Source organism: Haliotis cracherodii, unplaced genomic scaffold, assembly GCF_022045235.1.
Source record: "Haliotis cracherodii isolate W230 unplaced genomic scaffold, xgHalCrac1.p SCAF_7, whole genome shotgun sequence".
Classification (NCBI taxonomy): domain Eukaryota; kingdom Metazoa; phylum Mollusca; class Gastropoda; order Lepetellida; family Haliotidae; genus Haliotis; species Haliotis cracherodii.
In genome coordinates, this window is record NW_027266330.1 from 63,023,473 (window position 1) to 63,095,561 (window position 72,089).

Below are 72,089 nucleotides of genomic sequence, written 5' to 3' on the forward strand. Positions count from 1 at the left end.
AATGTACTACCACTGTATTATGTACTGTCACCGAACTTGCTGTGCAGTAATTTGTGTTGATTTTTAAACCTAGTTTACTTTGTTATACAATTGTTAATCGTATTCCACTTGTTTTTTGTTGGTTTCACACTAGGGTCTGTTGCGTACAGATTTCTGAGTTAACATACCGTTTCAATTTGGGAATCTACACGCAGCAACGTCTACAAACCAGTAACATGTATATATAAAACAAGGCCTTGTGTTTCGTTAGCTTTATTTTGCAAAAATCAGTCTCCCTGAATAAAACATTGAGATCAGATTTACAAATAGTTGAAAACATTTATCCTTGAAAATGCATTGAACGGGAAAACATTTAGCCAGAGAACATGTTAGCTTTGCGACCTCGAACTCCTAACCCTGTGACCTTGAAGACTGAGCCAGCCAATGGTGTTGCCTCCAGTTCTGCTGCGGTCATCAGGTACTTCGATGACGTGACGTAGAGGTCGGTGAAGTCGTCCCCGCCGAAACAACAGGAAGTAATCTTTTCACATGGGAACTTGACAGTTCGGATCACTTTTCCTGGATGGACAAACATATCATTACTTTCAACCAACTCAAATCATTTGCTAATATATTGAGAACATGTAGTTACCACTGTAATATGTGTATGACTTGTTTTGCCTGCTGCACTCCGCGAAATTCCAGATATATGACGGCGGTCTGTACGTTTGTAAACGTCAGGCCCAGACAATCGACCGATTAACATCTTGAGCATCGATCTAAAGAATATTGGGATACGATGACATGCATCAACAAAGCCACAGAGCCTGACCACCTGATCCCGTTAGCCGCCTCTTACAACAAATATGGGTTGCTGATGATCAATTGCAGCTTGTGGTTTCTCCCTGGTTTGTTCGTTGTTTAAAGCCACACTCAGCAATATTCCAGCTATATGACGGCGGTCTGTATATAATTAAGTCTGGATCAGACAATCCAATGATTGACATCATGACCATCGATCTACGAAATTGGGATCGATGACATGCATCAAAGTCAGCAAGCCTGACCACCCGATCCCGTTAGTCGCCTCTTACAGCAAGCATGGGTTACTGAAAACACATTCGAACCCGGATTTGACTAACGGGATCGTGTGGTCAGGATCATTGACATGGATAAATTGTGTGGATCGATGCTCATGATGTCTGGTCCAAAAGCGATTATGTTCAGACAGCCGTCATATAGCTGGGATATTTTGCTGGGTGCGGCGTTAGACAACAAACAAACATTCTTTTCCCAGCGCTATGTTTCGTCAACGTTTTGTTAGTAGATAGTCCAGCCCCGGAGTAAACCGAGCTTGTTTCTACCAACTGGTTGGCGTTAACGCCAATTCTGCCAGATTTGACATGGAACTGTGTGTTGGGTGCAAGATAAAATGAACTGTCATCATCGCAAATGTCTCGCGGGCGAACATTCTGATACAACTTGTACACGGCCACCAGACAACATTCTGATACAACTTGTACACGGCCACCAGATCACATTCTGATACAACTTGTACACGGCCACCAGACAACATTCTGATACAACTTGTACACGGCCACGAGACAACATTCTAATACAACTTGTACACGGCCACCAGACAACATCCTGATACAACTTGTAGACGGCCACCAGACAACATTCTGATACAACGTGTACACGGCCACCAGACAACATTCTGATGCAACTTGTACACGGCCACCAGACAACATTCTGATACAACGTGTACACGGCCACCAGACAACATTCTGATGCAACTTGTACACGGCCACGAGACAACATTCTAATACAACTTGTACACGGCCACCAGACAACATCCTGATACAACTTGTAGACGGCCACCAGACAACATTCTGATACAACGTGTACACGGCCACCAGACAACATCCTGATACAACTTGTAGACGGCCACCAGACAACATTCTGATACAACGTGTACACGGCCACCAGACAACATTCTGATGCAACTTGTACACGGCCACCAGACAACATTCTGTTACAACTTGTACACGGCTACCAGACAATACCCTGATACAATTTGAACACAGCCACCAGACAACATTCGTCCCCAGGTTGAGACCACACCTTGGGTGCCAGTTCACGGGGGTGATCACAGTGACATGTTTTTGACTGACTTTCCGAATACGGTAAATAGTCCTTTTTATCGGAATCAGTTATCAGTATGGCGTCGCCCCACTGCATGCGTCCATGGGCGTGGCCGACCGTCCACTTTAACAAGGTCATTTACTTTGACAGGTGTCAAATTGTCAGCCAAAGAACGCAGACGTAGTTTTGGATTTTGTAATTATGTTTATTGGAAACTGAAAATCATGTGAAATAAATGCTATGTTGAATATAATCTGAAATCATGTCGTTGATATGAAACCATGTTTCTGGTCTTAAAATTCGCATCTATGATATTGCAGCACGGGAAACTAAGAATGAATGCTTTGGGTTAATGAATGACCTCAATGAGAGAAAGAAAGCCCCACCGTCCAAAAAAAATGTATCTTTGTTTAACTGACCAATCAGCTTCAAGAATCACTAATTGCACATTGTGCAAATATCAAAATGATATATCATTTATTTTAGCCCGTAAGGGTAATAAGACAATGTGAGATCCAATCTTTGATAAATATTGGAAGATAGGCTTGCTTTTAGATGTTCAAATGTTCATGTGTCGCTCATATTTACACCACTTACCAGTCTCGGGGTCCAGTCGGACAACTTTCCCAGCGTCAAAACAGGCCACCCATAATTTCCCCTCCGTATCAACGGTCATTCCATCCGGGTAACCCAGATCTGGGATTTCAGTGGAGCTGAGCTGAGCTCTTGTTGCCTGGATAACACAAGATAATCCTGTACCAGCATGCAATTGAGGTAGTATTGTCTGTTTGCTCGTTGTTTAACGCCGCACTCAGCAATATTCCACCTACATGACGGCGGTCTGTAAAATAATCGAGTCTCGACTAGACAATCTAGTGATTGACATCATGAGCATCGATTCACGCAATTGGGATCGGTGTGTCAACCACATCAGCGAGCCTGACCACCCGATCCCGTTAGTCACCTTTTACGACAAGCAAAGTCGCCTTTTACGACAAGCATGGGTTAGTGAAGACCTATTCTACCCCGGATCTTCACAGGTCATTTGAGGTAGTAACTCCATTGGGTTCAGCAAAGAAAAAGCAATCAATTGATCCGTATTTACTACACTTTAGCCACCGTTATGTCCACAATAGATCCATATTAATTACACTTTAGCCACCGTTATGTCCACAATATATCCATATTTACTACACTTTAGCCACCGTTATGTCCACAATAGGTCCGTATTTACTACACTTTAGCCACCGTTATGTCCACAATAGATCCGTATTTACTACACTTTAGCCACCTTTATGTCCACAATAGATCCGTATTTACTACACTTTAGCCACCGTTTTGTCCACAATAGGTCAGTATTTACTACACTTTAGCCACCGTTATGTCAACAATAGTTCCATATTTACTACACTTTAGCCACCGTTATGTCCACAATAGATCCGTATGTACTACACTTTAGCCACCTTTATGTCAACAATAGATCCGTATTTACTACACTTTAGCCACCTTTATGTCCACAATATATCCGTATTTACTACACTTTAGCCACCGTTATGTCTACAATAGTTCCATATTTACTACACTTTAGCCACCGTTATGTCCACAATAGATCTGTATTTACTACACTTTACCCACCGTTATGTCCACAATAGGTCAGTATTTACTACACTTTAGCCACCGTTATGTCCACAATATATCCATATTTACTACACTTTAGCCACCTTTATGTCTACAATAAATCCATATTTACTACACTTTAGCCACCTTTATGTCCACAATAGGTCCGTATTTACTACACTTTAGCCACCGTTATGTCCACAATATATCCATATTTACTACACTTTAGCCACCGTTATGTCCACAATAGGTCCGTATTTACTACACTTTAGCCACCGTTATGTCCACAATAGATCAGTATTTACTACACTTTAGCCACCGTTTTGTCCACAATAGGTCAGTATTTACTACACTTTAGCCACCGTTATGTCAACAATAGTTCCATATTTACTACACTTTAGCCACCTTTATGTCCACAATAGATCCGTATGTACTACACTTTAGCCACCTTTATGTCAACAATAGATCCGTATTTACTACACTTTAGCCACCTATATGTCCACAATATATCCGTATTTACTACACTTTAGCCACCTTTATGTCTACAATAGTTCCATATTTACTACACTTTAGCCACCGTTATGTCCACAATAGGTCCGTATTTACTACACTTTAGCCACCGTTATGTCCACAATAGATCCGTATTTACTACACTTTAGCCACCGTTATGTCCACAATAGATCCGTATTTACTACACTTTAGCCACCGTTTTTTCCACAATAGGTCAGTATTTACTACACTTTAGCCACCGTTATGTCAACAATAGTTCCATATTTACTACACTTTAGCCACCTTTATGTCTACAATAGATCCGTATGTACTACACTTTAGCCACCTTTATGTCTACAATAGTTCCATATTTACTACACTTTAGCCACATTTATGTCCGTAATAGGTCCGAGCTAGCTGTCTATCGTAAGAAAGTGGTATCTGAGGGCATTTCGTGCCCAAAATGTATTGTCAGAAATCTGGGATGAGTTTGTTTTAGGGAAGCTGCTTACATCAAAGGATTATCATGAGTAGCTGGAGACAATTTGGGATCTCACATGTTAGGTCATTTGTGGAAAACCTTCACGTTACATATTGCTGTCCATCCTCTTGTATTACAAAGACAAAACTTTGAAGAATCTGAAGGGTCAGCTAAAGGTTATAGGAGAGCAATTGAAATCAACAAGTACTCAGTTGAAATTCTCTTGGTGAGTGAGTGTCAACTTTCAAATAGTCAACTTTCCTTTGATCAGCTCCAGCCTTTGGTGTTTACATTTCACAACTTTTGAGATACAATCGCGCATGCCCTTTTTACCAAGATTTCAAAGAGCGTCATACGACTCTGTTTGATCAAGGTTATAACATTCAAGGTGTCCGGGGTAGAATAGGTCTTCAAGCAGCCCATGCTTGCCGTAAATGGCAACTATGCTTGTCGTAAGAGACGACTAACGGGATCGGGTGGTCAGGGTCGCTGGCTTGTTTGATTCAGTTATCGTTACCCAATTGCGTGCATCGATGTTCATGATGTCAATCACTGGATTGTCTGGTCCAGACTCGATTATTACTGAAATATTGCTGAGTGCGGCGTTAAGCAACAAACAAACAGAATTGATTTTAAAATATGATACATGTTGCAGATGAATGGGAAGATTAACTGCCCTGAAAACACCTTGAGATATTTGATGAAAGAGATACAGATGTTGTAGTATACACTTTTCATACACACTGTCACTCATGATTGTACTGTACTGTTTAACTGCCACATTAATTCTTACACATACTTTTGTTGCAGTCATTGCATTATCCCCAAATAACGAGCGCAAGGCAGGCAAACAGCGAGTACCAGACGCGAGTGTATAATGTATTTTGGTATGACGCCGCCAGGCAGGAACACAGCGAGTACCAGACGCGAGTGTATAACGTATGTTGGTATGACGCCGCAAGGCAGGAACACAGCGAGTACCAGACTCGAGTGTATAACGTATGTTGGTATGACGCCGCCAGGCAGGAACACAGCGAATACCAGACGCGAGTGTATAACGTATTTTGGTATGACGCCGCCAGGCAGGAACACAGCGAGCACCAGACGCGAGTGTATAATGTATTTTGGTATGACGCCGCCAGGCAGGAACACAGCGAGTACCAGACGCGAATGTATAACGTATGTTGGTATGACGCCGCAAGGCAGGAACACAGCGAGCACCAGACGCGAGTGTATAATGTATTTTGGTATGACGCCGCCAGGCAGGAACACAGCGAGTACCAGACGCGAGTGTATAACGTATGTTGGTATGACGCCGCCAGGCAGGAACACAGCGAGTACCAGACGCGAGTGTATAACGTATGTTGGTATGACGCCGCCAGGCAGGAACACAGCGAGTACCAGACGCGAGTGTATAACGTATTTTGGTATGACGCCGCCAGGCAGGAACACAGCGAGTACCAGACTCGAGCGTATAACGTATTTTGGTAAGACGCCGCCGGGAAGACGCTCTCAACACACCAGGAAGCCCCAGAGTCTTACAATGGTGAGAGAAGAAATTACATGGTAGACTAGAATATCGTTACCCACTAGATGTGAGTGTGTGTGTTAGTATGGTGTTACGCCGCATTTAGCAGTATTCAAGCAATATCACGGCGGGGTACACCAGAGATGCGCTTTCAACATGTGGGGAATGTGGGGAATCAAATTTGCAGAATTTACATGCAGCTGCATCATTGGGACACTGAACAACACACAAGACAGAACGTGTACCCTGGTTGCTGGGAGTGCCAGAGTCTACTTACTGATGGCCCCAGCTGTGATGTCAAAGTCGAAGGCCCAGACCTGCCTGGGGATGGAGTCGATGTAGTACATGACGCTGTTGTCGTCAGTCCAGTCCATGCCGTTGCTGATGGTGATGTTACTGATGTGTTTTTTGACGCTGCCATCACTATCCAGGCTGTACAATGAGCCCTGAAGCTTCGGCCACGTGTTGGGGTCAGGAATACCCTTGCCACAGACACACGACCCTTGGTAGAAACTATCAGGTAGTTATTCTTACATATAATATCAGACCCGTGAAGATCCGGGTGGAGATTAGGAGATCCAATTGCTTGGATCGATACTCACAATGTTATTTACAGATCGCCATCATATAGCTGAAATACTGATGAGTACGGCGTTTAATGACAAACAAACAAACAAACAAACATATAAATAATATCAAATGTACTCGCTTTTTTAATAAAGCACCTTGTCTGAAAGATCGCTGCACCTGTGTAAGCTTGCATTTGGTGTTACGGGAGTTGGCCAATTGAAATTGGTCTGTATAATACATTATGAGTAGTCACTATATGGCTGAAATAACACCGTTGCGACGATAATTTTTAACTCACTCACTCATAATGAGTAAGTAAGTTTTAGTTTTCACCGCCTTGGGTGAGTGGGTGAGTGAGTGAGTATTGCTTTACGCCGCATGAAGCAATATTCCAGCAATATCATGGCGGGGGACAGCAGAAATGGGATTCATACATTGTACCCATGTGAGGAATCGAACCTGGGTCTTAGGCGTGACGAGCAAACGCTTTAACACCAGGCTACCCGATCATCCCTTTTTCCTTTTTGATTTTGAAATAAAAAGGCATTCAACAACCATTCCATGCATGCCTTTCAGCTGCAATAAAAAACAAACATTTTATCTAGCTCATCTAGTTCCTTTTCCATCCATCCATCCATCCATCCATCCATATATACATCCATATATACATACATATATACATACATACATACATAAATTCACTCACTACTAACTCACTCAACACGAGACACAAGAACGTGAACTTACCAATCCAGAGTCTACCGGAAGTATCCACTTTGCCGTCATTTAACATATTGGCGTCGGCCTCGACCTTCGCAATGCTGGTGACCTTGCATCTTTCCCTTGAGTCCACGAGGCCGAGGTCTGTCTTCTGACTCACCACAAAGCCTCCCTTCTGGCGGGGGATGATGACGCTCGCCACAGAGGCTCCACGCATGAAACACGATGACATGACAGTTCAGACTTGGCATGCACTGAGAACTAAAGAAGCGACTTAAAGGGAAGCTCGTGTTTGACGCCCGGAGATTGTTTGGCAATGCAGAGAACACACCAGGTTTTCAATGAAAATAAGGTGTTGACACTTCTTTACACAACACATACATATTTCTGTAATATTTCGATGTCCCGTTTTTTGTCTCATGAGTATATCTTGAATAAGGTTTACTTATCCTCAGCGGGTAAGGTTGAAATTGGGTTTAACGTCGCGTGCACGATTACTGCACTTATAAAGCGACGTGCATGCACGTGTGTATGTGGCTGCTTGTACTAGTCCGGACTGATGCCGATTTATAGTGCTAGCTCACTGAGATACCATGCCGCAGTTTAACATGAATATCCCACTCAGACACAGTATACTGACTCCGAGCCGACGAGTCTTTGCTCTATCCCCTTAATGCCGAGCGCCAGGCAGGGTAACAACAAGTTTATTTTAACGTCTTTTGGTATGACCGGGGTTCGAACCCCGAACCTTCCGCTCTCCGGGCGGACGGGCGCTCTAAAACTTGACCACGGAGGCGGTCCGATCCGAAACGCATAACAGACAAATCGGATCATTTGAGGAAAACTGTATCACGCCTCACACCTTGTATCACTGGGGGAGTCGAGCAGTGACGGGACGAGTGAAGGCTCTAACCACAAGGCTACACCACTGTTCCTTTAATGCGATCTAACATTCCAACTCATCCCTGCGTCAACACTTAGTTCGCAATCTCATTAAATATCTGCAACTGTCGAAAATTGTCGGATGAAATGAATTGGCACAATCCGGGTTTGAGCTTGTCTTCAGCAACCCATGCGACTTAAGGGATCGGGTGGTCAGACTTGGATGATACATGTCATCGTATCTCAGTTGCGTAAAGCAATGACCATCATTGGATTATCTGGTCAAGATTCGATTATTTATAGACAGCAGCAGCTGGACTATTGCATCAAGAAAACATTGTGCACGCGAGCTGATGTATCAGGAGTGCTTATTTTCTAAAAGACTTGGCAACCGGACTCACCTCCAAGGTCTAGTCGGCTGTCCTCCCCTGTGACAGCGTTGCACTGTGGACGTCGTCGACGAACATGTCCACGTAGGACAGGCTCTGTATCGTGTCGTCCCAGTGGGGCTCCTGCCCCTGCTCAGTAGAATTCTTCACAACGACCTTGATGTACCGTGTGCCGGGAGCCACAAAGAAGTGCCAGTAAGCGTGAACCCAAGAGAGAGTTGGGTTACATAGACTGGGGGCAAGTCTCCCTCGCCAGATCCCGTATTACAGGGCAGTAGAAATACGGGAGGCCCCCAGCTGACCATCTGACTACAGAACTCTCACGCCGACTACTTGAGATTTTTTCAATGTTCTGTACTTTTTAATATCAAAATACATTTAGTGTTTGTCAGAAGAGTTAGTTACATACTTCATCAATTCTAAGTCGATTAAATGGTTTGTTTACGGTAGACGAAATTATATGACCATAGTGTCATTGCCAAACCCTTTAGTTCAATTCTAATCCAGACTGCACAATATCGGTGGAAATCATCATTACATCTCTAGTTTTTTTGGTACCTTTAACGAAGGCGAAAATATTGCTTTAGTGTGTCACATCATGTATGACGAACAATACCCAATACATTACTAAAAATACAACATCTGGCCGATTCCAATGACGGGCATTGCTAATTGTAACAACCTGTAAATACCTGCCATGGTCGATGAGACGCCAATTATGCATTTCAGATCGAAGTGCGGCGAGGGAGTTAAGAAAAGTAGAACTTGACATTAAATTAATGTACAAGCTTTTCAACTACTACGTATATAAAATCAAATCTAGGGAAGCTACATCTTTCTCAAAATCTAAGATCAGAGTAAGATTAAAAATGAACTTCATCTTCAACAGTATCACAATTACAGAATTTACAAAATCGTTCTTTAAGTGGAAATTTTAATGAAATTTATTTTGTTAAAGTATTTTTAACGTTTGTAGGTTTATGGGTAGGTAGGCTGTCAGATGAAGACAGTGCCTTCTCACGTGAGCAAATTCCGACCCTCTTTGATGTTATTGTTAGACATCGGGGAATTCGTAATTCGAATTGACAACGCAATCACGCAGCATACGGACGTTCATTGGGAAATGAAGGACTATTGGCTTGGTGGTGTTCATACAGGCGTGGTCACACGCTACTAACAATATTAACCCGTGAAGCGCCATGTTAGAATTGGTCTTCAGAAACCCATGCATGGCGTAAAAGGCGACTAACGATATTGGATGGTCAGACTCGCTGACTAAGTTGATGTATGTCATCGTATCCCAATTGTGTAGATCGATGCTCATGATGTTAATCACTGGATTGTCTGGTGCAGGTTCGATTATTTACAGACGCCGTCGTATAGCTGGAATACTGGTGAGTGTGGCGTTAAACAACAAACCAACAAATGGAGATCTCCAATCATGATTTATCACCATGCATTTGGTGTCGTCTACCATAAGGACGAGCGCAGAATTCTCTGGAATGCTGAGAACACCGCAATCTATAAGTACAAAGCTTTGAAATTCCTTTTGCCTACAACATTTGAGAGCATTACCCTATCGCATCCGCATTGTGCATTCATGCAATGGGCTTTTGACGTTCAATGTGTATTGTGCAGTGCAGTGCAGTGGACTATCTGCTTTGGACTTCATTGAGTCATTGTTTTGACATCCAGGCGAAATGAACGTTTTACTTGTTGTGGAGTCAAAAGTAAGTCTGATTAAGACAGAGGTCCGTTTAAGGAATATTATAACAGATGATAACACATGTGAATAGAAACAAAGTTCAAAGAACTAGTATTATGAATCATAGTACATTCGGCGCAACTGATATCGCCTTGTATTACAAATGCTGATGAGTCAAAGTCCTGCCTCGACAGATTCCAGTGTGCGCGGTAATATTTGTGAATGTAATATGTGTGAAGAAAATATGTCCATATTAGCGATAAGGTAGCTCAGTGTCTCAATCAAGTTTTGGCACGTCACGCCGAAACTGCCGAGCTCGATTCCTTTCATCGGGGTAATCTGTCGAATGAAGCCCATTCCTGCAGCTACCCCTCGCCGTGATATAGCCGTTGAAGCGTATAACACCATACACGTGTATTAAGTGCACTTATAAACTGATTTGAAAAACTATTTTCACCTTCCTTAACTATTTAGGCATAAAGTAACGTAAAAGGAATCGCTCTGTACATCGTTTGGATAACTATATAGCTTCTCTTTAACACGGGGGCTATCTGTGCAAACGTCCCTATTGAAATAGCTTATAAACTTAGTGGCACATTTTGGAGCCTCGCGTTTTTCGCATGGAAATAGTTTAAAAAACGGGTTTGAAATATTATTTTCTCCCTCCTTGACTGTTCATGTATAACATAACGTGAAAGGAGTCGCTCTATACCCCCGTTTTTACACTGGGGAGGTTATCTGTACAACGTCCCTTTGGAAATAGTAGTGACGAATCGGGGAGCATGGAAAGAGTTGAAAATACAGGTATGAAACAGTATTATCTCCTTCCTTCCATAATATATTTTACTGACATCAGATAATATAACATAACATGAGAAAATGTAATATTCAAATAAATTATTATCTGTAACTTATTTTAACCTACAATGATGTATTTTACATACAAAGAACAATAGATACTCATTTCCACTGCGCATAGGATAAAGACTAAACCGAAACGCCCTGCACCCCACCGTCATTCAACACGTATTGTCCCTGACATTAAGGTTACGTGGAGTACTCTTCTTTGTGAAATTATAATATTTTCCGTTTCACATTTGAGCACATACTAATCGAAAACCATTTGAAACCCATTTTAAACAAAACCCTGGACATATTATATCCTCGAACATGACGCAAAGAAACGCCTCTATTTTAATAAATTACTACAAACTAACACGTGACAATGTACATGTTTCCCAAAGTGGCATTTTGAAAACAAATCCTGCTTCCAAGAGAGGGTATAGAGGGAGTCCTTTAAAGAAATGTTATGGCTTAATGGTCGAGGAAAGAGATTATACTATCTCAAACCCGTATTTTAAACTATTTCCATGCGAAACATGCGAGCCTCCCAGATGTGCCACTAAGTTTTCAGGCTATTTTCATACGGACGTTTGCATAGACAACACCCTGGGGTAGAGGGAAGCTATGTAGTTTCCAAGACAGGATATTGCGCTACTCTTTTTACTTTATTTTATGCCTTAACGAGTAGTAAAGTGATAATAATATTTCAAACACGTATTTCCATGCGAAACATGCGGGGCTCCCACATGTGCCACTAAGTTTTCAGGCTATTTCGAAAGGGACGTTTGGATAGAGAAAACCCCGGTGTTAAAGGGAAGAAATATAGTTTCCGAGACAGGTTGCAGAGCGAAATGAATAACAACATGCATAAGATCAATTTTACAGGTTGGGAGTTATGCAGAAGAAGCATATGATGTGACTGTAATTTTGTTGACTTTACTACTAAGATAATCGTGTTTACCCTTGGAAATATATTTCTTTACCAATGTGTTGTATTTAACTTACATTTAATGGTAATATGCAACCATGTTTCTTATTTTGTTTCAAATGAAACTTTGATCATTGGTAACATTATATAACATTTGTAAAAGACGGGCATACAAAAGAACTACAGAAAGGTCAAACTACTGATCCTATGAATCATATTATATAAATTAGCTTCAAGCAATGTTATGCTCATTTGGTTTAAAATATTATTTGATGAGGAACAAATGCACGAAAAAACAAGAACACACTGATATATATCTTTACTTTCTATATGGCTTTACCTTTTTCATTTGGCACGCTTGATGATATAATAGGTGGAACTAATTGAAGATGATATTGTATAATGTAAATGCATTCCCAGCCGGAAGTAACAAAAGTGTCGTCTGTTACAGACAGCTTGCAGATTAATTAACCAGCCGTCCTCGTCTTTATCAGTTAGGAAGTGGGAGATCTGTTCATGTGGACCTTCACTGAAGGGATTCGTTCCGGGACCGCGCTACGGTTTATTTGGGGATGTGGTATCAGATTACAAAAGTGCTGTCATCATTTGGCCTTGACGTGTTGACGGGAGACTGGCGTGGTGAAACAGAGCAGTGAACTAAAATGTACCTAAATATAGGTGGCTAGAGGGGTTGGTGGTGGGGAAATTAAAGGAAACATAATTCAGGAGATCTTAACTGTTTGGAGAATATTTGTGAAAGAGTTCAATCTAACTATAAACCCCCACAGTATAGACTTTCTTGGTCAAACTCCTCTCACGGTATTTACTTTTGAAACAAGAATATTATATGAACAGGGTGTTATATACTACCTATACTACCTATTTAACATGTGAATAAGTATAATATATGTGAATAAGTACTATAATAAGACACAACAATGTTATCAATGCTTTGGGAAAAGCCTGTGTAAGTCTATGTCTCCTGACCCCCGGTTCTATCAGATAAGGGTCAGTCTCGCCACAACAGAGCTGTTGCTGAAAGGGGATTATAAAAACAATAACACAGAAATGTGGGTTAGCTCACTGGCACTTTTTACTGGCACATGTGCCGATCAGTGCCGAAGTTAGGGCTATTATAGCCCATAATTGAACTAGCGCTTAGTTGGCAATCAAAGAATAATTTTACATGGTTTTATTTTTTTAAATATAATTTGATTTAAGACGTTTGGAAAATGAAAATAAATACATTTCATAGGATAGACTACTGCCTATGGGTATCTAAGACATCGTATCCTGGAAAATAAATAAATTTGATTTTATTGTCACAAATTTAATGTCTTACATTTGTTACCTCAGTCGTTTATTTTTACACAGAATCACCGTGCCACATATTACCTTTCACAAACTGTTGCAAGGATGAAAGATGGTTACATAGAAATAATCAAATTTAACTTTCTTTTGCCCCTCACAACATTTATGTAGGGTTAGGTTTAAGTTGCTTATGGGCAGGAATCGTCCCTCAGGTAAACGTGCTCCTCACAACATTTATGTAGGGTCAGGTTTAAGTTGCTTACTGTTAGAAATCGTCCCTCAGGTAAACGTGCCCCTCACAACATTTATGTGGGGTTAGGTTTAAGTTGCTTACGGTCTGGAATCGTTCCTCAGGTAAACGTGCTCCTCACAACATTTATGTAGGGTCAGGTTTAAGTTGCTTACTGTTAGAAATCGTCCCTCAGGTAAACGTGCCCCTCACAACATTTATGTAGGGTCAGGTTTAAGTTGCTTATGGGCAGAAATCGTCCCTCGGGTAAACGTGCCCCTCACAACATTAATGTAGGGTTAGGTTTAAGTTGCTTACGGTCTGGAATCGTCCCTCAGGTAAACGTGCTCCTCACAACATTTATGTAGGGTCAGGTTTAAGTTGCTTATGGGCAGGAATCGTCCCTCAGGTAAACATGCGCCTCACAACATTTATGTAGGGTCAGGTTTAAGTTGCTTATGGGCAGGAATCGTCCCTCAGGTAAACATGCGCCTCACAACATTTATGTAGGGTCAGGTTTAAGTTGCTTATTGGCAGGAATCGTCCCTCAGATCATACAGAGTTACTTTTGTCGGTTGAAACACTAGCAGGATATGCGCATGCTATCGCAATGGCCATGACATTTACGACGAGTACAGCGTCTGAAATATATAGCGGCTTCAGGGGAGAGAGAGCACTGTTAAACCCTTGAGTAAAAATATTTTTTTACATTATGGGTTAATATCGTACATATCGTCCCTTATTGTAAAAGATTCATAAAAAACAAAGTTTGATTAGAAATAAAGGGTAAGTTTTGCTATTTGCACATTTTTTGTTGTTTTTGCCGGGTTTCTTGTATTCATTCGTAATAAGAGACAGCCCGAGAAACTGACTTTTCTCAGAACAAGAGAGGTTATAATAAGAATATCAGGCTTGTTACTGAGGACATGCCAGCTACTAATCTGGGAGGTGATGAGCATCAGATCGCGACTCAAGTGGAACATCGTCAGCTGTGGATCAGGAGCGGGTGCTCCCGTCAAGGTCGAAGGTTAACTCAGCCTTAGGGTGATAACGGGGTGGCCAGGGCTGTTATAGCGAGTCAACCGGCAAAAGCATATCTAACATTGAAAGGAATTTGGCAGGTTTGACCAATAAAATGTCAGATATTGGCTTTGTTTCTCTTGTATGATATTGTTGCTTTATATGTAACGTAGTCAATAGAAAATTACTTGAGTAACATTTTTATAAAAATATAAACTTTTTTTGTTCAGTTGTATTCGGGAGGGATACTTCTTTTGATAAAATATTCACTGGTAAGATGTGTTGTTGATGTTCGATACGGATAAAATGCTATTACCATTCTGTTTGATAAGAGTATGTTTGGTTTCAGTAGAGATACATTATGTGTACTTACATATATCCAACCGGAAAATCGACCTGGTATAATAACAAATACTGACAAAATTGGGAAGACAATTTGCTGTATTTTCTATTGAGTACACTGGAAGAGTTTAACGCCGTACTCAGCAATATTCCAGCCATATGACGGCGATCTGTAAATAATCGAGTCTGGACAAGACAATCCAGTGATTGACATCATGAGCATCGATCCACGCAATTGGGATACGATGACACCATCAACCAAGTCAGCGAGCCTGACCACCCGATCCCGTAAGTTGCCTCTTACGAAAAGCACAGTCGTCTTTTACGGCAAGCATGGGTTGCTGAAGACCTATTCTACTCCGTATCTTCACGGGTCCATTGTGCTTGGAGACATGAACAGCAGAACCGGCGTGACGCTGGACTATGTGGAGAACGATGCTATTCACTATGTAGAAGGTAATGATTACTTAGTAAATTTGTTTTACACAATTTGAGATGGAAAGATGTTATTGTGATAAATTACTAAAGAACTTTGGAAAAACTCTTTTGGATATGTGTTAAATTCTGAACATATATATTGTGAATGGAAGATTTGGAACTGACTATCAAATCGGTGACTGAACATTTACTGGTCATTAAGGGTGTAGTGTGATACTCGTAGATTATGTTTTAGCATCGAGTGATATGTTCTCCGATGATGATGATGAATGTCTCTGTGAAAAATATGAACGATGCCATTATTTAAATGCGTTCAGAAAAACAAAAGATAACCCATACCTTATTAAGTATAACAGTGTTTGCAATGAATACAGATAACTATGTACAATCAAGAAGGACCAGTTTGCACAATTTAAAAGGATGGACCTAGAAAATGCAGCAGCGGTAGACTCTAAACATTTCTGGGACATCATAAAGCGTGTGTCTGGAGGACCACAACGACCCAACCCTATTGATATACAAGACTGGGGGACTATTACTCGTCTGTATTCTGAACAGATGGGTATTTAGGATGATGTTAGTGAGGTAGAGGACATAGAACTGACAATTGACATATTAGATTCCCCAATCACCAGATCCGAATCTTTTGAAAGCATCAGTGCCAAGAAAAATAATAAATCAGCAGGTCTTGATGACATTCTTAGTGCATATCTAAAATGTTCACCCGCTGTTATGATACCTTATTTAGAAATAATATTTAACAGCATTTAATGCCCCTGAATGTTTGGCTACTGGGGTAATTATCCCACTACATAAGAAAGGGAGGCCTCTGTTCCTACAGAGTGATAAGCCTCCTGAGTATCCTCAGTAAAGTTTTTACATCTATTTTAAACAGAAGACTTGTGTATTGGGCTGCAACACCTGATAACATATCTGAATGTCAGTTCGAAAGGTTTCGAAAAGATTCTTCATCTATTGATAACTGTTTTGTCATAAATTCTGTCATTCAGCGTAATTTATTCATATATTTCTACTTCTAATTGCGAAAGACCTTATTGTGTTTGTCAATACCATCAACAACTGACAAATGAATATCTTGCATGGTTTCTATTGTAAATGGGGTGGTTTATAACGTTGTGAAAAACGGTATCATGATGGACATGCGGTTGAAGTAGTTACTTGATACAGTAATCTTGGTTTGTATTTTAGCAATAGATTACCGATGTCGAATGTTTTAAATAATATTCCAATTCAGGCAAGAAAGGTGTTCCTGGTCCTGTTGATTAGTATACATTCCTTGAAACCATACTCGCCTCACTTTCACTTCAAATGTTTAGATACAAATATAACATCAATACTTGTATACGGGGCTGACAATTTGGGGTTCAGAGATATGGTAGAATTGAGTATGGTAGATGTTCTATTCAGCTGCTTCCGTTTCATTTCACGTGAAAACTATTTCTCACACTTTAGAAATTGAACGTGGACGATATTTCAGTATTCATCGTGAATTAAAAGACAATGTAAAGCTTGCAACCTAAACCATATTGGAAAGGAATATCACTTTTTGTTAATTTGTCCATGTTATAGCAATCTTAGGCAAAGTTTCAATAAATCAAAATTTTACATCTTTACAAATATTCTGAAGTTTAATACACTACTGTCATCGCAGTATTATCATTATGAATACAGCAAAGTACTTGCTTTACGCCAATGCTGTAAGAACACAAATACTCCAATTTGATAACATGCTATAAAGTTAAAACTGCATTTTTTAAAAACAAATGCAAAGGAATGTGTTGTATTTTACACTGTTTGCACCTAAATTTTATTTCGTTTAATACAAAAAGGCCCATGACCTACAAGTACTTAATACAGTGGAGACCAATTATTCGTAATATAATATATTCTTCCTTTAACTTTACTTTGCGCGTTTACTCAGGAACAACATATAGTAGAGCCATGGGACATGTGAAAGTGCACAACATCTTTCATATTCCAACAACCCCTCAACAATGACAACCTCGTCGTTATTTCCAGGTTTTTTAATGGGTCGTTACTGACGTGACGACGGATTTTCTTACATCTTGGTACAAAGGAGTATCTAGGGACACTATGCAATATGACTTTACTTACGTTACTACCTTTCCATGGCAACGGAAAGAGCACCTACAGAGCTGTAGATATTCAGAGATTTTGTTCAAATTTGGTGTTTAGGTACAATGTCGTTCAGGACTCAACCGAATAGGTTTTTCTTACAATCATGGCAATATAACCGAGGCATCTGATTGATAAAAACTTAGTTGTTCGATTTCGTTAAAAGATATTTAGATATACTTTTGCACACAAAGCACATTTTATTACAATAACAACGGATTGGAGTCCTCTGATTGGTCGAAAGTTAGATAGTTAACCCTATTTAAGATTATTTTCCCATACTAATAAGTCCTCTTTGTGAAACTAGGTGTGGATGATCAGCACAACATACAGTAATATAACCTCATTCAGAAATCCAAGATGGTCTCACAGTCTCCATTTTGTAATTTACAGAAATTCCTTTTGAAATCCCTCGTGAATATCATCTCATTAGATTATTAGTCTAGTGTACCCCTGCAACGACGTTAGGGTGTAATGGAATCAGCGTGTCTGTCTGTGTGACGGTCTGTCCGCAGAAAATAACTTTCCGGATAATTCCTTCTGAACTGAATGACTGATTTCAATTAAACTTTGTACACGTGGCCGCTTCAACATGTTGTTGGGCACATTGCAATTGTGTTTCTTTTTCTTTTGGGCGGAGTTATTGCCTTTTATTACTTCGTCATTTCAATTTGTCTGGACAACTTCTAAACTACTACATCAATTTCCTTCAGATATGTAAGTAGGTGTAGCTGTACACTGTGGGACATGCCTTCATTAATTTCCCATAAGACAGTTCCAGTTAGCTTACTTTTAATTCATATATGCACGATGTCCGAAAGTCTTATGTGACGTATTGCCATCCGACTTTGTACGGCTTGCGCCATCTGTCATGCGAAATCTATTCACAATCCAATACGATATATTCATAGATTATGTTGAAAGATAGCATTTACAGCTCACCTGGTCAGTTTATATCAAGACAAAGTAACGACTAATTAAATCTGCGAAATTTCATGAATGTTCGAAAAGTATTATTTTATAGTGATAACCCTAAATGTAAAAAAAATATTATCTATCACTGCAACCCTAAATGTAAAACGTTTTACATTAAGTGAGTGGGTGAGTATGGTTTTACGCAGCTTTTAGCAATATTCCAGCAATATGACGGCGGGGAACACCAGAAATCGGTAACACACATTGTACCTATGTCGGGAATCGAACCTGGCGTGACGAGCGAACGCTTTAACCACTAGGCTACCCGACCACCCCTTTTTACATTAAGAGCATTTTTACATAAAGAGTTGTAAGAATTGTGAACGCGCAACCTTTAATGTAAAATATTTTTACATTTAGAGTAATTTTTACATTAAGGGTTGCCAAAAGGCTTCCCCCTTATAATAAATAAGATATTGACATACCTGTGAATAATAACTATGGTATGGTTATACCTTCATATAATAACTAAGGTATTGCTGTACCTGTAAATAATAAATAAGATATTCATATACCAGTGTATAATAACTAAGGTATTGATATACCTGTATATAATAACTAAGGTATAGATATACAGAGAATACTATATATTTTATTCATTACCCATGCAAAATATGTACTGAAGCGCAAAAGAAACGTCACCCCAAGTAACATTGTATGAAACGTTGTCATTTAAATATCTTTTTTGTCGAAGTTTCTATAATTTAACATTACCTTGTCCTTAAAAATGAAATTTGGTGATAAAAAAACAAAGCAGAATACAATATAACCTATCGACCAAATGGATCACGGCAGCGGCCATGGTAACCCGATACAAGTGAGTTCTGTTGTTTTGATGCTTGTGTTGTTTAGAGAGACTCGTGGGGTGGTCCGAGCATCATGGTGTGGGGTGGAATTGGTCTTGCACAGAGGGTCGACCCCGTGGTCTTCCAGAACATCGGTCTAGGGAGAGGCAATGGTGTCACAGCAGGTCGGTACATTGATCAAGTCATTGGGCACGTCGCCGCAACCACGAGTTTCAGCATAATAACGCCCGTGCCCACACTGCGAGAGCAACAAGAGACTTCCTCCAGCAGATTGGCATCAGAACCATGCAGTGGCCGCTCTAGTCCCAATTTAAATCCCATTGAGCACCTGTGGGACGAGATTCAAAGACGGCTGAGTGACGTCCGACCAAGGCCGACAACTGCAGCTGAACTGCGTCAGGCATTCCTAAGAGTGTGGGCTCAAGTGCCTATGGCCTTCATCAACCGCCTCATCCATTCCATGTACCGACGTTGCCCGGCAATCATCAATGCACACGAGATACTGACTTGTGATGCCATTTTCTCAGACACTGGTGTTGTGTTTCACTGTAAGAACATTTGACACTTTAATTTCAACCCTGATGATCAGTTTTGCCAAGTTTCACCTTTTTAATATGTTTCAAAGTATGTTTACAGTATTTAGACAAATAAGGTTTTTCATTTTTCTATCCATGGTGACGTTTCTTTTGCGGTTCAGTATATTTAAGTGTAAATACATAGACAGTTTCTTTCGTTGACATATCAAACTGAAACCGTTTGCAAATCTGGTTGTGCTTGAACATTGATATATGCCTCAAAATGGGCACTGTTGACATTTCTATGCATACGCATAAGCAACTTGTTCCGATGACGGCATTAACGCTCAAGATCGCTTTAAAGAATTATTTCAACTGATCGTAATTCAAGCGCCATGTTGTTAGTACGCACGACCCCTGTAAGAAAATCTAAAAAGTCAATTAGCGCCGCGCTTTGAATATCGGACAAACAGTCGGCACACGCCCTGCCGGGGTTCCCGGCTGTGCAATAAAATATTTGCGGTTTCCTTGATCTATCAGCTGAATTTATATCCTGTCCGTACCATTTGGAAGAAAGAAATCAGAATGCTCGCCCAAAACATTCGTGTTAATTATACGACCCGATACTGAAGACGTTAAAATCAACAAACTCAAGTATGCTTGCATGTCAGTGACAGCTTCGAACGAAGTGTAAGGTCATCATCTGAATAAGCAAAGATAACTGTGATCTACTCACAGCGTTTTCCGCTTGGGAATGTTATTGTTCTCATTTGGGATGTTCTGGGCCACAAAATCAGAATTCAGGCACTCTTCCACGGATTTGTAAATAATGTATCGATTATAAGATGTATGTGGTAGCTCTGTGCATAACTAATACAGAATGCCAAGTTGATGCGTGTGACAATCCCGTTTGGTTTTTTAAGCGTGTGTAAGTGTCTCTCGCTTTCGTGAGATTACTTCAGTTCTGCATAGTTGCAAACTGAATGACGAAATAAGTAGTTCCAGTGTGACAGAGGTCACGGTTATCCAATCAAAACGACTAAAACGAGGTCAACCCTGTACCTCACACGTGTACCATCTGTATCTTTACCGCGTGGGTAATAAATCTGTATATAATCAATAAGGTATTGAAAAAACTCTCTATAATAACTAAGGTACTGATATACCTGTGTATAATAACTAAGGTATCAATATACCTGTATATAATAACTAAGGTAGTGATATGCCTGTGTATACTAACTAAGGTAGTGATATACATGTGTATAATAACTAAGGTATCGACATACCTGTATATAATAACTAAGTTAGTGATATGCCTGTGTATACTAAGGTATTGATATGCCTGTGTATACTAACTAAGGTAGTGATATACATGTGTATAATAACTAAGGTATCGACATACCTGTCTATAATTACTAATGTAGTGATATGCCTGTGTATACTAAGGTATTGATATACCTGTCTATAATAACTAAGGTAGTGATATGCCTGTCTATAATAACTAAGGTAGTGATATGCCTGTCTATAATAACTAATGTGGTGTAAACCTGTCTATAATAACTAAAGTAGGGATATAACCGGTATATAATAACTAAGGTAGTGATATATCTGTATATAATAACTAAGGTATTGATCTACCTGTCTATCATAACTAAGGTATTGATATGCCTGTGTATAATAACTAAGGTAGTGATATACATGTGTATAATAACTAAGGTATTGATATACATGTGTATAATAAACAAGGTATTGATATACCTGTCTAAAATAACTAAGGTATGTGTATTATAACTAAGGTATTGATATACATGTGTATGATAACTAAGATATAAGTATACCTGTGTATAATAACTAAGGTAGTGATGTACCTGTCAGAGGTATAATAACTAAGGTATTTTTGTACCTGTCTATAATAACTAAGCTATTTTTGTACCTGTGTATGATAACTAAGGTATTTTTGTACCTGTATGTAAAACTAAGGTATTTTTGCACCTGTATATAATAACTAAGGTATTGATATACCTGTCTGTATTTAATAAGGTATTGATACACCTGTGTAGAATAACTAAGGTATTGATACACCTGTGTATATTTACTAAGGTATTGATATGTCTATAATAACTAATGTATTGGTGTACCTGTCTATAATAGATAAGGTATCGATATACCTGTGTATAATTACTAAGGTATTGGTGTAGCCTTGACCTTTGACCTTCTACAATCTTTAACAACTGCAAATGTCCTCTGAAATATTGTGCCACGGGTGTAGAGCAACGTTTTAGAAAAGTGAGCTTGAAATATTCCTGTATCCAGTATTCATGGATTACATTATTAATTTAAAAAACAAAAGATATCAACAGGCATTCCAAACTGAAATTTATTTGACAGAAATTCTCATAAGTGCCATCATTTAGGAGATAAACCTTCTGTATTTCCAATGCCATTCTACCATGACCGGTACAAGTTGGAACTTGTCGAGGTGCTATGTTTGGTCGAGTGAGCAGGACACTCCATATATGAAAGATGGATTCCATTTGGAGGGTGGAAGGCTACATATTATAGCAACATAAAAAAATGACAGAAATCACACATGTATAACCATTTCTCTATTTATTCAATTCAATATATCTGACGTTTAAATTTCAAATACTATCTAAATGAGATGAGAACTTCAAACAGAATTTGAACAAACCCATCCACACTACAGTCATAATACACTCGACCAAGAGCTTTTTCACAGCGAAGTGAAGCCGCTGACAAATGTCGGGCAATGTAAAATATACACTTGAAAATTGTATTTTACCAAAACATCACAAACGTTGTCAAAACGTTACCACCCTGAAAAAAGTCGCCCAAACACTTCACACTTTAGACCATCGGCGAATAACCATTTCTTGTTTGTTTCATGTTTAGTCACCATCAAACATGAGTGTATACTTTCTTTTGTCCGGCAGTATATCTATCACTGAAACATGTCAACCCTCGAGTCTGGGCCTGACAAGCCACGCAACAAAAAAACCCAAGGCACTGGTCTTCACCACGGGATTCAAACTACATGAAATCAAACTTTCTGGCTTGTTCATAATGTATGTGTTGCTGTGAACTGACATAAGTGAAAGTGTTTAGTGCTGTAGTCACCAGATCAAGAATCAAGTCAAACCATATCTATAAATAATCACATCAAGGCCAGGAATCAAATGTTAGTAAAGCTGGTGATGGGAGGAGTTGTGTTGTTGTCACCAGATCAAGAATCACGGGGGAGCTGGCATTACACTCAGATAGCAGCCTGCATGTATGTGTGTGTGTGTGTGTGTGTCTGTCTGTGTGTGTGTGTGTGTATGCGTGAGTGTCTCTGTGTGAGCGTGTGCGTGAATGTCTGTGTGTGTGTTCGCGTGAGTGTCTGTGCGTGTGCGTGCGTGAGTGTCTGTGTGTGTGCGTCTGTGTGTGCGTATGTCTGTGTGTGCGTCTGTGTGTGCGGGCTTGTGCGTCTGTGTGGGTGTGTATGTATGTGAGCGTCTGTGTGTGTGCCAGTGTTTGTGTTTGTGTGTGTATTTTGTGTGTGTTCGTCTGTGTGTGTGCATATGTGTGCGTATGGTGTGTGTGTGTGTGTGTGTGTGTGTGTGTGTGTGTGTGTGTGTGTGTGTGTGTCCGTGTGTCCGTGTGTGTGTGTGTGTGTGTGTGTGTGTGTGTGTGTGTGTGTGTGTGTGTGTGTGTGTGTGTGTGTGTGTCCGTGTGTGTGTGTGTGTGTGTGTGTGTGGTTGTGTATTTTGTGTGTGTGAGTGATTTTGGCTGCTTGTACTAATGTCGGTTTTTTAGTGCTAAGCCGTTGAGATACTGTGGCGTAATATTAAGATTAACCTACTCGAGTACCACAGCACTTTTCATTGATAAATCGCCATATGATTAATATCTATAAAATGTTACATACACATGATGAATGTCTATACAAAACTATACACACCACTTCATAAATATTTATACAGTGCTCTATACACTATATGACTAATATCAATACAATATTATGCACACATTATTAATGTCTATACAATGCTATACACCATACGATTAATATCCACACAATGCTATATAGACCACATGATTAATACCTATACAATGCTAAACACACATGATTAATATCTATACAATGCTAGATACACTTCATGATTAAAATCTATACAATGCTAGATACACTTCATGATTAAAATCTATACAATGCTATATTCACCACATGATCAATATCTGTACAATGCTATATACACCACATGATCAATATCTATACAATGCTATATTCACCACATGATCAATATCTATACAATGCTATGTACATCACATGATCAATATCTATGGAATGCTATATTCACCACATGATCAATATCTATATAATGCTACAGACACCACATAATCAATATCTATGTGATGCTATATACACCACATGATCAATATCTATAGAATGCTATATTCACCACATGATCAATATCTATATAATGCTACAGACACCACATGATCAATATCTATACAATGCTATATACACCACATGATCAATATCTATACAATTAAGAAATGAATTTACCATTGTGGTGGTCAACTGAAGTATGAACGCTTAGACCTGCATAAGTTAAAATCGTGTAACGCTGCAGTGCGTATGAGGACTACAGGGATGTATGTATTGCAGCTGAGTTTGAAATATATGTGATGTAACAGGCGTCTCATAACCGGCACACGTGAACGTGATTTTATCAAACCTGTCCAATATCGCGGAAAGTTACTTCGGCGTTAGTGTTTGCGTATTTTCCAAACCATTCTAAATGATTGTAGGGTTATCGGCGACTTTCACAATTGTCATTGGTGTTTTAATTTCCCCGAAATCACTGGTATACTACTTTTGGAATTCAATTTTTTCCAATAATAACTATCCAAAATGTCGATTTGAAAACATACACTAGGCCCTTAATAACGCCGTGAATGCTGATTTAGGAAAGTGTCAAAATTTGTGAGATTTCAGAAGAGGAGGGACATAATTGTCATATACAAACTACATGATAAATAACTATACAATGCCATGTACACATGATTAATATCTGTACACTGCTATTCACACCATATTTTAAATATCCATACAATACTATATACACCACATGATTAAAATCCATACAATGCTAAACAAACCACAATATTAATATCCATACAATGCTATATAAACCACATGTGTTTGATATCCATACAATGCTATACAAACCAGAATATTGATATCCAAATAATGCTTTATAAACCCATTGATTAATATCCATACAATGCTATCCAAACCACATGATTAATATCCATACATTGCTATCCAAACCACATGATTAATATCTTAAAAACTGCATGTCACACATACCAGATTACATAATTTTCATCATGTTAGAATAGACCTGTAGACCATGATCCACAAAATAGAGAAACAATCATTTATGTGTGTTGTCTTTATTTCACCAGCAGTAACTTGTTTTAAGAGGCAAATCAGACAATGGTGCAATGGTATATATACAATGTTATACAACACATGTGTTCTGCCACCGAGTCCATAGGTTTCAGATCTGGACACCTTTTCTGTTTTAGGAGAATGTGAATTGGGATACAATTTAGAAATTGAGGCACATTTTAGATAACACATCCTCTCATAGAATTAGCATAGTGCTCATTTTAGTTTCATTATTTCAGGTAATGCCGTTAATATTATGGTGATTATTACTAAACCATTTAATTTTGTTCTGATTTTAATCAGTGTTCAGAAACACCATGCAGTGATGTCAGGGTTGTGAACAAAACTCTATCGTGTGCTAAATGCCCCTTGGCTATCACCCTTCAACCAGGAACTGACTTATCCCAATTGTCTATACTTGATAGGCGTCCACACAATCACAATTGAGTGTGCATTATTTCAACTGAATTGTTTGTACTCACGTATAACTATTAACTGTGCATTATACTTATATTACTCAATGACATTTAGGATCTATATTTTGAGCCTGTAAGAACTGAGAATGGGTCACCACATTCTATGTATAAAAGCATAAAGAACGAAAGTGATCACGAACACAGAGCAGAACAGACTGCTGGTTCGTGGGCTGTTCCAGCAACCGCCCCTCCCTCGGACAAAGCATGGGTAAAAAAGCATCTCCATCGACAGAGCACAGAGCTGGCTCGTGGGCTATTCCAGCAGAAGGGACGATCGAACTTCTGCAACTTTGTGAATTGAACTGTACATACAGTAGAGACATATCTGTCATCTCCATCGATCATTATCATATATCAAGTGGAAGCCCACATGACAAATATCGACAATATAACAACGTCAACGAAACTAAGTCATGACAGAATTGTCACACTGTTAATCCAACAAGATATCACACAGAAAAGGATATATTAGTAAATCAGGGTAATCAGAACATCCGCCCCTCCCTCGGACAAAGAGGAGTATAAACATCATTCCTGTCTCTCTCCACTAACTGCCTGTTGATGTCACATGTTTTCATTGACAAGACATGTTTCACTATAGATGTGATACCTCTCTACCTTAATACTCTCAAAACGTAGGGTGATCAACATATTGTCTGTTGATGTCACATGTTTTCGTTGACAAGACATGTTTCACTATGGATGTGATACCTCTCTACAAATCCACTCTCAACAAGTAGGGTGATCAACAAACATAACAGTGTCAAACCGAACGGGGGGTGTCAAGGCATGGCCCATCCTGGTGTTTCTAATGGCAGGGCCCATTGGTGTTCACCACCTAGCTCTCACACACACTATCCAAAACCTTGTTCCCAAATTGATTGACACTCCCATTCAATATTCAATTCAGTTGCATTCATCAGTAGGGGTCAGATCTGCACCTTCTGATACAAGGAGACAATAAACAACATTGTATCTTTTTTCCATAATCTTTTTTTCATAATTGGTGTTTGTTTCCTATATCCTCCCCGTCTGTTGATGTCTGTTTCACAATATAAATGTCACGTCTTTCACATGCCAACATCAGACAGTCTGTGTTGTCTTAACCAGTAAGGGTCAGATCTGCACCCTCTGATACAAGGAGATGATAAACATCATAGTGTCTTTCTTTCAAAGCCATCATAATTGGTGTTTGTTTCCGCTCTCCTCCCCGTTTGTTGATGTCAAATGTTTTCATGGATAGGATGTGTTTCACAATGGATATGTCACCTCCAATACATGCCAACATCAGACAGTCTGTGTTGTCTTCACCAGTAAGGGTCAGATCTGCACCCTCTGATACAAGGAGATGACAAACATCATAGTGTCCTTTTTTCAATGCCATCATAATTGGTGTTTGTTTCCGCTCTCCTCCCCGTTTGTTTATGTCACATGTTTTCATGGATAGGATGTGTTTCACAAAAGATATGTCACCTTTTTCACATGCAAACATCAGACAGTCCATGTTGTATTCATTAGTAAGGGTCAAATCTGCGCCCTCTGATACAAGAAGATGACAAACATCATAGTGTCCTTCTTTCAATGCCATCATAATTGGTGTGTGTTTCCAATATCCTTCCTGTCTGTTAATGTCACATGTTTTCATGAATAGGATGTGTTTCACAATAGATATGTGACCTCCTTCACATGCCAACATCAGACAGTCTGTGTTGTATTCATCAGTAAGGGTCAGATCTGCACCCTCTGATATAAGGAGATGATAAACATCATAGTGTCCTCCTTCCGATGCCATCATAATTGGTGTTTGTTTCCTATATCCTCCCCGTCTGTTGATGTCACATGTTTTCATGGATAGGATGTGCTTCACAATAGATATGTTACCTCTTGCACATGCCACCATCAGACACACTGGGTTGTCTTCACCAGTGAGGGTCAGGTCTGCACCCTCTGATACAAGGAGATGATAAACATCATAGAGTCCTCTTTTCAGTGCCATCATAATTGGTGTTTGTTTCCTATTTCCTCCTCGTCTGTTGATGTCACATGTTTTCATGGATAGGATGTGTTTCACAATATAAATGTCCCGTCTTTCACATGCCAACATCAGGCAGTCTGTGTTGTCTTCACCAGTAAGGGTCAGATCTGCACCCTCTGATACAAGGAGATGATAAACATCATAGTGTCCTCCTTTCAATGCCATCATAACTGCTGTTTGTTTCCTATATCCTCCCCGTTTGTTGATGTCACATGTTTTCATGGAGAGGATGTGTTTCACAATAGATATGTTACCTCCTTCACATGCCAACATCAGACAGTCTTTGTTGTCTTCACCAGTAAGGGTCAGATCTGCACCCTCTGATATAAGGAGATGACAAACATCATAGTGTCCTTTTTTCCATGCCATCATTATTGGTGTTTGTTTACTATATCCTCCCCGTTTGTTGATGTCACATGTTTTCATGGAGAGGATGTGTTTCACAATAGATATGTTACCTCCTTCACATGCCAACATCAGAAAGTCTGTGTTGTTTTCACCAGTAAGGGTCAAATCTGCGCCCTCTGATATAAGGAGATGACAAACATCATAGTGTCCTTTTTTCCATGCCATCATAATTGGTGTGTGTTTCCAATATCCTCCCCGTCTGTTGATGTCACATGTTTTCATGAATAGGATGTGTTTCACAATAGATATGTGACCTATTTCACATGCCAACATCAGACAGTCACAGTTGTATTCATCAGTAAGGGTCAGATCTGCACCCTCTGATACAAGGAGATGACAAACATCATAGTGTCCTTTTTTCAATGCCATCATAATTGGTGTTTGTTTCCGCTCTCCTCCCCGTCTGTTGATGTCACATGTTTTCATGGATAGGATGTGTCTCACAATACATGTGTTACCTCCTTCACATGCCAACATCAGACAGTCTTTGTTGTATTTATCAGTAAGGGTCAGATCTGCACCCTCTGATACAAGGAGATGATATACATCATAGTGTTTTCCTTTCAATGCCATCATAGTTGGTGTTTGTTTCTTATATCCCACCCGTCTGTTGATGTCACATGTCTTCATGGATAGGATGTGTTTCACAATAGATATGTTACCTCCTTCACATGCCAACATCAGACAGTCTTTGTTGTCTTCACCAGTAAGGCTCAGATCTGCACCCTCAGATGCAAGGAGATGATAAACATCACAGTGTCCTCCTTCCGATGCCATCATAATTGGTGTTTGTTTCCTATATCCTCCCCGTCTGTTGATGTCAAATGTTTTCATGGATAGGATGTGTTTCACAATAGATATGTCACCTCCTTCACATGCCAACATCAGACAGTCTGTGTTGTCTTCACCAGTAAGGGTCAGATCTGCACCCTCTGATACAAGGAGATGATTTACAGCATAGTGTCCTCCTTTCAATGCCATCATAATTGGTGTTTGTTTCCGCTCTCCTCCCCGTCTGTTGATGTCACATGTTTTCATGGATAGGATGTGTTTCACAATAGATAGGTTACCTCTTTCACATGCCAACATCAGACAGTCTGTGTTGTATTTATCAGTAAGGGTCAGATCTGCACCCTCTGATACAAGGAGATGACAAACATCATAGCGTCCACTTTCCAATGCCATCATAATTGGTGTTTGTTTCCGCTCTCCTCCCCGTCTGTTGATGTCACATGATTTCATGGATAGGATGTGTTTCACAATAGATATGTCACCTCTCATACATGCCAACATCAGACAGTCTGTGTTGTCTTTACGAGTAAGGGTCAAATCTGCACCCTCTGATACAAGGAGATGATAAACCTCATCGTGTCCTTTTTCCAATGCCATCATAATTGGTGTTTGTATCCAATATCCTCCCCGTTTGTTGATGTCACATGTTTTCATGGAGAGGATGTGTTTCACAAGAGATATGTCACCTCCTTCACATGCCAACATCAGACAGTCACAGTTGTATTCATCAGTAAGGGTCAGATCTGCGCCCTCTGATACAAGGAGATGACAAACATCATAGTGTCCTTTTTTCCATGCCATCATAATTGGTGTGTGTTTCCAATATCCTCCCCGTCTGTTGATGTCACATGTTTTCATGAATAGGATGTGTTTCACAATAGATATGTGACCTATTTCACATGCCAACATCAGACAGTCACAGTTGTATTCATCAGTAAGGGTCAGATCTGCACCCTCAGATGCAAGGAGATGACAAACATCATAGAGTCCTCTTTTCAATGTCATCATTATTGGTGTTTGTTTACTATATCCTCCCCGTTTGTTGATGTCACATGTTTTCATGGATAGGATGTGTTTCACGATAGATATGTCACCTCCCATACATGCAATCATCAGACAGTCTGTGTTGTATTTATCAGTAAGAGTCAGATCTGCACCCTCAGATATAAGGAGATGATATACATAATAGTGTCCTCCATCCAATGCCGTCATAATTGGTGTTTGTTTCCAATATCTTCCCCGTCTGTTGATGTCACATGTTTTCATGGATAGGATGTGTTTCACGATAGATATGTCACCTCCCATACATGCAAACATCAGACAGTCTTTGTTGTCTTTACCAGTAAGGGTCAGATCTGCACCCTCAGATACAAGGAGATGAAAAACATCATAGTGTCCTCCTTCCGATGTCATCATAATTGGTGTTTGTTTCAAATATCCTCCCCGTCTGTTGATGTCAAATGTTTTCATGGATAGGATGTGTTTCACAATAGATATGTCACCTCCTTTACATGCAAACATCAGACAGTCTGTGTTGTCTTCGTCAGTAAGGGTCAGATCTGCACCCTCAGATACAAGGAGATGATTTACATCATAGTGTCCTCTTTCCAGTGCCATCATAATTGGTGTTTGTTTCTTATATCGTCTCGGTCTGTTGATGTCACATGTTTTCATGGATAGGATGTGTTTCACAATAGATAGGTTACCTCTTTCACATGCCAACATCAGACAGTCTTTGTTGTATTCATCAGTAAGGGTCAGATCTGCACCCTCTGATACAAGGAGATGACAAACATCATAGCGTTCTCTTTCCAAAGCCATCGTAATTGGTGTTTGTTTCCATAATCCTCCCCGTCTGTTGATGTCACATGTTTTAATGGAGAGGATGTGTTTCACAATAGATAGGTTACCTCTTTCACATGCCACCATCAGACAGTCGTTGTTGTCTTCATCAGTAAGGGTCAGATCTGCACCCTCTGCTGCAAGGAGATATCAAACATCAAAGAGTCCTTCTTTCAATGCCATCATAATTAGTGTTTCTTTCATATATCCTCCCCGTCTGTTGATGTCACATGTTTTCATGGATAGGATGTGTTTCACAATAGATATGTCACCTCCTTCACATGCAAACATCAGACAGTCTGTGTTGTATTTATCAGTAAGGGTCAGATCTGCACCCTCAGATACAAGGAGATGATAAACATTATAGTGTCCTCCTTCCGATGCCATCATAATTGGTGTTTGTTTCCTATATCCTCCTTGTCTGTTGATGTCACATATTGTCATTGATAGGATGTGTTTCACAATAGATATGTCACCTCCTTTACATGCAAACATCAGACAGTCTGTGTTGTATTTATCAGTAAGGGTCAGATCTGCACCCTCTGATACAAGGTTCTGATAAACATCATAGTGTCCTCCTTTTGCTGCCACCATAGCTGCTGTTTGCCTCAAACATGTTTTTTTCTTGTTCACATCAAATGTTTTCAATGAAATTAAAAAAGTTACAGTTGACAGATTGCCATTTTCACTTGCTAAATGCAAACAATCTGTCTTGTTAATAAGCGTTAAATCGGCCCCTTTTTGTTTTAGGAACTTCAGGATATCAAGGAGACCTGCTTTGGCACAAAGCATTGCAGGTGTTAAACCCTCGTAACTCATCAAATTTATTAAAAAAGGACACGTTTCAACCAGCTTTCTTGTCAAGGATATGCTTCCTGATTCAGAGGCATAATGCAAACACGTATTTCCTTTCCAGTCCCTCACTGAAATATCAGCATCTTTTCGTCTGAGAAAGTTGAAAACCTCTAAATGTCCTGACTTGGCAGCCATGAGCAGGAGTGTTTGCCCATATATGCTATATTCAACATCGAATCCTCCATGTAGACACATCACTGTAACCAGGTGTTCCAGGTGTTTCAGTTTGCCATGTGTGACACAGGCTACCACACAACCATATAGATCAGGTGCAGTGTCACCCAGTCTTCTAACAACATCTAAACATTTTGAGAATAGAAAGTAACTTTCAGATATGGAAGCCAAATACAAAAAGCAATCACCAGAGTCCTTATCTGTTTGTAGGACAATCTCAACAATGTTATCCTCAATCTCTGTCCATACTAGGGAGGCAATCCTCTCATCACGGAGAACTGGATGTTTTACTGTCCAAATGAAGCATCCTTGTCGTATACCTTCCACCAGTCTGTCCACTACTGTTTGGTGTAGTTGGGGAGTGATGTAGATCATGCTTGTCACGTCATCAATGTCTGATGACTGTATACCTTTACCCAACCTCACTCTTTCATACATGAATTTCAGGGAGCAGTGTTCCAGCAGCAACACGATATTGAGATATCCTACAGCACAGGCTGCAGCATCGTATATGGACGGGTGAGAGAAAGATGCTATGTGATCCTCGACTGTACAATAGATCCCATTAAAGTTGTGGATCTCCTTGGCAATGCCGGTGCGTATACAACAAGGAACTACTTCCTTCACAGCATCAAACATGTCGAGTCCAGACTTCCGTGACGTCAAGGAGACAAGGTTCAGGTTTCCATCACACAGGATGAGGAGGATGATGGCTGCCGATCTGTTGCTTTCTTCCCGTACAATGGTGTCAAGGTCACCTCTCAGGTAGGTCAGGGGATGATTGAAGAATTTCAGGATGTGCATCTGGAAGGCTGCATTGGTGAAAAAGAGTCTGCCGATAAGAGGGAATCCAAATATATTGTATCTTGAATCTATGATGCTACAAATATCCTTTTCAGAGATATCACATGTAGGATGTTTGGTCTTGTAGGAACGTAACATACATTTCTTCTCTTCAACCGTTAGACAGTCTTTGGTCATATTAAGAACAGCTTCTGTTTTAAGTAGGTCCACTTTGTACTGATGTAGTCTTGAACATCCCTCCTTCCAGTTGTATGTCCTGGATGTAAACACAAGCTTCAGTCTGTAGATGGGGGTTTCTTCATTAGATTGTTCCTTAACTTTGGATTGCTTTTCTTTCTTCTTCTTGGAATCCCTCTCTGTATCAGCAGCAGTTTTAGCAAGATCATCAACCAAGGCACTGAACAATTTACGTAGTTTTTCCAAATTTGCAATGAATGTGACAGAGCCAAATATATCATCGAAAACAACCAGCATGTGCGACTGCCTTTTAGAAATTGTATCAACGTCAAACCGTTCAATGTTTTCCACAAACACTGTTTCATATTTCTTTTGTTGATATGCCTCACAGATCATCAGAGCAATGCTGGTCTTCCCATCTCCAGGAGCTCCACAAATGCTGACATGGCCATGTATCTCAAGGAGTTGTTTGGCTGTCTGGAGGGCATGGATATCCACAAAATACTCCTTTACGTGTCCCAACTTCTGATAGAAACGTTCTGTGAGAAAATGAAAAACACAATGATTGTGTGAAAAGATAATTTGGTCGGTATTTGGTTCTGATTTCTGACTCCTACAAGCAAGGAAGTATGTGTAGCATTTTTACCTTCAAGATCACTGTGGAGGACCAAAACAGAGGCTAAAAATAGTGACCAAAACATTTTAAATATTTGCTGACAAAAGAATAATAACTACAAAGTTGTATTTTCCTGATCTCTATGCTTCCAGACAGATGCAAGTAAAGAGACACTCAGAATAATTTCTGTTCTAACCGGATTGCTAGATGCTGAAAGTAGTTAAGCACATAGGATAACAAGAGGATGTTTTTCAAAGTGACCACTTCATAAGCCTTCAACATGATCACATTAACTTTAAGTTGGTTTGAACAGATTGCATAAACAAAGCCTAAAACAGCCAAACAATAAAACCATCAGTTCACCGCAATATTCACTTTCAGAATGTATTTACTGAGTATTCATCTCTTACTTCAGATACCTTGTAATTGTTCCCTGAAGATTAAGGAATACACACCTGAAGACACCTCCTCCATTATCTAGTGTATTATGTCTCCCTACTATTGTCATATATACCCCTGGTAGTGGCGTTCCAGTGGAAACGTAACCCTCTCCAACGCTCTTATCACTGATCCAGCTCAGAAGTGCTCTAGCTCATCAGCTTACCATCAACAACCAATCATAATGCCTCCTCTAAATGAAAAGATCAATTGAAAATCGATGGGTGGATGAATGGATGGATGCTTAAAATAGTAACATTAGTAATTAATAAAATGGCATAAACTATTGCTGTGATGAATGATATATACCTGCCATCTGGTGAGAGGTAAATTGTAGAGCAACCCATGTAAAATACGAAATCAAATTGTTTATCAAATATCTTTGTTGACATATTATGTTTTTGCACTTTGAATGTACATAAATATCACAAAAGATAATTGTTTGGATCGGGATTTGGCATCCAACTGATAAAATATTGTTGTATAATGAAGTTCCAATGACATTATAATTAGAACATTCGACAAAGAAATGATAGACGTTTTTACATAGATTTCCACAAAGATATGTTCAGCTTTCTGATAAATTCACTTTAGACAAATCTGCACAGAGTGAACTGCTACTAATATTGTTTATATCTCTAAGGTTATAGTGCCTACTCTTAGTGGTAACAGGTCATTCAAGTAGCTGGGTATAATTGTTAACCATTGTATATGAAGTGCATAGTGTTTTAGTGTCACGTATGCTTGAGAGTGTCCCCCATCCTGTTTCATAACCCAAAATGTATTTCAGGACATAAAGAGTGGCAAGTCAACAACTATATTTTTTTTGCGGTGAAACCTGATGACGAATTTTTTTCCCTAGTTTATTCTGGAATTTGTTTTTTTATAGGTTGTCGAGCACCTTCCAAATAACAAACGGTTATGTAGTACTCCATATGACCATACTAAATTAATCCTCTTTCCATTCTTATGATACTAGCTGCCCTCAACATCGACTTAGCATGTGCATTCCAGGTGGCGTGGAATTTTTTTTAGAGATTTTCCAGCCCGTCCCAAATATTGATTGGCCATCCCTTAGTCCATATCACCATGCTAAATTGTCTGCTTTTCATTCTCATAATAATAGTTATCCTCTACAACTCATCAGCATGTGCATGCCAGGTGGCGTTTCACCTTGTGACAGACATCCTCTAGCTCCTTGTTCCCCGACGGAGACGGAGACATTGGAAGCATTGGTCAAGTTCACCTGAGACACAGGACCACCTGCAACAGAACAAGTGAACCTCTTATTGCCAAATAATAGTGACAAAACTCTTCCATAATCATGATATATAATGACAATGATGACACCAGGTTAAACAAGCATGTCAAATTAAGAATGGACAACCAGACGGACGGACAAAACCCTTCCATAATCATGATATGAAATGTCAACGCCAGAGAATAACCACTCTCGCTCATCAGCCAAAACAGTTTCCATTGGTCATAAAGGAAACATAGTGGTGAAATATATATAAAGGCCTGACTGGAAACCAGTGTTGACACCAGGTGTTCGCTAAAAGAATAAGAGTGTCAAGTTATAGATGGACATCCAGACAGACGAAGGTCAGAACTGACTTTCAGCTAGATGAGCTAAAGACATATTGAATAAATTCCATTTGCAGAAACCTGTGAGTATCAACTTACATAGAAACAAATTTGGACGATTTTCTGTTGTGAATGTAATTTGGTAAATTGTCGAAATCAAACTTCGTCGTAATTAACAGTAATTCAAACAAATATACCATAGTCTTTAATTCTATTAATTCTTGTCTTACTCAATCTATTATCTAAGATCAGCTACTGCTATATTACTTATTCTAATCAGTATGCATGACTGTGCTTGTTTGAAGTGCTCACTGTAGTTGTGCTGTGTTGCAGATATAGAGGTAGGTTGTCTCCCTCGTTCAGTCCCCCTCGGTGCTTCAGCTGCTTCCTCAGCGAGCCATCTGGTCATGTGATTGTCACGTGAGTCGGGATTTCCTTCCATTTCTCACTAATCTGAAAACAAACCACAAGTACTACCATTGATACTAATGACTGAGGACTGAGGACTTTGATCAAGCTACCACGAATTCTCCAACAGTGTGAAAGTTACACTTCCAGTCTTGTGACGTTGACCTTCAATCTCAACCAACCGCAAGTTCCATCTGGTTTTCTTTTTAAGTACATGCGATGAATAGAAGAACACACATCATTTGAATTTCTAACAACTTTACTTCCTACGTACAATGTCTATATTCCACAAATATTATTTTCCATGGCATATAAGTATAAAATGAATTGTTTGAAAGGCATTTCTTAGAAGTTGATGGATGACAAAGTAGACACATTTTATGAATAACAACTTTGTTAAAATACTATTATAGTGACGTTTCAGTAAATATCCGAATACCGTTGTCAAGTAGGAGCAACACCAATTGCATAAATGAGAGGGATTAGTGAGTGAGTGAGTTTGGTTTAACGCCGCTTTGAACAGTGTTGCAGTTATGTCATGTCATGGAAAACCCAAAGTGTTATGTTCTCAGACGATAACCACTTTGGTGACGCCGACGAACACGTGTATGGTGCTGACAAACCTAGAAACATTAGCGGGGCAAACTGGGATTCAAACCCACAATCATAGGTTTCTGGCATGCTCAAGGGATGCAACTCGACACCTTAGACGACCTAAGCACACATGAGACAGATTAACATGAGTATGTTAAATGATAACAACAGAAGGATAATATTGTAACAACATCAATGACATGAGGAAGCCAATCAAACAGGTTTAAATATGCATAGGTGTGATGATTATTGCTTAATGAGTTCATAGTAGGCGAATGGGATGACAAAACCCTTGATCTCTGCTGATTGATGGTTCGTGGATGCGAATCTGGACTGCCTAGTGAAATCATGTGGTTGAGGCAGTTGCTGATATCCTCTCCAACAACCTCCATGATGGTGGACGAAACTTCTGCATTTGGTCTTCAAGCTTATAGGCCTGTAACATAAACTGGAACTCATGTAAACGTGACGCTTTGTATCACGAGGAACTGCTGAAACTAAGAAAAGTAGCGATAGAACACTAGGAGGTCGGAGATGAACTTCCGAGTAGCCTCCACAGAAGACATGTCATGACGACAAAAGAAAGCCTCAAATGACGCCCACTTGTCATCGTGGGGTCTGGCTGGCCAATATGGCATGACCCAAATTCGATTGAGGTGTGTCGCCGTTTAGATCTTTCACAATACCGCCGTTAGTAGCATGGGGGGCAGGAGCATAAGCGTGTAAGTCTTCCCATGAGACCGCCTAAGTGTCCAAGCCTTGATACGTATATCATTAAATGGTCTATAATAAGGTGGCCAAGACAAAATGTGATCAGTCCGAAGGCATCTTGGTGAAGTAAAAGTCTATGCATGACAGCTTGTCTGGTCTAGAAAAAGCATCTGCAAAGGTGTTCCGTCGTCGGGAGACTGTCCAGGTGGAGGTCTCCAGTAGGACGCTGAGTGTTTCGAGTGTACCGGATGTACTAGACTACCGTTGATTTGTCCGTTGCTATGGGGAGTAGGGCGTCGCACAGCAAAAAACTGTCAAAAAACTCCGCCTAAGACGTCGGATGGGATCGTCCACCATCAGGGTGACTGGCGTGGGGTCTGAGGTAAGATTGGAGAAACATTTGAAGTGGCCGTAGCTGGAGTCGGCCTATGCATCAAATCCTGTGCCGATGTCACAGCTGGGAGGACCTATCAATCTTCAATGGCAGCTGGCATATCAGCGCCTGGATCTTATCACCGTTTTGGGGACCTTGAGATGGACTGACTCTGTCACACTGACCCACAATGAAGGCCAGAGCCTGCGCTGGAGTCAGCTCTGATTCCTTTAGTTTTACCAGCCATCCCGGTTTTAGTAGTTGATCGAGTCAACTGGAACTCGTGTTGGATGCAGTCATTCTGGTGATGTAGCAGGCACTCGTCTAAATAGGTGTCGAAGTGGAGACATGTCTGGAAGTCAGCAGTGATATTTCTTGTTACTCGAGTAATGAAACAGAGGGCCGCGGAAATGCCAAATGGTAGGAATGGCAACTAGAAATTACCTGATGTAAGTTCACATCCTGAAAGTCGATGCTGCTTATGACGTCATCTTGAACCATGGAGGGCGCTCCAGACAAAAAAGAAAGCCATGTGAATCATTCTCATTTTCCTTGAACCCATCTTGGGAAATAGAGACACGGCTTAAACATCTTAATTTATTTGCAGCAGGGTCATTTCCTCTAGTCTCTCCCCTTGGGGAGTGGTGTTGTTACTTGTGGAGTTGAAGGAAGATGGACGGCTTCTCGAACACTGCGCACATCACTACCTGTGCAGCACCGATTCCTTCTCCCAGACTAAGCCTCAGCCTTTGGACAGGAAGAGAAACTAAACACCATCCACATCCTTGGAATTAGACAGTCACCAAGTCACAAACATGGAAGTTCTTTCCCACGCAATGATCATAAGTATTCTATCCCTGCTCCAACAGCATCAACTTCACTGGTTCGGCCACGTCCGTCGCCTAGAGGACGGGACAACACCATGGACCCGCCTTGATGAGGAGCTCACCTCCAGGAAAAGGGAACATTTAAATATGTCTGCAAGCGGGACTTGAGGTCACCGGACATTAAGAGGAAGGGAAATTCATCAAAGAGAAAAGACACCAGCGTCTAAAGAATACAGTTCGATGTTTTCATATTCATACACAAAAATATTATTGAGCACTATTTTATGTATGAAACAATAATTGAATTCCACAACATTAAGTAAAAAATGCTGATCTCAAACCAAAATTGGATGAATGTCTACACATGCTTATTCATAACACTATGTACTACGCGAATTATTCAGGTAAAATGCATTTTTCAAAACATAGCTAAATTAGAGTTTAAAATTGTATTTTGGAAAAGAAATGAAAGACGTGGTAAGCAATGAGTTCGATTTTTACATATGCGTAGTCATGTGACACCACGCGCGGGTTCTTTCTAAAGCTGTATTTGCGCAAGGTGCTTACGTAGTCTTTTTTTATATTTCCTAACAAGAGTCAGTATTGTTCATCATTTTCACATAAATATTACTCTCTTCTCATTAAGAAAAAAGAAAATAGAAAACAAGAAGCGGCCACGTGTGCGCTAGAACGAGCGGTTGGTGATAATTGGTCCTGGGCGATACTTGGTCTCAAGCCAGTAGTAATACACACAAACACGACCCAACAGTAACTCACTGAAAACCAACCATGGGCCTTGTGAACATAAAACAACCCACTACTCATCGGTGTTCTCTGGGGACATGGTCACCAGAATTCACCGTGTGTTTGAACAAGGTGTCGGCGTGCAGTATTTTCAAGTGTACACAGTGAGCGCGCAAAAGATAAGTACAATGCGTGCTGTCGCTTTCTCATCTCGTGTTATCGCTTTATCGCATTCTTCAGGACACACTTAAAGGCCAGAGGCGACGTCTCCCCTATCGGCCACCATACGTCTGCTTATAGCTTCACAAAGTTATTGGTACAGGAAACTCTATACACTGTATATATCAGAAATAACACGAAATATATCGATAACTGATCGGTGACCAGAAAACAAAGCACAAATACCATTGAACTCGATTTGTTTGGTATCGTCATTGCTTGGAAACTTTGGAAATGTGAAAGACTATAACTTTTGTCCTCACCAATGGACTGTAATGGCGGGGCTCGAAATCACGTGACTGTAACAAACTGTCGCCTGATTGACTGTCTTGCTGGGCGAGATATTATCACTATCAAATTGACACGGTATGGTCATTTGGCCATTCAAATGTCAACAGAAATAATTGTTCTGAAGGTATGACTTAATTATAGTGTATTGGGATTGTTATTTTTTTACAGGTTATCAGAAATGCTTCTAAGAGGCTCGAACACAGAATTCGAGGATACATCCTCATGCAAGATAATTTTCCAAATCTTCGATGTACATCCATAGCTGATAAGCTGAATACTAACAACCTGACAGTCCACCGTGCAGCATGCAAGAGAAAATAAATATAAAACATTGTGAGTAAAGAAGAACATACGTACATTCTCAAGCCTGTTTACCGGCGTTCAAAAGTTTCTATCTTCTTTCCGGACTCGTCTCTCCAAACATGGAGTCGGTCGCGTGATCGTCACGTGGTGTATGCGTCACACAAAGAGAATGACACGAGTGTCGGTCAGATGAGATAACATTTATTTCACAGCGAAATAAATGGTCCCTGACAGACATGAGTCTATTTCTTACACACCTTTTAATCGCACCATTCTAGGTTCAGTTAAATGGATATTTTGTCTATTCTCATGAACGCAGTGGCGCATTATTACATAACACAACGGCTTGTGACGTCACTCGGCATACTGCTCACTACCCATACCTAGTGTGACTCTCCACAATAACAGTTTCTGCAATATCTGTAAATTAACAAATTAATGATGATCATGCAAACTAGAGAAAAAACAAAGAATATTTATTAACACTCTAAACCAATAACGTTTCGACACAGATGTAGGTCAATATCGACCGAAGTACGAGTACCTTATCAATGCACTCTACAACCTACAGTTCCTTGCTAAGTATATCACTGCGCAGGAGTTTGTAATCAATGAATTACAATCGGAAGAGAAATGTGACGTTAGCTCATCACCATGGTGTAGCCAGTCGTGGGCCTCCAGTTCAATCTCAATTGTGTGTTTGATTTCATCCAAAAACCTGAAATTGTCCTCGAAAATTCTTGAACAAAACAATTATGCTTCAGACTATTGAAAAAAGAAAGAAATCGCCTGCACAAAAATTAAATTGTTACAAGGTGTTTAATTTAAAAATATTTCAGGCTCAGAGTTTTAAATTAAAAGATCTAACCTCAATACTAACTCCCAGTCCGAATATCAAATGGTCGTCCCTTATCAGAGAGGGTCTCATCAAGCGCTCGGTTCCAAATTAGAATAAGAGGTATCTAATCTCAAATTTCAAAACACAGAAGGTTTTTCTCCAAAGTGTTCCTATCACGTCAATAACAAAATTAAACTTTTTTATTTGAGAAATGAAAGACTCGTGATCGTTGTTTATTGTACAATAAAACTCCACAGGGAGATTAAACCATGAGGGGCTTTCTTATATGAGATGTCAACATTATTTAGAGCCTCTTTAAGGATGATAAAATGTGCAAGCCTTAAAAAGAATTATCTTAATTTCATAAAGGATGACTCCCTATATAGATCTTTAAGAACAGGTGGGTTAAGTTTTGTATTTTCCGCATATTCTCACAATCATCACGTCGATTATGTGTACCTTTTTTCCTAATACTTAATAATGCTCCAAATCTCTCCAACGTTGGGATGCGATCCTTCGGCCATTGCGTTTATCTGCAGTATCACCCCAGGTACATCCATGGGGAACAACTCATCAGACACTTCACTCTCAAAAATAACGTCGTCCTATATACGACGTCATCAAGTTGTGAGGGCATATTTGAATGAGAAATGAGTCTGGATAGAACAACGTCTTATCATGTAAATTCCTACGAGAAATGGAGAACGTGGAGTGTTCCTGAGATGGAGCCTTGGAACCCAGCGTCCTGAAGCATTTGTCATGCCCAGTCTATTCCTCACTGACATGTGGTGGGTCGTCGATCATCCATAATCATATTAAGTAAAGTGTATATTATCAACATTTCCCTTAGTGGTTGCAGTTGAATTGTTTCCTCACCTTAGATTTCTTTTGAAAGGGGTTCACTTTCCCCTTTTAAGCTCTGCTGCCCAACAGTTAAAAGGAAGGAGCATAAATCCATAAAATTGACACCATGTCCGCTTACAGTTGGAGATACTTTATGACAACGTCGCCATTTTGTTCATTCTTTTGGAAGGGGATATGTTAAATTGGGGCATGGTATCTCAATGGGCAAGCACTTTAAATCGGCATAGGTCCGGACAAGTACAAGCAGCCACACACACACACGTGCATGCACGTCGCTATATATGTGCAATAATCTTGAACACGACGGTAAACCCCATTGCACCTCACCCGATGGGACCTATAGACTTAAGCTATGTATTATACGGTAAGTGTTGGATAACGATTGACACGCTGACAAGGAAGCACACATATATAACAGATAACAGTATTCCACTTCCATCGCAGCGTGTCAGTTCAATGTTGGAGGAAAGCCTGAAGTGATGTATGTTTCAGACGTTTGCTACTCCGGTGAAGCCAGCGAGCACGGGTATGGTGTTGACAACCTAGAGAAATAATCAGTGAAACTAGAATCGAACTCACGGCCACAGGTTTCCGGCGTACCCAAGATACGCAACTCTGCGCAGCGAATTGCGGTGCCTTAGACGACTGGGCCACCCGTACCCCCAAAGGCTGACAGGAACCTACATTGCAGTGTACTTTACAATTAAATCAAACGTTGAGAATACAAAAATACAGAGGTGAAAGTTCCACACTGTGGCATAAGGATTAAAACCCGGCCGATTGTGTACCAATTTAAATAAAGACTGGTATGATGTTTATATGGAGACTTGGCGTCTTTCCACATCACAAGTCGGTTGAGAGCACCGTGATTTCAGCGCAAGCCAACAATATGACCAGTCAAAGTTACATCTGCTGTGATTGGCTAAACAAATCGGCTTTTCAGTCATATTTTTAATTATATAATTTCAAATAATATATCTTTCTACTTTAGACATCTCCATATAGGTTAGATTGTACTTAATAAGATGATCAATCACAAATATCTCTCGACATATATACGTGCGATTGAACAAAGTCAGTAACTCAGGCATTTACTGTAACAAAATATTAACATTTGAATACAAAAAGTATGTGTACTCAAACATACCCAGCGTTATCTGCACCAAGGCATCGTGACATTGTTTACAAATACTTGTTATACACACACACCTAGCGCTACTGGAATGCAGGGGGTGTTTCAACACAGAACTGTATGCACTGTATATGTTATGTTTCAAATACGTTTATGAAACCCAGACTGCCTCTAATCTCGGGGTATTATTCCTCTTGAGCTACAAAATAAATATTAAAGAGGGTGTTTGGGAGCATCAGTACACGCGTTGGTTGTTTTCACCGTGAAAATCTAGATATATGTATTTTAAGTCAGGGCGACAAATATTTGTATCAAACGGCGTGGGTTTTTTCTCCTGGGGAGAATCGAGTGTTTGTTCGCATGTCGAGGTCGGCTCAATGTACAAAGATAACAATATAACGAAGAAGTCGGGATAACAACATTTGTTACCATGGCAACGTATCAGAAGTGACGTCACGATCTGTCCTATTCCTAACGGAGCACCGAATTTCTCTCGCTTTTGCGCCAATTTTGTTTTCTTGTAAAATCAAATGTTATTGTGTCAATCAATCTGGCAGTTGATTTATACTCCAACTGAACAGAGACAGTAGCTGAGTCAAAACAATGTACAGTATCATCACTCTCGTTATCAGCGGAGTCTGGGGTGAAGTTCAACACGTAAACATTGGAACTGTTTGGAAACAGACAAATCTCAGTTTGTTTTGTTTGTTTGTTGTTTAACGCTGCACTCGGTCTAAACCATATATACACAACTGGGATACAATAACATGCATCAACCATGCATTACCGAGCCTGACCACCCGATCCCGTTAAGACATGCATAGTCACCTTTCACGGCAAACATGGGATGCTGACACAGCAAAAAAAATGCAGTTTCCGGTATCCGGATACCTGCCGGATACTACCGGACACTTACCCAAAACGCGTCCGGGTATCCGGTGGCAGATACCTTGCCGGATACCAGATCTGTGGTATCCGGCATGGACACCTCACCTGAAAGTATGTCACCTGGAATCCGGGTATGCAGCACCGGATACCTCACCGGATACCTCAATCTGGGTGTCCAAAGATCCGGCACCGGATACCTCATTCTGAGTTTCCAAAAACATGTCACAATTTGGGGGGTGCATTTTGTTCAATTAAGTGTGAAACACCTTAAAATATATTGGAAACTAACCATGAAAATTGAACATTGCTGAAGGTATCCGGCAGGTATCCGGCAGGTATCCGGATGCAATTTTTCGAGATGTCTTTCTCCTAGTAAATAATGTTAGCCTGGGCATAGCAGATAGCTGTAGTAATATTCTGTGCTATTTTAGTTGTAAATATCCCCTTGAAGTTGAGATCTATGGGCATGTACTTTTGGTGAAAACATTTTTCAAGTTCATATATATTTCAATTTAGATGTTCAGAGTATTAAATGAAAACATTCAGTCCTGGTATGATGGTATCCTTACATTTCATCTTCATATTCCCAGTTTGTTCTAGCCTAGTGGTTGAAGCGTTCGATTCACCACATCGGTACATTGCTTGGTGACACCCATCATGATATTGTTTGAATTTTGCTCATAAAGTGGCATAACACCATACTCACTCTGACAAAAAAATGAAAGTCATTGGCTATGTGCTCACTTGGGCCTTTGTTCCTGGTGAGATTAAAAGATTATTTTGAAACTGTATCAATACTTGTTACATCTTGACAGACGAGTTTCATTGAAGTTCGAAACAGAATATCATTAACCCAAATGGGTGCATAAGACTAACGGCATCCACAGAAAACACCTAATAAAGTACTGGTACATAAAAATATCAATGTAACTTTTCTACTAAAAACTTCGTTCAGTGAGCTGTATTAATTGTAGGAAAACATTCAGGGCATTAGTATATTTTATATATGTTAGCACCTATGTTATGAATGATCAATATCATATTTCTTTAAAGAAGCAAAACAAAAAATTTGTTAAGATAAAAAATCATATTTATTGATTTTATGACATTTCATTGGTTCAGTAACCAGAGGTGTATGCAAGAACATTCAAAAACAGAAACAGATGCTTCAATGCCATTTTCTAAATAAACAAATTAGTCAAATCTCAGAAGAATTTCAAGGTAGAAGAATATCTAAAGTCAATTATGTTTGTGCAGTAAACCACAAAAGTCATTCAGATTTGTATAGTCAGCGTCAGTGTACACCACATAAACATAGTCTCACTGCTGTGGTATTAATTCCTTTAGACTTGATTAATGTCGTAATAAAACAACCTACAGAAGCACACTGATGTGGCATTATTCATTCAGAATCATCACTTTCTGAGGTGAACCTGTTCTGGGGAGGATTATTCATCATCCGGAGAGTCCTTTGTATGACTTGTCTGATCTGGTGTCATTGTGAAATCCAGGTGCCTGAAACAATTTATAACATCTTTAAAAGCTTGTTATTAAAAATATAAGAAACACACATATATTGACAAAGTGTAAAAAGTTGGTTTCTCAATGAGTAAGGTAATGACAATTTATCAAGCAACTGTTAACCAAACCATGTTAACCAATGTAAAAAAGCCATAGCAAACAGTAAATTTTACAGAAAATACAAAATTGTAATTGATCTTCTGAAAACAATTCCTGTAGTGCCATAAGGCAGGCTCACCTGAATTTTTCTCAAATGTTTGCATTACATCAAAACATAGGAAAGGTAAACAAGGCAATGCAAATTGCATAAAATAGGTTCTTATACATAAAAACAGAACTAACGTATTTGACGTAATAAGCGCCTCGCTCTAATAAGCGCCCACGGGAATATTTGCTAATATATTGGCTAGTGAACAATCCCAATTAGCACCCTTTCCAATTAATCAATGTATACAAGACTTATTCATTTGCGTATAATACACACTTGTGTGTGATATGCATTATCATATTTTTATCATTTATCCTATCTTTAATTAAGATTAACAATAACGGCCAAAACTGCCAAATATATTGGTCAAGTGTTATCATAATTTAAGTAGTTCTATTTGGTTTTGGAACTTTTCAAGGGTAATTGTAAATATATGTGTATTCCTATTTGAATACTCATTTGATTGTTATAAAGTTACACAGTATTGCATCTATCGTCTATCTGTATTTCTAAATACAGTGGAACCTATCTTTGACTTGTGTGACATAATTGAATCATACCCCAAGTTCATTATGCATTGTTATGCATCTGCACAGAGTGGTCAAAGTCCTTGTCACACACATAGTTTGCTACAAGGCAGAATCCAATAAGTACAGTTGAGACATCAGGTTGTATCAAGACAAACTGTCTGATAATCTCAAGTATGGTCTTGGTCGCATCAAGGGATGTAGCTAATCCTAAATAAACATTAAACAAGTGACATAATCTCTTCTACAGAACACTTGATCAAAGCCTGCCCCACCTTTGATGTTTATCATCTCGTTACGGCAATTAGTGTCAGGTGGGTATTATCACTTGCAATTGTCTGTTAATTACTTAATTGAGTAGTGACGGCTTAGTTAGTTTCCAACCACACTGACTGCTATGCTACTTATCAAGTCAGTTTACTGGTAACATGTTTCTGTGGACCAAGGAAATGTATCATGCCAGATACTTAAAAAGTTCTACTCATAAGTAATAAAATAATGACAGTTTTGATATGCAATTCTCCCTACAAAGACATTTAACATTTAATATACATAAACTGTCTGTTGAAACTATGATGATGCTAATATACAAATCGCACAAAACAACCTATTCATATACTGGTACCTAGCCAAACAAACATAATTTTTTTACGGGTATGCACATGCCTGTACACATATAACTCTACTGGCATATCACACATACAAACAATCATTTGATGGATGTAATCGTTCAAAAATATTTTACATACAAAAACAAGTGAACAGATTCCGTAATAGCATGGTTAATATTGGGAGATGTTTTAGCATTTCCATTTTCACAGAATCGAAGGCATATCCTTTCATGACTCAGATCAGCTTGTAGTGATTTAAATTCACATAAAACTGATTCATGTCAAATGACCTATCCCGCATGTGTGGGACCTGTTATAAAAATACCATTCATTACTTATTTGTGTGTCCAAATTATGCTATTATTAGAAATAATAGGTATTATTTTACAGCATGGATATGATATAAGAAAGCTTTATATGGAATTGTTGTACAGGAAAACATTGAAATAAATCAATCAATACGTGCATTTATCTCAGAATCTGGTAGATTTAATCAATATGAACTTCTCCTTCATTATCTACTTATAATCAGATTATTACATTATTGCTCAACTGATAGTTTGCAATAGTATAGAATTAGTATTTTATTAATACTTATTTTGTATTTCAGCATCATTTAGATAAGCCATCGGCTTGTTTGCAAATCCAGTTCACTATGAAAAAAATATATGTTTAAAACACATGTAGTAGAACATATTGCAATAGACCCGAAAAGAAGTTATGTGTAGGATCTTCAAAATGGTATCCACAAGAGCAGGTTGTAGAATCATGTTGGTGCTTGTTGTTTAACTCTGCACTCAGCCATATTCCAGCTATATGACGGCGGTCTGTAAATAATCAAGTCTGGACCAGTCTATCCAGTGATTGACATCATGAGCATCGATCCACAAAATTGGGATACAATGACATGGATCAACCAAGTCAGCGAGCCTGATCACCCGACCATTAAGTTATCTCTTACAACTAGCATAGGTTGATCATGTTGATGGGGACTAACTTCAACCTGCAATCCCCACGTGAGTAAGTATGCGGATGTTAGCTTTGTTTGATGTTTAACGCCACACTCAGCAATATCGCAGCGATGTGGCAGGAATCAAACCTGGGTCTTCAGCACGAAGAGTGAACGCTTCAACCGCTAGGCTACCCCACCACCAAAAATTCCCCCATGATAAAGTTGTCATCATGGTTATTGTTCAACTAGTTCAAGTGAAAATGTTCATACCCTTAAAATGTCTTATCTTCCACTTCACGATGATCTCTGATGCAAAACTTCCCTGTTATTAAAGCTGTTCTTGATTCTTCACATCTGGAAAAATATGTTGTGGCTATTAATCATTCTCACAGAGTACAGGGAGTATATGAAATAAGACAGTGAGTCACATTAGCATACAAATTATCCAGTTAAAGTAAACATATTTCTACATTATATACATAAGCAAATACTAACATATGATAGACAGGCTACTTGTCATATAAAAATATAATTATACATTTACTTAGGCCTACATGTTGGCTATAAAAGTTAATGTGTCACATATGACAGGCTTACATGTGGTAAATTACTTTAATACGTGATCATTGTAATATTCACATATTCCTTACCTTAATGTGTCACTTCAGCTGCCAGCATGACCTCAGCTGCAATCTCAATATTTGGCCAGTTTTGACGAAATGACCGACCGTGTTCAGTGTATAAGCTGGGCCTCGTCTCCAATATAACTTGGCACAAGTTGACGACGCGCATAGAGAGCCGGGAACCAGCTTATGTCGTGTTAACCTGGTTCCAGGCTCCCTATGCGCGTCGTCAACTTGCGCCAACAATAATGTGATATTAGAGACGGGGCCCAGCTTAGTGTTAACCCGGAACAAGCCATTTTACCCATATTCCCCTACGGTCCAAGGCGCCATTTTAGAACATGGATGTAAACAAACCTCGTGTATCGATATACACTGTGATGCTTGATTACGATAAGCTTACCTCGTGTATCGATACATTGTTCTCATTCACCTCCACCAGGGAAATGCCGGCCGAAGTTCCTCTCAGCCATCCACAACGCGGAAGTCAACAGTATTTGGAAAGGCGATTGGCATTGCCAGGTACGTAGCAGGGCTTCGAGACCTTATGATTTCTGTGCAGAGATCTTATGGAACGGATTGATGTAGATATTTTCCTGCTCTACATACTTTACTGTAAACGCCAAGGGTCCTTTTTTTAGTATTATGGTCAACTGTTTGTTAGCATAAGGGGGGTAATGGATTTGTGGTCAAAACAAGATGATCCAAATTAGATCCGCTTTTTTATAGATAATGAAGAAAAGTACCAAGATCTACATGATCTAGGAACGATTATTAACTCTAAACTTTCGTGGGATGCTAATACAGATTATAATTTACAATAATGGCCACCAAAGACTTTATTTTTTTACGCTTAGGATATTGTTATAATTACACTGCTATGTCCTTGTTTTGTATAAGCTTCATAACTTAATAATTAAATATTTCATGGAATGACTCTGACCTTGGCGAGGATCTTTTTTGCAACAAGTGATTCCCTATGTAAAGTGTATGTTGAATGACCCTGGCTTTGTTGTCAAATAATTGTTTGACAGTTGTTAAATATGGGGTTATGTTTTATCTCTGAATGTTTGGGATGAAATATTTTAATAAGGACAGTTCTAAGTTGGAAACTCAACTGGGGCCTTTTCAATTGAATTCAATGTACAGCATGTACAGTTTGGACATTTCTGTAATGTGAATGCTACTTATGTTTGCAGAATGTCTGGATGAATGAATGAGTCAGTCATCTGCACAGCATCAATGGAAAAAGGGAAGCAATGAGGAACAAGAGAAGAGTAGCAGTGAGTGGTAAATATTTGAAATTATTCTGTTTGGTTCATCATGTAGCTATTCTGCAAATATTTCTTCAGTTTGCTTGTTCTTTATCACCTGTTGGCATGGATGGCCTAATTATCAAAGGAACCACAACTTGCTGTGCATAGTTGCATCTCTTGGGCTTGACAGAAACCGATGGTCGTGGGTTTGAATCGAGGGTAGCATCATACACTTGCTTGTGGGTTTCATCAAAGTGGTAAACATGTAAGACCTGCATCACTTCGGGCTTTCTTCCTACATCAAGCTTACATGCCGTGATATAACTGGAATACTGTTCAAAGAGGCGTTAAACCCAATTCACTCATTTAACACCACATCCAGCAATAGTTCGGCTAAATGACAAGGATTATAAATTAATCAAATCTCAAATCTCAACTAGACAAACCAGAGATTAATGTTATGAGCTCGATCCAGACGCACCGATGATGACTGTTATGGACAACATCCCACGTTATTGGGTACGATTACGAGCTTTCAATGAGACCACTTGCTACCTCATCTATTACTTTGGCTTGTATGGCAAGCATAGGTTGCTAGGAACATTTTTAAGAGATGTCAGTTAATGATTGTTTCAACTCATCAGCATGGAACAATATATATCTCAAATGTTTGGTATATAACAAAACTCAAAGATGATAAATTAAGTGAATTTGCTGCCTTTTATCTGTAAGTACATGTTGCAACAATTCTTTTCTTTTGCTACAATCTTTATACATAATTTTGCAGAAACTGAAGTCCAGCTTGAGATACCCGGATGACAGGTTGACAATCTGGAAGGACTCTTCCAGATATCCGAAGTGATTGGCAGACAGCGATGAGGAGAGTCCTGTTATTTCAATGGGAGCCTACCGAGAAGTTATATGCCAATTGACACTGGGACACACTCACAAAGGGTGGTCAGGCTAATGTGAGAAGACCAACCAATGCCAAGTCGGAGTGGGACCCTTCAAGGACGTTGAAGAAATTATTGTCTTTGGCCATGTGGTAATCACTTGAAAGGAATGATGTTTGCGACTACTTGTCTATAAATGTGGACCCAAACACCAAATAGAATGTTCACAATTCTACTAACACAATGCAACAGGGATAGAGCCCATCTGGCCTCCCCTCATCCTGGTTCCTGTTTTTCCATGGCAATATAGAAGGAAAAGGATGTTTGAGGGCAAGTAACTCTGAACTGGTGAGCATGGTCTGCTGATGCTTTCAAGCGAACAGTTATCCCGCTCTGTTATGAGTATTGAAGAATAGGAGGAAATTGCATACTGCACCAGGAACCATTATGTGAACACTGTTCAATGTGTGATATATGCATATAAATAAAAGAAATTGATAATTTGTTTGTTGTTTGTTTCTTTAGCCAGCTGTGTAAATGGGGATTTTCCAATATTTTGCCTCAGTTTGATAGCCACAGTTATCGTATGAAACCATGCATTGCTTGGACATCTTTGGAATAACACATTGATCTGCTATGTCAAAGGTCAATGTCACAGCCAGACAAAAAAATTGTTAATGGCCAAACTCTTCCTTAGGGCAGGGATAGAAGTTGGCAACAGGTCATACACTTACTTTTTATCCCCCCGGCAGAATTCGAAAACCATTCAGTGTATTTGATCGAAACTTGGCAAAGCTATCAGGCACATACTGAAGTGGTGCCTTTCAAATTTTGGGATTTTTCTAATTTTTATTTTTTAATTTTTTTTATGGAATGAAGTTGGACATAGACTCAATTGGGGATGAGGTTCATTTCTGGGGCAGAATTCGAAAAACATTCAATGTATTTGATCGAAACTTGGCATTCATATGGATGCAACCATGGTAGATCTTTTGTGGGTAAACAATGCATGCTTCTTAAAGAACATTCAACTGTTGACTCATTACATACAGAATTGCACATTTACTAGTGGTTACTTTACAGACAGCTGCCGGGGGATATGTCATCTTTCTGATGACTCTTGTTCTCTAATGTGCCTTTTCCTGCAGAAGTCTAAATAACTCTTATACATATAGTTGTATATCATTGTCATATGTTTGTCAATATTACACTGAATGAAGCACTTTACAATTGTTTTTGAAATAGTCGCAACTGATATTGAAGGTCAAATTAGCTTTCAATGTCTTTCAGTAAAAATGTTCACAGTAACTGAGGAACAGCTCTCTGTAGTGTGATGAAATCTGGTACATGTCACCCTCAGAGTGAGGCATATTGTGTTTCAAACTTAAATGAAGCTGGTATGCTCATAACAAGTACTTGTACCTTTACAAATAATCATATTATCATCTCACTAGGACCAAAGGCCCAAGTGAGCACACGGTCGATGAGTTTATACTTTCACTCAGAATAATCTGGAAGTCTGAACATGAAATTTAAGGATATCATCATACATGTATTAGAACTGATGTTTGTTCATTAAACAGCTTAACATCTAAAAAGAATTATAGATGAAATTGAAAAAAATTGTCTTCTCCAAAAGTACATGCCCATAGATCTCAACTTTAAGGGGATATTTACAACTAAAATGACACAGAATATTGCTACAGATATCTGATATGCCCAGGCTAACATTATTTACCAGAAATAAGACATCTCGAAAAATTGCATCCGGATACCTGCCGGATACCTTCAGCAATGTTCAATTTTCTTGGTTAATTTTCAATATATATTTAGGTGTTTCACACTTAATTGAACAAAATGCACCACCAAATTGTGACATGTTTTTGGACACGCAGATTGAGGTATCCGGTGAGGTATCCGGAGCCGGATACCCGGATTCCAGGTGGCATACTTTCAGGTGAGGTGTCCATGCCGGATACCAGATCCGTGGTATCCGGCATGGACACCTCACCTGAAAGTATGCCACCTGGAATCCGGGTATCCGGCACCGGATACCTCACCGGATACCTCAATCTGCGTGTCCAAGGATCCGGCACCGGATACCTCATTCTGATATATCTGCCACCGGATACCCGGACGCGTTTTGGGTAAGTGTCCGGTGGTATCCAGCAGGTATCTGGATACCGGAAACTGCATTTTTTTTGCTGTGTGAACACCTGTTCTAACCCGAATCTCTCAGTAAGGAGTTGCATGTGCTACCAATTCGATAAAGCAGCTTCTTATGTACCTGGACTACAGCCTGACAAGCAGCTACTAGAGTACCGGGGAGTCAGTGGAGCTCCAAATAACGCCGTTTCTATCATATCGAGGAGTTAGCAGAGTTTCAGATAAGCCGTTACTGCCATACAGAGGAGTCAGCAGAGCTCCAGACAGGTCGCTACTGCCGTACTGAGAAATAAATGGAGCTCCAGATAAGCTGCTACTGTCGTACTGAGAAATATATGGAGCTCCACATAAGCCGATACTGCATTACTAAGGAGTCAGCAGAGTTCCAGAAAACCTGCTACTGCTGCACTGAGAAATAAATGGGGCTGCAGATGAGACGCTACTGCAGTTCAGAGGTATTAGTAGAGCTCCAGATAAACTGCTACTGCCGTACAGAGAAGTAGATGGAGCTCCAGACAAGCCGATACTGCAGTAGCAAGGAGTCAGCAGAGCTCCAGATAAGCCGCTACTGCAGTACCGAAGAGTCAGCAGAGCTCCAGATAAGCCATTAATGTCGTACTGAGAAATATATGGAGCTCCACATAAGCCGATACTACATTACCGAGGCGTCAGCAGAGCTCCAGTTAAGCTGCTACTGCAGTACTGAAGAGTCAGCAGAGCTCCAGATAGCCATTACTGTTGTACTGAGAAATATATGGAGCTCCACATAAGCCGATACTGCATTACCCAGGAGTCAGCAGAGCTCCAGTTAAGCTGCTACTGCAGTACCGAAGAGTCAGCAGAGCTCCAGATGAGCCATTACTGTTGTACTGAGAAAAATATGGAGTTCCACATAAGCCGATACTGCATTACAGAGGAGTCAGCAGAGCTCCAGTTAAGCTGCTACTGCAGTACCGAAGAGTCAGCAGAGCTCCAGATAAGCCGTTACTGTCGTCCCCGGGAGTTAGAAGAGCTCAAAATAAGCCGTTACTGCTGTACAGAGGAGTTAGTAGAGCTCTAACTCCAGCTATCGCTTTATCGCACTCTTGAATACACAATTGAATGCCAGTTGCGATGTCCCCCCTCTCGGCCCTCATACGTCTGCTTATAGCTTCACAAAAATCAAAGTCATTGGTACAAGAAACTATATACACTGTATATATCATAAATAACACGAAATATGTCGATAACTGATTGGTGACCAAAACACAAAGTCACTGATTGTCACAATGTGATTGTGTCCATGTAAGAGTCGGTAGATACGCTATTTCATCGTCTCATAACTTCTCAAAAAGCACAAATACTATGGAACTCGATTTGTTTAGTATTGTCATCGTTTGGAAACTTTGGAAATGTGGAGGACTATAACTTTTGTCCTCACGAATGGACTGTAATGGCGGGGCTCGAAATCACGTGACGGTAGCAAACTGTAGCCTGATTGACTCGTCTTGCTGGGCGAGATATTATCACTATCCAATTGACAAGGTTTGGTGATTTAGCCATTCAGATGAAAACAGGAAAAAAAAGTTGTTAAGGTATGACTTAATTATAGTGTATTGGAATTGTCATTGGACAGGTAATCAGAAATGCTTCTGAGGTACTCGAACAAACAGTATTCGAGTATACATGTACATCCTCATGCAAGATAATTTTCCAAATCATCGATATACATCCATTACTGATAAGCTGAATACCAACACTCTGACAGTCCACCTTGCAGCATGCAAGGGAAAATAAATATAAAACATTGTGAGTAAAGAAGAACATACGTACATTCTCAAGCCTGTTTACCAGCGTGCAAGTGTTTCTATCATCATTCCGGACTCGTCCTTCCAGTGTGAACAAACATGGCGTCGGTCGCGTGATAGTCACGTGGTGTATGCGTCACACAAAGATAAAGATAAAGACGTGTGTCTGTCAGATAAAATAACATTTATTTTACAGCGAGTTGTTTGTAAAGGTATGTGACGAGCAAAAGCGGGTGAGATACGTTTTGAAACAACGAGATGTAAGACAAATGGTACCTAACAGACACAAATCTGTTTCTTACACACCCTAAAATCGCACCATTTTAGCTTCGATTCGATGTTTATTGTGTCTATTCTCATGAACGCAGTGTCGCATTATTACATATCACAACGGTTTGTGACGTCACTCGGTATACTGCTCACTACCCATACCTAGTGTGACTCTCCGCAATAACAGTTTCCGCCTTTACTGTGAATTAACAAAGTAGTGATGATAATGCAAACTAGACATGAAAAACAAAGAATATTTATTAACACTGTAAACCGATAACGTTTCGACACAGAAGTAGGTCAATATCGACCAGTATCTTATCAGTGCACTCTACAACCTACAGTTCCTTGCTAAGTTATCACTGCACAGGAGAGAAATGTGACCTGAGCTTATCACCATTGTGTAGCAAATCATGGACCTGGAATTCCGTCTCAATTGTGTGTTCGATTTCGTTCAAAAAATTACAACTGTCCTCGACAATTCTTGAACAAAACAATTATGCTTCAGACTGTTGAAAAAAGAAAGAAATTGGCTGCCACAAAAGTTAAATTGTTACAAGGTGATTTTCTCAACAAAATATTTGGCGCTGATAGTTTTAAATTTAAAAGATCTAACCTCGATACTAAGTCCCAGTCCGAATATCAAATGGTCGTCCCTTATCAGAGAGGGCCTTATGAGCCGTTCGCTTCCAAATTGAAATAGAGGTATCTTATCTCAAATTTTGAAACACAGTAGGTTTTTCTTCAAAGCGTTCCTATCACGCCAATGTGGCAAATATGAATTTCCATGTTGTCATTTCAGATTGTTAGAATTGTAATTGTTTACAGTTTTACCGCTAATAGTATCATCTTCAAGCGCCAACCTATAGTTATTTTTTTATCTTTGTCACGCCTTTTACGGGTATAAGGGGTGACAGGTTGTGTTGTGTCATTGCCTGTCTGAGGTTCTTTGTCTTGCGCGGCCCCTTGTGTTGATTGGCTTGTTTTTAAAATACTACAAACTACTTGCACGTCAGCCATTGCACATCACAACAACCAGAGCACGTCAACGATAGCATCTCAGAGCACTTAGGACTAAACATCAATTCTAAAGGTTAGTATAATGTTCTAAGGATTGTTTATATTTTATGTACTGAGCAATAATGTTATTGGTGTAATTTGATTATTCTAGTGCATAATAATGTTTGCTAAAATGTATAATCTTGTATGTTTATGCATAAGTTAAATACTGTTCAGCATTATTTACATATCGCATATGCTTTAAAATGTTAGTTAGGGTGTATATATGGTTGAATTAAATAATGAACGAATGATATGACCTGACATTTCATATACTTTATCGTCATGAAGTTCATTAGTAATTTATACAATACAACATTCAATTGTATTTGTATATATGTGCGCATTTAGAATATTCTGAATGTGTTTTGTATATTTTTATAGCAACGCTATATTCCTCCCAGTTTCACCGACAGGGTACGAAACTTATTATTGTGTCATTATATTGAAATTGTGTTAGATACACAGTTTCTCAATCTTTAGTATTCAATTTGTTTAACGTTCATCGCAACGTGTACGTTAGTATGAAGTATGTGCCTTGTGTTTGTCTTATCAAGGAGTTATCGTTCTTGGATGGTTGCCTCAATTAAAATGTGTTGATGACAATGTCATTATTTCTGAGTAGTATTATTTATTGCGTATGATTTCTGAGGAAAGATATTAGAATTACTCCTTTTGTAATAGAAATGGTTTGTGAAATTAATTTGTTGTATCTATTTATATATGTGTATCTGTTTATCCTGAACTAGTATTTATTCCCCATGCATGCATTTCAGGGTGTCTATCTGTCAATAGACAAGGAAATAAAGTCTCCCACCCGTAGCCTGTGTCTGGTCTTCCTGTACACCCACACAATCCCGGTTAACATATTGGTTTTTATTTGGGATTCGATAACACAATTAAACTTCTTTATTTAAGAAATGAATGACTCATGATCGTTGTTTATTGTACAATAAAACACTACAGGGATATTAAACCATGAGGGGCTTTCTTATATGAGATGTCAACATTATTTACAGCCTCTTTAAGCATGATCAAATGTGCAAGCTTTAAAAAGAGTTATCTTAATTTTAAAAAGGCTTTGACTCCCTAAAAAGAATCCAACCTCGGAAATGTGGAACAAGCCCATTTTATGAACAGGTGTGTTAAGTTTAGTATTTTCCGCATATTCTCACAATCTCCACGTCGATTATGTGTACCTTTTTTCCTAATACCTAATAATTCTCCAAATCTCTCCCACGTTTTGCGTTTATCTGCAGTATCACCCCAGCTACATCTGTGGGGAACAACTCATCAGACACTTCCCTCTCAAAAATAACGTCGTCCAATATATGACGTCATCAAGTTGCGAGGGCATATTTGAATCTCAAGAAATGACGTCAGGATAGAACAACGTCTTATCGTGAAACAAGCCAAGCTTCGTTCTTCATTGCTCTCTGTGATTTATCGCGTAGCTATCTTATATATCAAGATAGAGTTGTACGATGCTTTGAAAAGTAATATCACTTCCTCCAATAATGTTAAATTATTCAACCTACGATGTTGGATGAACAGTTCTGAGACTAAGGCTGATGGACTGCGTTGATGGAGTTGGTTTCAAATTATTCTTCAACATCAACCCTCAAAAATCCACACACTGCTGGCAACAATGCTGGCAAGCCTCCATCCCACTGGTGGACAGGGCTTCCTCCTGGTGTTGTACAACCGAAGTCATCAGCGGTTATTATCTGTTGGTCACCCATCAGCGGCAATTATCTGTTGGTCACCCATCAGCAGTAATTATCTGTTGCTCACCCATCAGCAGTAATTTTCAGTTGGTCACCCAACAGCGGTAATTATCTGTTGGTCACCCATCAGCGGTAATTATATGTTCGTCACCCATCAGCGGTAATTATCTGTTGGTCACCCATTAGCGGTACTTATATGTTTGTCACCCATCAGCGGTAATTATCTTTTGGTCACCAATCAGCAGCAATTATCTGTTGGTCACCCATCAGCGGTAATTAATTGTTGGTCACTCATCAGCGGTAATTATCTGTTGGTCACCCATCAGCAGTAATTATCTGTTGGTCACCCATCAGCGGCAATTATCTGTTGGTCACCCATCAGCGGCATTTATCTGTTGGTCACCAATCAGTGGTAATTATCTGTTGGTCACCCATCAGCAGTAATTATCTGTTGGTCACCCATCAGCGGCATTTATCTATTGGTCACCCATCAGCGGTAATTATATGTTCGTCACCCATCAGCGGTAATTATCTGTTGGTCACCCATTAGCGGTACTTATATGTTTGTCACCCATCAGCAGTAATTATCTGTTGCTCACCTATCAGGAGTAATTATCAGTTGGTCACCCATCAGCGGTAATTATCTGTTGGTCACCCATCAGCGGTAATTATATGTTCGTCACCCATCAGCGGTAATTATCTGTTGGTCACCCATTAGCGGTACTTATCTGTTTGTCACCCATCAGCGGTAATTGTCTGTTGGTCACCCATCAGCAGCAATTATCTGTTGGTCACCCATCAGCACTAATTATCTGTTGGTCACCCATCAGCGGCATTTATCTATTGGTCACCCATCAGCAGCATTTATCTGTTGGTCACCCATCAACAGTAATTATCTGTTGGTCACCCATCAGCGGTAATTATCTGTTGGTCACCCATCAGCAGTAATTATCTATTGGTCACCCATCAGCGGTACTTATATGTTGGTCACCCATCAGCGGCATTTATTTGTTGGTCACCAATCAGCAGTAATTATCTGTTGGTCACCCATCAACGGTAATTATCTGTTGGTCACCCATCAGCGGTAATTATCTGTTGGTCACCCATCAGCGGCATTCATCTGTTGGTCACCCATCAGCGGTAATTATCGGCTGGTCACCCATTAGTGGCATTTATTTGTTGGCCTTCCTTGTCAGTTTCCACCTTTGGTTGCCTTATAACTTTTGTTGTCCTTACATGTACATGTATATGCTATCTGTCTCTTAGCATTTTGTCACCTGATGAAGGAGTAAGCATATACTCCGAAACGTAGTGTTTCATCATAATAAAGAAGTTGACATCCATAAATATTCTTCCTTATGTGTATCAGTTCTAAATGCCATTAAATGACTCGAACTCATCAGCTTGTCAGCTGATGGAACAGACTTTGTCTTTTTTGGAGATTTTTTCACTGATTTGACCGTTCGTTAGTCTCTGGCTGATAGTGGTGAACCCACAACTTTTGAATGGTTACCAATTGGTGAAAATAATCAGCTGGGTCTGTTTCAAAACAACGAAAATTCGCACGAGAAATGGAGAACCTGGAGTGTTCCTGAGATGGAGCCTTGGAACCCAGCGTGCTGAAGCCTTTGTCATGCCCAGTCTATCCTCACCGACATGTGGTGGGTCGTCGATCATCCATAATCATATTAAGTAAAGTGTATATTATCAACATTTCCCTTGGTGGTGGCAGTTGAAGTGTTTTCTCACCTTAGATTGTCTTCGAGATTCACTTTTTCCCCTTTTAAGCTCTGCTGCCCAACAGTTACAAGGAAAGAGCATAAATCCATAAAATTGACGCCTTATCCCCTTTCAGTCGGAGATACTTTATGACAACGTGGTAGCCATTTAGTTCATTCTTTTGGAAGGGGATATGTTAAACAGGGGAATGGTTTTTCAGTGGGCAAGCACTATAGACCGGACAAGTACAAGCAGCCACACACACACGTGCATGCACGTCGCTATATACATGCAATAATCTTAAACACGACGGTAAACCCCATTTAACCCCACCCGAGAGGACCTATAGACTTAAGCTATGTATTATACGGTAAGTGTTGGATAACAATTGACACGCTGACAAGGAAGCACACATATATAACAGATAACAGTATTCCAATTCCATCGCAGCAAGTCAGTTCAGTGTGAGAAGAAAGCCCGAAGTGATGCATGTTTCAGACGTTTGCTATTCTGGTGAAACCCACGAGCACAGATATGGTGCTGAGAAACCAAGAGAAATAATCGGTGAACCTGGAATCGAACCCACGGCCACAGGTTTCCGGCGTGCCCAAGGGACGCAACTCTGCACAGCGAATTGTGGCGCCTTAGACGACTGGGCCACCCGTACCCCCAATGGTTTAAAGGAACTTACATTGCAGTGTACTTTACAATTAAATCAAACGTTGAGAATACAACAACAAAGAGGTGAACGTTCCACACTGTGGCATGAGGATTAAAACCCGGCCGATTGTGTACCAATTCAAATAAAGACTGGTATGATGATTGTATGGAGACTTGGCGTCTTTCCACCTCACAAGTCGGTTGAGAGCATCGTGATTTCAGCGCAAGCCAACAATATGACCATCAAAGTAACATCTGCTGTGATTGGCTAAACTAATCGGCTTTTCAGTCATATTATTAATTATATAATTTCAAATAATTAATCTCTCTACTTTAGACATCTCTATATAGGTTAGATTGTACTTAATAAGATAATCAATCACAAGTATCTCTCGACATATATACGTGCGATTGAACAAAGTCAGTAACTCAGGCATTTACTGTAACAAAATATTATACGGTACAAAAAGTATGTGTACTCAAACATACCCAGCGTTATCTGCACCAAGGCATCGTGACATTGTTTACAAATACTTGTTATACACACACGCCTAGCGCTACTGGAATGCAGGGGGTGTTTCAACACAGAACTGTATGCACTGTATATGTAACGTTTCCAATACGTTTATAAAACTCAGACTGCCTCCAATCTCGGGGTATTATTCCTCTTCAGCTACAGAATAAATATTGATGAGGGTGTTTGGGAGCATCAGTACACGCCTTGGTTTCTTTCGCCGTGATAATCTAGATATATGTATTTTAAGTCAGGGCAACAAACATTTGCGTCAAACGGCGTGGGTTTTTCTCCTGGGGAGAATCGAGTGAAGTGTACAATAGAACGAAGAAGGCGACGGGATAACAACATTTGTTACCATGGCAACGTATCGGAAGTAACGTCAGGATCTCTCCTAACCCTAACGGAGCACTGAATTTCTCTCGCTTGTGCGCAAACTTTGTTTTCTTGTAAAATCAAATGTTAATGTGTAAATCAATCTGGCAGTTGATGTACGCTCAAATTACAGAGAAAGACGGTGTCTAAGTAGTTGAGTCAAAACAGTGTACAGTTACATCATTCTCGTTATCAGCGGAGTCCGGGATGAAGTTCAACACGTAAACACTGGAACTGCTTGGAAACAACTTTGTTTGTTTGTTTTGTTTGTTTGTTGTTTAACGCTGAACTCGGTCTAGACCAGATATTCACAACTGGGATACAACAGCATGCATCAACCATGCGTTACCGAGCCTGACCACCCGATCCCGGACAAGCATAGTCACCTTTCACGGCAAGCATTGGATGCTGGAGACCTGTTCTAACCCGAATCTCTCAGTAAGGAGTTGCATGTGCTACCAATTCGATAATCTTTCCCTTTTGAGCTGGGACTAAATTCTTGTTATCGCTTAGGTATATTTGTTAAAGATGAAATATTGGACATGGTCATTTAAATAAAATCCTCACATAAGCAGCCAAACATTCAAAACTAAACAAATGCTGGATGTCCACACAATGTATGTTATGTTAATTTAAAGTTAAAGTAGCTAGGGGTAAGCGTGACAAAGTGAATGTGCCATGTCTTTTCTCAAATATGTTCCATATAAAGCACTGTCATTGTTTAGGTCTAAATGCAGACATTCAATAAAAGCATATTTCCGTTCAAACCAGTTATTGTTTACTTGGTTTTTTTTCCTACTTTACCAAATGTAGGTCATGATATTCAGTAACACAAGGCACTAACATGACCTACTGTGGTATGTCGGGGCGACAACAATGAACAAACATACATATAATTAAAGGATTGAGCGACAATGGATACATATATTACTTTTGGAGGGGGATATATTGAAGCTTTGATACAACTCGTTATCTATTGAAATTACGTTATATCTTTGAAGCAGCTTCTTATGTACCTGGACTACAGCCTGACAAGCAGCTACAAGAGTACCGGGGAGTCAGTGGAGCTCCAAATAATGCCGCTGGTATCATATCGAGGAGGCAGCAGAGTTCCAGATAAGCCGCTACTGCCATACAGAGGAGTCAGCAGAGCTTAAGACGAGCCGCTACTGCCGTACTGAGATATAAATGGAGCTCCAGATAAGCCGTTACTGCCGTACTGAGAAGTCAGCAGAGTTCCAGAAGCCGCTTCTGCCGTACTGAGAAGTCAGCAGAGCTCCAGACAAGCCGCTACTGCCATACTGAGAAATATATGGAGCTCCACATAAGCCGATACTGCATTACTAAGGAGTCAGCAGAGTTCCAGAAAACCTGCTACTGCTGCATGGACTCGAACAAACAGTATTCGAGTATACATGTACATCCTCATGCAAGATAATTTTGCAAATCATTGATATACATCCTTTACTGATAACCTGAATACCAACAGCCTGACAGTCCACCTTGCAGCATGCAAGGGGAAAATAAATATAAAACATTGTGAGTAAAGAAGAGCATACATACATTCTCAAGCCTGTTTACCAGTGTGCAAGTGTTTCTATCATCTTTCCGGACTCGTCCTTCCAGTGTGAACAAACATGGCGTCGGTCGCGTGATAGTCACTTGGTGTATGCGTCACACAAAGATAAAGATAAAGACGTGTGTCGGTCAGATAAGATAACATTTATTTTACAGCGAGTTGTTTGTAAAGGTATGTGACGAGCAAAAGCGGGTGAGATACGTTTTGAAACAACGAGATGTAAGATAAATGGTACCTAACAGACACAAATCTGTTTCTTACACACCCTAAAATCGCACCATTTTAGCTTCGATTCGATGTATATTGTGTCTATTCTCATGAACGCAGTGTCGCATTATTACATATCACAACGGTTTGTGACATCACTCGGCATACTGCTAAATACTTATACCTAGTGTGACCCTCCGCAATAACAGTTTCCGCCTTTACTGTGAATTAACAAAGTAGTGATGATAATGCAAACTAGACATGAAAAACAAAGAATATTTTTAACACTGTAAACCGATAACGTTTCGACACAGAAGTAGGTCAATATCGACCAGTATCTTATCAGTGCACTCTACAACCTACAGTTCCTTGCTAAGTTATCACTGCACAGGAGAGAAATGTGACCTGAGCTTATCACCATTGTGTAGCAAATCATGGACCTGGAATTCCGTCTCAATTGTGCGTTTGATTTCATTCAAAAAATTAAAATTATCCTCGACAATTCTTGAACAAAACAATTATGCTTCAGACTGTTGAAAAAAGAAAGAAATTGGCTGCCACAAAAGTTAAATTTTTTCAAGGTGATTTTCTTAACAAAATATTTGGGGCTGATTTAAAATTTAAAAGATCTAACCTCGATACTAAGTCCCAGTCCGAATATCAAATGGTCGTCCGTCATCAGAGAGGGTCTTATAAGCCGTTCGCTTCCAAATTGAAATAGAGGTATCTAATCTCAAATTTTGAAACACAGTAGGTTTTTCTCCAAAGCGTTCCTATCAAGCCGATGTGGCAGATATGATTTTCCATGTTGTCATTTCAGGTTGTTAGAATTGTAATTGTTTACAGTTTTACCGCTAATAGTATCATCTTCAAGCGTCAGTCTATAGTTATTTTTTTATCTTTGTCACGCCTATTACGGGTATATGGGGTGACAGGTTGTGTTGTGTCATTGCCTGTCTGAGGTTCTTTGTCTTGCGCGGCCCCTTGTGTTGATTGGCTTGTTTTTAAAATACTACAAACTACTTGCACGTCAGCCATTGCACATCACAACAACCAGAGCACGTCAACGATAGCATCTCAGAGCACTTAGGACTAAACATCAATTCTAAAGGTTAGTATAATGTTCTAAGGATTGTTTATATTTTATGTACTGAGCAGTAATGTTATTGGTGTAAATTGATTATTCTAGTGCATAATAATGTTTGCTAAAATGTATAATCTTGTATGTTTATGCATAAGTTAAATACTGTTCAGCATTGTTTACATATGGCATATGCTTTAAAATGTTAGTTAGGGTATATATATGGTTGAATGAAATAATGAACAAATTATATGACCTGACATTTCATATACTTTATCGTCATGAAGTTCATTAGTAATTTATACAATACAACATTCAATTGTATTTGTATATATGTGCGCATTTAGAATATTCTGAATGTGGTTTGTATATTTTTACAGCAACGCTATATTCCTCCCAGTTTCACCAACAGGGTACGAAACTTATTATTGTGTCATTATATTGAAATTGTGTTAGATACACAGTTTCTCAATCATTAGTTTTCAATTTGTTTAACGTTCATCGCAACGTGTACGTTAGTATGAAGTATGTGCCTTGTGTTTGTCTTATCAAGGAGTTATCGTTCTTGGATGGTTGCCTCAATTAAAATGTGTTGATTACAATGTCATTATTTCTGTGTAGTATTATTGATTGCGTATGATTTCTGAGGAAAGATATTAGAATTACTCCTTTTGTAATAGAAATGGTTTGTGAAATTAATTTGTTGTATTTATTTATATATGTGTATCTGTTTATCCTGAACTAGTATTTATTCCCCATACATGCATTTCAGGGTGCCTATCTGTCAATAGACAAGAAAATAAAGTGTCACACCCGTAGCCTGTGTCTGGTCTTCCTGTACACCCAAACAATCCCGGTTACACCAATAACACAATTAAACTTCTTTACTTAAGAAATGAACGACTCGTGATCGTTTTTTATTGTACAATAAAACACTACAGGGAGATTAAACCATGAGGGGCTTCCTTATATGAGATGTCAACATTATTTACAGCCTCTTTAAGCATGATCAAATGTGCAAGCTTTAAAAAGAGTTATCTTAATTTTAAAAAGGCTTTGACTCCCTTAATAGAATCCAACCTCGGAAATGTGGAACAAGCCCATTTTATGAACAGGTGTGTTAAGTTTAGTATTTTCCACATATTCTCACAATCTTACGTCGATTATGTGTACTTTTTTTCCTAATACCTAATAATTCTCCAAATCTCTCCCACGTTTTGCGTTTATCTGCAGTATCACCCCAGCTACATCTGTGGGGAACAACTCATCAGACACTTCCCTCTCAAAAATAACGTCGTCCAATATATGACGTCATCAAGTTGCGAGGGCATATTTGAATCTCAAGAAATGACGTCAGGATAGAACAACGTCTTATCGTGAATCAAGCCAAGCTTCGTTCTTCATTGTTCTTTGTGATTTGTCCCGTAGCTATCTTATATATCAAGATAGAGTTGTACGATGCTGTGAAAAGTAACATGACTTCCTCCAATAATGTTAAATTATCCAACCTACGATGTTGGATGAACAGTTCTGAGACTAAAGATGATGGACTGCGTTGATGGAGTTGATTTCAAATTATTCTTCAACATCAACCCTCAAAAATCCACACACTGCTGGCAACGATGCTGGCATGGCTCCATCAGACTCGTGTACAGGGCTTCCTCCTGGTGTTGTAAAACCGAAGTCATCAGCGGTTATTATCTGTTGGTCACCCATCAGCGGCAATTATCTGTTGGTCACCCATCAGTGACAATTATGTGTTGCTCACCAATCAGCGGTAATTATGTGTTGGTCACCCATCAGCGGTAATTATCTGTTGGTCATCCATCTGCGGCATTTATCTGTTGGTCACCCATTAGCAGTAATTGTCTGTTGGTCACCCATCAGCAGCATTTATTTGTTGGTCACCCATCACCGGTAGTTATCTTTTGGTCACCCATCAGCAGCAATTATCTGTTGGTCACCCATCAGCGGTAATTATCTGTTGGTCACCCATCAGCGGTAAATATCTGTTGGTCACCCATCAGCAGTAATTATCTGTTGGTCACCCATCAGCGGTAGTTATCTGTTGGTCACCCATCAGCGGTAATTATCTGTTGGTCACCCATCAGCAGCAATTATCTGTTGGTCACCCATCAGCAGTAATTATCTGTTGGTCACCCATCAGCAGCAATTATCTGTTGGTCACCCATCAGCGGTAATTATCTGTTGGTCACCCAACAGCAGCAATTATCTGTTGGTCAACCATCAGCGGCATTTATCTGTTGGTCACCCATCAGCGGTAGTTATCTGTTGGTCACCCATCAACAGTACTTATCTGTTGATCACCCATCAGCGGCAATTATCTGTTGGTCACCCATCAGCAGCAATTATCTGTTGGTCACCCATCAGCAGCAATTATCTGTTGGTCACCCATCAGCGGTAATTATCTGTTGGTCACCCATCAGCGGTACTTATCGGTTGGTCACCCATCAGCTGTAATTATCTGTTGGTATCCCATCAGCTGTAATTATCTGTTGGTCACCCATCAGCGGTAATTATCGGTTGGTCACCCATCAGCAGCAATTATCTGTTGGTCACCCATCAGCGGTAATTATCTGTTGGTCACCCATCAGCGGCAATTATCTGTTGGTCACCCATCAGCAGCAATTATCTGTTGGTCACCCATCAGCGGTACTTATCTGTTGGTCACCCATCAGCAGTAATTATCTGTTGGTCACCCATCAGCTGGAATTATCTGTTGGGCACTCATCAGCGGTAAATATCTGTTGGTCACCCATCTGCGGCATTTATATGTTGGTCACCCATCAGCAGCATATATTTGTTGGTCACCCATCAGCGGTAGTTATCTGTTGGTCACCCATCAGCAGTAATTATCTGTTGGTCACCCATCATTATATGGAGACTTTCGTCTGTCCACCTCACAAGTCGGTTGAGAGCACCGTGATTTCAGCACAAGCCAACAGTGAGTATGACCAGTCAAAGTAACATCTGCTGTGATTGGCTAAACCAATCGGCTTTTCAGTCATATTATTAATTATATAATTTCAAATAATATATCTTTCTACTTTAGACATCTCTACATAGGTTAGATTGTACTTAATACGATAATCAACCACAAGTATCTCTCGATTGAACAAAGTCAGTAACTCAGGCATTTACTGTAACAAAATATTAACATTTGAATACAAAAAGTATGTGTACTCAAACATACCCAGCGTTATCTGCACCAAGGCATCGTGACATTGTTTTCAAATATTTGTTATACACACACACCTAGCGCTACTGGAATGCAGAGAGTGTTTCAACACAGAATTGTATTCAAAGTGTGTGTTTATTCATGTATGGGAGGCCATAGGCCCATGTACATTTTAGTTATATATAGTAATATACAATTGAGGCAATCTACATAAGGGTATAATATTAGGACTTCGTACGTAATAATAGGGCTTCCTTCACATAATTAGCTACATTTCTGAGTATACAGTCATTTTGGCTATTTAAGAGATTACTAAAAGTATAGGCAATTCACTTAATCGCAACAGGCACATCATACGTCTGTGGACTCTATTTCTGAAAGCTGTAACATAATATTCCATATCCAATAATATCTTGACGTGTGAATAATACCTTAATTTACAAGACTCATAAATTTTCATCTGTATACTCTGTTTGTTACAATCCAACAAACGTTGTCTAAATAGCTGCAAGAAAACTTAATATCACCAATATTCTGTTCGTACCACACATTACCAAATCCATATATGTCGAGTAAATATTTAACATGAATTGCCCAAGTAATTCTACCACATTCATCCAGCTTCTTCATTAACAAATAACACTGTCGGGGATATCTTTCATCATTCATTCTAATCAGTTTACACCAGTATTTATCCCCACACCATATGATAATCCACATGCAAACCATTTCTTCCACATTCAGCTACTATATCCGTACTAGATACATATTTACCAACTCCTAAAACAAATTTACAAAACTTATTATGAAAAGTTTCGACAATTTGACTACCTTTGCAGCCCCATATCTCAGCACCATAAAGAAGAATGGGCTTTATCTTAATATCAAACAATTAAAATAAAATGTTAACTGGCATATTTACAAAGTGAAATTGCAATTGTTTAATGGCAAAGAAAGCCTTATTGGGTTTTATCTTGAGAGTATCAATGCATTTAGTCCAAGACAATCTATTTGAAAACAGAACACCCAGATAACTATATTAAGTACTAACATTTATACGTTTATCATTCAAAAACCATCGTTCATCATACCTTAAAGTACCACCTCTTCTAAAAACCAAAATTTCGGTTTTAGACATGTTAATTTCAAGTCCCCACATTTTACAAAAATTGGATAACATATCAATTTTTCTTTGCAGACCTATTACTGTGTCATAATTGTAGAATTGTGTGCACTATATATGTAACGTGTCCAATACGTTTATGAAACCCAGACTCCCTCAATCTCGTTGTATTTTTCCTCTTGAGATACAGAATAAATATTAATGAGGGTGTTTGGGAGCATCAGTATACGCGTTGGTTGTTTTCACCGTGATAATCTAGATATATGTATTTTAAGTCAGGGCGACAAATATTTGTGTCAAACGACGTGGGTTTTTTTCTCCTGGGGAGAATCGAGTGAAGTGCATGAACACATGTCGAGGTCGGGTCAATGTACAAAGATAACAATATAACGAAGAAGTCGGGATAACAACATTTGTTACCATGGCAACGTGTCGGAAGTAACGTCACGATCTCTCCTATCCCTAACGGAGTACCGAATTTCTCTCGCTTGTGCGCCAACTTTGTTTTCTTGTAAAAACAAATGTTATTGTGTAAATCAATCTGGCAGTTGATGTACGCTCAAATTACACTGAGAGACGGTGTAGTTGAGTCAAAACAGTGTACAGTTACATCATTCTCGTTATCAGCGGAGTCCGGGGTGAAGTTCAACACGTAAACATTGGAACTGTTTGGGAACAACTTTGTTTGTTTGTTTTGTTTGTTTGTTGTTTAACCCTGCACTCGGTCTAGACTAGATGTACACAACTGGAATACAATAACATGCATCAACCATGCGTTACCGAGCCTGACCACCCGATCTCGTTAAGACATGCATAGTCACCTATCACGGCAAGCAGGGGATGCTGAACACCTGTTCTAACCTGAATCTCTCAATAAGGAGTTGCATGTGCTACCAATTCGATAATCTTTCCCTCTAGAGCATGGACTTAATTCTTGTCATCGCTGAGGTATATTTGTTAAAGATTAAATATGGGACATAGTCAGTGAAATAAAATACTCACATAAGCAGCCAAACTTTCAAAACTAAACACATGCTGAATGTCGACATATTGTATGTTATGTTTATTTAAAGTTATGTAACTAGGGGTAAATGTGACAAAGAGAATGTGCCATGTCTTTTCTCTAATATGTTTCATATAAATGCACTGTCATTGTTTAGGTCTAAATGCAGACATTCAATAAAAACATATTACCGTTCAAACCAATCATTGTTTGCTTGTTTATTTTTCCTACTTTACCAAATGCTTTACCAAATGTAGGTCATGATATTCAGTAACACAAGGCACTAACATGACCCACTGTGGTATGTCCGGGCGACAACAATGAATAAAAATATATATGATTAAAGGATTGAGCTGCAATGCATACATATATAACTTTTGGAGAGGGATATATTGAATTATTGATACAACTCGTTATATAATGAAATAATGTTATATCTTCTTATGTACCTGGACTACAGCCTGGTAAGCAACTACTAGACTACCGAGGAGTCAGTGGAGCTTCAAATAACGCTACTGCCGTACAGAGACATAAATGGAGATACAGATAAGCCACTACTGCCATACCGAGAAGTAGGCAGAGCTCCAGATAAGCCGCTACTGCAGTAACGAGGAGTAAGCAGAGCTCCAGATAACACGCTAAGTACTGCTGCACTGAGAAATAAATGGAACTTCAGATAAGCCATTACTGCCGTACTGAGAAGACAGCTGAGCTCCAGATAAGCCGGTACTGCACTACGGAAGAGTCAGCAGAGCTCAAGATAAGCCATTACTGTCGTACTTAGAAATAAATGGAGCTCCACATACGCCAATACTCCATTACCGAGGAGTGAGCAGAGCTCCAGATAACAAGCTAAGTACTGCTGCACTGAGAAATAAATGGAGCTCCAGATAAGCCGTTACTGCTGTACAAGAGGAGTTAGTAGAGCTTTAACTTCCGCTATCGCGTTCTCGTCTCGTGTTATCGCTTTATTGCATTCTTGAGGACACAATTGAAGACCAGAGGCTATGTCCCCCCTCTCGACAACCATACGTCTGCTTATAGCTTCACAAAAAGCAAAGTTATTGGTACACGAAACTATATACACTGTATATATCAGAAATAACACGACATATGTCGATAACTGATCGGTGACCAGAACATAAAGAACACGATTGTCACAATGTGATTGTGTCCATGCAAGAGTCGGTCGAAATGCTGTTTCATTGTTTCATAACTTCAAACTTCTTTTCAAGTCTCAAAAAGCACAAATACCATGGAACCCGATTTGTTTGGTATCGTCATCGCTTGGAAACTTTGGAAATGTGAAGGACTATAACTTTTGTCCTCACGAATGGACTTGAATGGCGGGGTTCGAAATCACGTGACTGTAACAAACTGTCGCCTGATTGACTTGTCTTCCTGGACGAGATATGATCACTATCAAAATGACGAGATATGGTCATTTGGCCATTCAAATTTCAACAGAAATAAATGTTCTAAAGGTATGACTTAATCATAGTGTATTGGGATTGTTCTTTGACAGGTTATCAGAAATGCTTCTGAGGGTCTCGAACAAGCAGTATTCGAGTTTACATCCTCATGCAAGATAATTTTCCAAATCATCGATGTACATCGATAACTGATAAGCTGAATACAAACAGCCTGACAGTCCACCTTGCAGCATGCAAGGGAAAATAAATGTAAAACATTGTGAGTAAATAAGAACATACGTACATTCTCAAGCCTGTTTACCAGCGTTCAAGTGTTTTTATCATCTTTCCGGACTCGTCTTTCCAGTGTGAACAAATATGGCGTCGGTCGCGTGATAGTCACGTGGTGTTTGCGTCACACAAAGATAATGACACGAGTGTCGGTCAGATAAGATAACATTTCACAGCGACTTGTTTCTAAAGGCATGTAACGAGCAAAAGCGGGTCACATACGTTTTGAAAAAAACAGTAGCTTCGATTTGATTTTGATTTTGTCTATTCTTGTGAACACAGTGGCGCATTATTACATAGCACAACGGTGTGTGACGTCACTCTGCATACTGCTAATTACCCATACCTAGTGTGACCCTCCGCAATAACAGTTTCCGCCATTACTGTGAATTAACAAAGTAGTGATGGTAATGCAAACTAGACCAAAAGGAAATAATATTTATTAACACTGTAAACCCATAACGTTTAGACACAGAACTAGGTCAATATCGATCGAAGTATGAGTGACTTATCAAGGCACTCCACAACCCTTGCTAAGTCATCACTGGGCAGGAGTTTGTAATCAATCAATTACAATCGGAAAAGAAATGTGACGCTAGGTCATCAAATGGTGTAACCAATCATTGACCTGGAATTCGATCTCAATTGTGTGTTTGATTTCATCCACACGTCCACACGTCGATTATGTGTCCCTTTTCTCCTAATATTTAATTATTCTCCTAATCTCTCCCGTTCTTCATTGCTCTTTGTGATTTATCGCGTACCTATTTCATATATCAAAATAGAGTTGTACGATGCTGTGAAATCAAATATGGCTTCCTCAAATATTATTAAATTATTCAACCTACGATGTTGGATGAACAGTTCTGAGACTAAGGATGATGGACTGCGTTGATGGAGTTGGTTTCAAATTATTCTTCAACATCATCCCTCCAAAATCCACACACTGCTGGAAGCGATGCCGGAATGCCTCCATCCCACTGGTGTACAGGGCTTCCTCCTGGTGTTGTTACACCGAAGTCATCAGCTTGTCAGCTTTGTCTTTATTGGAGATGTTTTCACTTATTTGACTGTTCGTTAGTCTCTGGCTGATAGTGGTGAACCCACAACTTATCGATGGTAACCAATTGCTAAATAAAATCAGCTGGGTCTGTTTCAAAACAACGTAAATTCCCACGAGAAATGGAGAAACTCGAGTGTTGTGGGTCGTCCATCATCCATAATCATATTAAGTAAAGTGTATATTATCAACATTTTCCTTAGTGGTTGCAGTTGAAGTGTTTCGATTGTCTTCGAGGTTCACTTTCCCCCTTTTGAGCTCTGCTGACCAACAGTTATAAGGAAGGAGCATAAATAAATAAAACTGACACCATGTCCGCTTTCAGTCGGAGATACTTTAT

The 72,089-nt window shown here is 39.5% G+C and overlaps 2 long non-coding RNA genes and 2 pseudogenes across 2 annotated transcripts; 1 reads left to right on the top strand and 3 right to left on the bottom strand.

Annotated features, from left to right (window-relative positions):
• Positions 1–280: 280 nt before the first annotated feature.
• LOC139449079 (regucalcin-like) lies at positions 281–9,862 on the bottom strand (annotated as a pseudogene).
• A 17,246-nt stretch (positions 9,863–27,108) lies between these two features.
• Positions 27,109–36,176, bottom strand: LOC139447967 (uncharacterized; annotated as a pseudogene).
• Positions 36,177–45,072: 8,896 nt separating this feature from the next.
• On the bottom strand, positions 45,073–48,496 carry LOC139448339 (uncharacterized). Its single transcript, XR_011652070.1, has 3 exons — positions 48,396–48,496; positions 48,016–48,099; positions 45,073–45,441 (listed from the first exon to the last, which is right to left on the bottom strand). It is a non-coding gene; the product is annotated as an uncharacterized lncRNA (long non-coding RNA).
• A 314-nt stretch (positions 48,497–48,810) lies between these two features.
• LOC139448280 (uncharacterized) lies at positions 48,811–50,444 on the top strand. The gene is made up of 3 exons (XR_011652064.1): positions 48,811–48,890; positions 49,568–49,658; positions 50,412–50,444. It is a non-coding gene; the product is annotated as an uncharacterized lncRNA (long non-coding RNA).
• Positions 50,445–72,089: the final 21,645 nt, after the last annotated feature.